General features: G+C 42.7%; 1 long non-coding RNA gene across 2 annotated transcripts; it reads right to left on the bottom strand.

The window, feature by feature from the left end:
• Window positions 1–24,952: 24,952 nt before the first annotated feature.
• LOC138739878 (uncharacterized) lies at window positions 24,953–55,292 on the bottom strand. 2 transcript variants are annotated; one of them, XR_011342515.1, is made up of 3 exons: window positions 55,149–55,292; window positions 35,934–36,006; window positions 24,953–25,287 (listed from the first exon to the last, which is right to left on the bottom strand). It is a non-coding gene; the product is annotated as an uncharacterized lncRNA (long non-coding RNA). The 2 variants fall into 2 exon arrangements; XR_011342514.1 differs by lacking the exon at window positions 55,149–55,292 and adding an exon at window positions 45,104–45,225.
• Between the last annotated feature and the right edge of the window lie 16,797 nt (window positions 55,293–72,089).

The following is a 72,089-nucleotide window of genomic DNA, read 5'->3' on the forward strand; positions in this document are numbered from 1 at the left end:
GGTGCCTGCCACATTGACCACCGCCAGTGGGCTGATCTTGCCTCGAACCGTGCATCTTGGCGCCTCACAGTTCGGCGGGCAGCAACCTCCTTTGAAAAAGACCGCAGAGCCCACCTCACTGACAAAAGACAAAGGAGGAAAAACCCAACACCCAACCCCAACCAACCAATTTTCCCTTGCAACCACTGCAACCGTGTCTGCCTGTCCCACATCGGACTTGTCAGCCACAAACGAGCCTGCAGCTGACGTGGACATTACCCCTCCATAAATCTTCATCTGCGAAGCCAAGCCAAAGAAGAAAAAGAAAGAAAGAGCAAAGAGAAGAGGGTATGGACTGGGTGGTCGGGGGGTGGGGGGAGGGGTCTTTGAGGATAGAAGCTGCTTTTTCTAAATCACCACCTCATGTGGATGTCCTCGGTGGAATGAAGTCTAGTGCCTGTGATGTCGCAGGCCAAGTTAACAACCCCCTGGAGTTTCTTCCTTTGGAAGTCAGGGGATGAATGAACAAATGAATAAAATGAATAAATGAGGAGCATTCTGGAAAACCTGATGGCCTAGAGGATTATATAATAGAAGGCTTATATTAAGATCATTCTCCAGCTGGTCAAACCCAGCATGATTAAAATGCTTGCAAAATTATGGCGCCTTCACAATTTCAGGACATCCAAGAACATCTAACAATCATTTAAGAAGATTTAAGAAGTATGATGTAATATTTTAGGTTGTGGGATCATCTGGACTAGGTACTGGATTTGAGGTGCAAGCTTAAATATAGTGTAAGTAATATTGCATTAGCAAATTGACTGCACCAAATTAACTTCCACATTTAATCCCATTCCCTCGAGTGAGGCCACATCAATTTAATGGCATCAACGTTTGGACAAGCTTTAAGTTGTAGACATTGTCCATGGGTTTCCAAGACTTCCTGCAGTTTACCCATTTGATCCGGAAAATGAAGCGGCATAAAAATATCTGTCACTAACAACGTACATATTGGAAGCGGGTGGGAGAGAGAGAAGGGCTGACAATCAGATGGAGCTATAGACCAAGTTTCATCCTGACCTCAAATGCTGTGTCAAGTTTATTCCTGTAACCCAGTGGTTCTCAACCTTCTTCTTTCCACTCACATTAAGTAATTCCTATGCTATCGATGCTCTGTGATTAGTAAGGAATTGCTTAAGGTGGGAGGTGGGTGGGAAGGGAAGGTTGAGAATCACTGCTCTAGACCCAATTGTCACTGAAATATTTTGCTTGAGAAAAAATATCATTGGCCCATTTCCATTTGGGTTATGAAACCACGCACATAACGAGTCAATGAAGTATGATTAAAGTAGTGGTTTTCAACCTTTTTCTTTCCACTCACATACCACATTAAGCAATCCCTTACTAATCACAGGACACCAATGGCATTGGGATTACCTAAAGTGGTATGTGAGTGGAAAAATAAAGGTTGAGAACCATTGGTGTAACCGCTCATCTGTAAATATGTAGATTTCCTCTGGATGCTCTAGCTTCCTCTGATGTCATAAAGATATTTGGGTTGGTGGTAACTTGCATATTGTAAGATGCTGGTATTGTGTAGATAAATGATAAGATGTGGGCTGGGGGAGAATTGAATGTGAATGAGGGAAGAATGAGCACAGGGATTAGTGTAGAAGTAGTGCAAATGTGTTCTTAGCATGGATTTGGTGGGCTATTGGGTCAGTTTCCATGCTGTTTGACTCCAATAATGGACGTCTCAATTACATCAGAGAAAAGCTTCCAGATTCCTTTATGGTCATGGACCTAAATATGAGGTTTGTCAACTTTTGCTTGCAGTAGAGACATGCAGAGAGGTGTCACTAGCCCATGATGAACACCTTTGCATACTCTCAAGTTCAAAGCTATTTTCAAAGACATACATGACATCACATGCAACCCTGAGATTCCTTTTTCTTGTGGGCCAGATGGAATTTCTACTTAACCGTACTGTAAACTATTCTCAAGAGAAAGATACATTTACAAAAGATAAAAATCTAATCAAAGGAAGAATTATATACAAACTGGGTGGCATGGTTAGCATTTTATTTAGCCCAACGCTGTGATAACATGAGCAATTGGATCCGGCGTTCAAATCCCGTGCTGTGTCGGAAGTTTGTATGTTCTCCCCATGTCTGCTTGGGGTTCATCTTGTTTCTCTGGTTTCTGCCCACCACACAAAATGTACAGGGGTTGTAGGTCAACTGGGTGTAATTGGAGCAGTACGAGCTTGTAGACCGAAAGGACCTGTTACCGTGCTATACGTCCAAGTTTAATTCATTTAAAAAAAAAGTTAACTGTCAAATAGAAAAAAAAATGAGTAATAAATAACATGTAAAGAGTTGTTAAATGAGTCTCTGATTTCGAAGTCTGATGTGGAGTGGTAGCAACTGTTCTTGAACCTGGTCGTCGGAGACTTGTGGCACCTATACTTCTTTCCTGATGGCAGCAGTGCCTTGATTGCTGCTGCTCTCTGACAGCAGTGTTGCCTATAGGTTTTCTCGATGGGAGGAAGACTTGTCTGTGATTTACCAGGCTACATCCACTAACTTTTGCAGGGCTATCAGTTCAGAGGTATTAGTGTCCCCAAACAAGGCCATGATGCACCCGGCAGCCCACTTTCGATTATAGATCTGTAGTTTTCCAGAGTTTCTGATGTCATATTAAACCTCGGCAAACTAGAGGAAGAAGCAACGGTGATGTGCTTTGTTGACATTAGTATGTTGGGTCCAGGAAATCTCCTCCAAGGTAGTGATGCCCAGGAATTTAAATATGTTTACCTCTCCACTTCTGATCTCCCAATGATTACAGGGTCGTACAACCTTTGGTTGTCCCTTCCTAATGCCAACAACCAGCTCCATATTTCTGATGTTGAATGAGAGGTGGTTGTTAGTACACCGTTCAGCCACAGTTTCAATGTCCTTCCTGTATGTTGACTCATCACCCACAATTGTAGCCCACAGTTGGGTTAGTGACAGCTAATTTGTAAATGCTGTTGTCAAACTGAGCCACCCTGACTGCAGGTTAATTTGGTGCCCTGATCTATCCAGTGAGGATGTGTAACTTTCGAATTCAGATGTTGAACAGTAGCAGGAGAGCCAAATTAACCTGCCAATCATGCTTTATTACAGGTTTACCTCTGCAATAAATGCATAAGACTGATGGGTAGTTGAAAGGAGGAGCCCAGTAAAGTTGAATATAGCTGAAACCTGCTGAGACGGATGTATTAATGGTAGGACTACATCCATATTTGTTATCTTTGTTTCAGCCCTGCTGTCAATGTTGGGCAGAAGCAAATATGATAGGATAAATGCCACACCCAGGGACAGGTCCTAGGAATCGGAATAATGGATAGTCAGATTTGGAGCAGGGGTAGAGTGCATGATCAAGAGGCAAAGTTTTGCCATTGGCAGGGTTGAAAGTGATGGGAGACAGGGATAGCTACTGAAGATGGTGATCCATCTGAGTGAAGCCAGTTGTATCGTTGATGCTCAGGGAGACATACAGTATGTCTGTTCAACACCTGTTGAAAAGAGGCTAACCTCATCATCAAAAGGACTAGTCTTCCTTCTTGCTTTGCCATATTAACAAGCTCATTAATATTTGGCAAGAATCCAAGAACAGATTCCTTTGAATAAACACTAGGAAACCTTTTGGTCAGTGAAGGGCATTTGGGAAATAAACCCACAGAAGTTGGCCAGTAAACTTGGAACCGCTGATGAATAAAGAAATATTGATACCTATTCATGTTTATGCTGAGAAATGCCATTCATTTTGTAACTATCAAAAAATCCAGGGCAGGGAAAATACCAATTCCATACAAATGAAAAATAAACATCAGAATGAAGGGGACAAAAGAATTGTGAATAAAGAGCTGGGTTGAAGGAATTCTAAAGGATTATATTGGTGGAATCATAGTCTTTAATACAATGAGATCTTATGGATGGTTCAGAAACAAAAGACAAGGAGAAATAAACACTTCACAGATGACAGGGCAGCAGGTCAGAAAAGACCAAAGGAGACTGTGTGATGAGGGAGGGAGGTTCCATGGAAAAATTGCCAGGGGAGCAGTATTTTGGAGATTCCTGGGCGGAGGGAGAAGTGAAACATGTGACATTCAACTGAGAAGACAATGGGGGGGGGGGTGGAAAAGAAGGGAGCAATCCTTCCCCATTCATGGAAACAAAGCAACTTGCATTCTGATGAATGGCACAGCACGCTGAAGGTCAACCTCCCATGACCCTGCAGGTCCAAGGAAAGCTACTGTACAACAGGACAGACAAATGCCATTTGTAGAGAAGCAAAAGGAATAGGGAGATCCTATCAACCGATGGCTCTGAGAACAGTTGTATAACATCAGCGAATATTTTCCAAATATTTTTTTCCCTGGAATTTCATGACCACTTCAGTATTTGGAGGATGTCATTAATTAATTCGACTTCAGCCTCATGGTTTATAATGTTATATCATTCATAATATAGTCAAAATTAGCACATCTCAGTTTAACTAATGCTCTTCATATTCTATAGCATTGCCATCAAGCATTTGCAGTGCTTATGTTCAGCTCTATCAATTCCATTATTTGGTTTATTAAAATGCTTGTAAGCTTTTGGCCTCATCACTGCAGTTAGCATTACCCAAATATACACTTTGCTTTCTTTTTCCATGTGCTCTCCTCACTTGTCATTCCCTTCCACAGCCATAAGCCCAGTGTACATTTTCCCAGGCTCTTTATCCCTTATCAATGGATGATGGTAAATCCTGCTGGGGTCCCTTGGGAGCAGCTTACCAGTGGTTTAGTGGTGGAGGAAAGTACATATGCCAATTTTCTAACTCGGAGTAATGCCATATTGGAATAAATGTATCATTGGAACTCTTCTCCTTTGAGGCATTTATTATTATTCACAATGGAAGTTGAAGAATCAGGGTTGTGATACGAAGTTGGCTGATATAGCCTTACACTCGATTAATCTCAGAATCAGGATTTATTTTCACAAACAAGTCACAAAATTTGTTGTTTGGCAGTAGCATCATAGTGTAAAGTGATTTTTTTTAAAATATAAAATAGTGCACAAAAAGTAAAAGTAAGGCAGTGTCTTTACTTCATTGGTCATTCAGGAATCTGATGACAGTGGCAAGAAGCTGTCCTTGCACTGCTGAGGGCTCGTCTTTAGGCTCCTGCACCTTTTCCCCAATGGTAGCAGAGTGAAGAGGGCCAGGCCTGGGTGGTGGGGGCATTTGAGGATAGAGGCTGTTTTTCTTAGGAGACCACCTCACGTAGATGTCCTTGATGGAATGGTCTGGTGTCCGTGATGTTGCTAGCCAAGTTAACAAGCCTCTGGAGAATTTTCTTGTCCTGTATGTTGGCACTCCATACCAGACAGTGATGCAACCAGCCGGAATTCACTTCATAGTACACCTGCAAAAGTTTGAGGATCTTTGGTAACATAACTGAATCTCCTCAAACACCTCACAAAGTATAGCCACTGGTGAGCCTTCTTTGTGATTGGATCAACATGGAGGCTCCAGAGATGTTAACATATAACAATTACAGCACAGAAACAGGCCACTTCAGCCCTTCTAGTCCATGCCAAACACCTTCTCCCACCTAGTCCCATTGACCTGCACCCAGTCCATAATCTTCCATACCCCTCTCATCCATATACCTATCCAATTCTTCCTTAAATATTAAAATCAAGCCCACATCTACCACTTTGGCTGGAAGCTCATTCCACCCTCCACCCTCCACCCTCTGAGTGAAGACATTTCCTCTCTTGTTTCCCCTTCAATCTCAATCCATCTCCCCCACTCTCAGTGGAAAAAGCCTGTCCACATTGACTATCTGTCCCCCTCAATTTTAAATACCTCTATCAAATCATTGCTCAATCTACTACACTCCAAGGAATAAAGTCCTCGTCTGTTTAACCTTTTCCTGTAGCTCAAATCCTGAGACGCAGGTAGCATTCTTGTAAATCTTCTCTGCACTCTCTATTTTGTTTATATCCTTACTATAATTCAGGGACCAAAACTGCACACAATATTCCAAATTTTTGGCCTCACTAATGCCTTATACAACCTCAACGAGACATCCCAACTCCTGAATTCAATACTCTGATTTATGAAGGCCAACATACCAAAAGCTTTCTTCTCCACCCTATCTACATGTAATTTTCATTCCATTTTCAGGGAATTTTCAGGGAATTATGTACAAAAATTCCTAATCCCTTTGTTCTATTGGACTCCTCAATTGTCTACCATTTAACGTGTATGATTTTTGCTGATTAATCCTACCAAAATGTAGCACCTCACACTTATCAGTATTAAACTCTATCTGCCATCTTTCTGCCCACTCTTCTAACTGGCCTATATCCCAGTGCACTCTCTGGCATCTCCCATGCAACCACTGCTGAATCCATTTCACTTCTTCAACATTAATACCCAATGATTGAACCTTCCGACTCCCAGAAATTTGAAGTTCTTGACCCTCTCCACTGCTGAGTCCTTGAAGAGGACTTGGATAGTGTTCTCCTTACTTCCTCCTGAAGCCAACAATCTTCCCCTTAGTTTTGCTAATGTTGAGTGCAAAGTATTGGTGTGACACCACTCTGTCTCCCTCCTGTACCCTTCCTCATTGCTCTTTGGGATTCTGCCAACCACTGTGGTGTCAATGGCAAATTTGTAGATAGCATTGGAATTGTGCCACACAGCCATGGCTCTATAGTGAGTAGGGCAGTGGGCTAAGCTCGCATCCTTAGGGTGTGCCTGTGTAGAAAATCAGCAAGGAAGAGACATTGTTTCCAATTCGTATTGACTGTGGTCTTCCGATGAGTAAGTCAAGGATCCAGTTGCGGAGGTCCAGAATTTGGAGCTTGTTCCCCAACACTGAGGAAATTATTGAAGGCGAAGCAGTAATCGATGAAGAGCAGCTGTATGTACGAGTTCCTGTTTTCAAGATGATCCTGATCTGTGTGGAGAGCCAGCTATACTGTGTCTGCTGTGGAGTGAATTGGGATGACAGGCAAACTGCAACGGGTCCAGTCCTTTGCATAGGCTCATGTTAATTTTGGCCATGACCAGCTGCCAAAGCATTTCACCACATCAGATGTGAGTGCTACTGGGTGGTAGCCATTGAGGCACCCTTGGCCACCAGGGTGGTTGATGCCCTTTTAAAGCAGCAAGTTGATGGAAAATGTCAATGAACACTTGAGCTCGATCATTCTTTTGGTGATTCCAATTCTATGCCATCAATATTGATCAGCTTTATTTTAAATGGGTTTACCACTACTTAAAATATTAAATTCAACCTTGATTGCTGTGGGTATGTTTTTTTTTTAAATTCTTACTTTCCTCTTACAATTTTGTATATATTATCATTTATTGGATTTAGGATTAAGTTGTATTACCACTGTACCATATGTTATTATTTGTAAATCTGTAAAAGGTTTCCTTGGAATTGATTTACTGCTTTTTTGTTTGTTTTTCTGATAATAAAAATAAAATTAAAAGAAATGGGTTTCAATGTAATTTTACATAGATTTTGAAGTACTCACCATTCCCTGTGTGAAAAAGGGCCTCTCAGGTCCCCTTTTTTTAAAAAAGAGATATTTTTATTGACATTTGCAATAATACTAAAATTAAACAATCCAATTATATATTGAAATGCAAATTACAAGGAAAAATAAACATCCCGGCTAATTCAAAAGTCCGAGCACTATACAACGTTCTCAAACCAGTGTGCTCCAGTTTTAAACTCCCATACTGTGGGGAAAAGATTGTGACAATTCTTAAGAACCATAGAACATTACAGTACAGAATCAAGCCCTACAACTCTTCTAATCTGTGCTGAACTAACTTTTCTGCCCATTCCAATGATCTGCATTCACTCCATGGCCCTCCATGCCTCTTCCATCAATGTACCTGTCCAAATTCTTAAATATTAACATTGAGAAAGTATTCACCATTCAACTGGAAGCTCATTCCACACTCTCACTACTCTGAGGAAGTTCCCCCTAAACTTTTCCCCTTTCACTCTTAACCCACAGCCTCTGGTTTGTATCTCACCTTCCTCAGTGAGAAAGCCCATCTACATTTATTCTGTCTAGCCCCTTCATAATTTTAAATGCCTCCATCAAACCTCCCTTCATTCTTCTACACTCCAGAGAAGAAAGTCCAAACCTGTTTATGCTTTCCCTGTAACTTTGTTCCTGAAGTCCAGGCAGTAAATCTTTTTAGCATTCTTTCAATATTATTGTTATTCTTCCTGTAGTTAGGTGACCAATACTTCAAATTTGGTTTCATCAGTGTCTTATACAACTTCACCATAACATCCCAACTTCTATACTCAATACTTTGATTTATGAAGCCCAATATGCCAAAACTTCTCTTTTCAACCATATCCATCTGTGATGCCACTTTCAGGGAATTATGTATCAGAATCCCCAGATCCCTGTGGTCTTCCACACTCCTCAGTGCCCTCCCATTTACTGTGTATGCCATTTTTGGTTTGTCCTTCCAAAATGCAACACCCCTCACTTGTTTGCATTAAACTCCATCTGCTATTTTTCAACCCATTTTTCCACCTGATCTCAATCCCTTTGCAAGCTTTAAAAACCTTCCTCTCTGTCCACATCACCTCCAAGCTTAGGGTCATCTGCAATCTTGCTGGTCCAATCCAGATTATTGATATGGATGACAAACAACAATGGTCCCACCATCAATCCCTGCAGCACACAAGTCACAGGCTCCAGTCTGAGAACCAATCATCCACCACTACTCTCTAGCTTCTCCCATCCATTCACTGTCGAATCCAATTCATTACTCCACTATGAATAAAGAGCATCTGAATTAACTAAATTAACTGAATTAACTTCCTAACTCTCCTCCCAAATAGAATCTTTTCAAAGACTTTACTAAAGTCCATGTAGACAACATCCATAGCATTTCTTTCATCAACACCTGGAGATGTCTGGCATAGACCTCATTATCCTTCCTGCGATACTGGGCCTTGAGGGTCTCCATAGCTGCTTACTACGAGCTCCCATCACTGATCTACAGGAACACATGGGACTTGACATGCGAGAGGAGTAGTCTCAGTCGGTCCATGGCAACGGCATCCGCGGCTGATCTCAATAAATTTTCGAAGCAGCATAGCCAAAGTTGAAATGTGTTATGGGCGCCAGGTGACAGGGGGTCGATGTCGAACTTCTCATGTTCCAGGTAGTTGCTTTTTTTTAAAAAAAAATTAGTTAATAAAATTGATGTATCATCAATAATCACAAAAGGCTGATATTGTGAAACGATCAGTCTTTTATTAACTAAAGACAGGAACAACCATCAGCCTAATTGATTGATCAAAGCAAAGAGAAAGGGGGACATGCAAGGGAGGCATGTCCAGCCAGCAGCAACCAATCATGGCACAACAGAGGTTTACCACAAATTGTAATGCAGTTGTGGAGTCATGGATCTTTGTAATTAAAAAATAGTGGGGCTGCCAGAGCAGGCAGTGCTGTCACTGGTGTGGTCCTGGAAGCGCTGCCCCAAATGGTTGCACCACCCGATCCGAACACTGAAAGCTCTTCTTTCTTTCTCTTCTTTGGCTTGGCTTCGCGGACGAAGATTTATGGAGGGGGTAAAAGTCCACGTCAGCTGCAGGCTCGTTTGTGGCTGACAAGTCCGATGCGGGACAGGCAGACACGGTTGCAGCGGCTGCAGGGGAAAATTGTTTGGTTGGGGTTGGGTGTTGGGTTTTTCCTCCTTTGCCTTTTGTCAGTGAGGTGGGCTCTGCGGTCTTCTTCAAAGGAGGTTGCTGCCCGCCAAACTGTGAGGCGCCAAGATGCACGGTTTGAGGCGCTATCAGCCCACTGGCGGTGGTCAATGTTGCAGGCACCAAGAGATTTCTTTAGGCAGTCCTTGTACCTTTTCTTTGGTGCACCTCTGTCACGGTGCCTCTATGCAGGCATTAAATGGCCTTTTAAAGAAGGCAACTGCATTTTGAAACTGAAATCCTTCAACTATCATCGGCAGTGTTACAGACTCTGGGGAGCAGTGGCCCGGCACAGGGAATCAGAAACGGGGAGAATATCCTCCGCTGAGAAACAGAAGTAGAGGAGACAACCTTGCAGTGAAGGGTTTGCCGCCAACTTCCACCCGACCTCAAATACCCTCGGTCCCTCTCTAGAAACATTCTCGCTTTTCTCAATCTCTCGAAAAACATCTTCTTTTCTTTCTTTTTAAAATATCTTTATTGAGTTTAATTAAAAAATACACACATTTCCATACATATAGATACATATGCTGTAAAATAAGAAAAGACAAAAAATATTGAATATTTCAAATAAACTCTTAATTAGACAGTATAAATTGTGTGTACCTTCTACAAACTCACCAACTCCCACAGCTACTCGACTACACCTCTTTCCACCCTGTCCCCTGTAAGGATTCCATTGTTATTTTCTCAATTCCTCCATCTCCATTGCATGAGCGCCCAGGATGAGGACTTCCATGCCAGATCATCAGAGATGTCCTCTTCCTTCAAACAACATGGCTTTCCCTCTACCACCATCAACTCAGCCCTCACCTGCATATCCTCCATTACCAGCAAAATTGCCCTGGTCCCCTCGCCACCCATGAGCAACAAGGACAGGATTCCGCTCCACCAGTCTCCGCATCCAACATATCCTCCTCTTTCATTTCTGCCACCTACTATGTGATCCCACCACTAGACATATATTCCCCTTTCTGCCTTCCACAGGGAATAATCCCTGCCTGACTCCCTTGTCCACTCCTCCCTCCCCACCATTTGACCCCTGTGAGCGCAGAAGGTGCTCCACTTGCACCCACACCTCCTCCCTCACCATCATTTGGAGCCCCAAACAGTCTTTCCAAGTGAAGCAACATTTCGCTTGTGAATTCGGTGCTCCTGCTGTGATCTGTTCTATATCAGAAAGACTAGACATAGACTGGGAGATCAATTGTTGAGCGCCTTGGACCTGCCACCACAATAGTGTGGAACTCCCAGTGGCCAACCTTTGCAATTCTCTATTCGATTCCCTTGCCAACATGTCTGACAGTGGTCTCATGTACTGTCAGACAGATGCCATCTGTAAATTGGTGGAACTACACCTCATCTTCCATCTGGGGACCTTCCAACTAGATGACATTAATATCAACTTCTCTGGCTTTCATTAAATCTCTCCCCACCCCCTTCTTCCCCCATCATCTCTCCATTCCCTGTCTCATTTGGTGCAGACATGATAAATTCCACCTGGTCTCTTACCACATCCAATTAACACCTTTTGTTGGTCTGGATTCCTCCCCCATTGTTTGAATTCTGAGACTCTGTTCTATCCGGCTTCTGCCTTTTCTGATTTTTCCTTCAAGAAGGGCTCAGGCCTGAAACGTCAGCAATGTAACATTAGGCCCTTTCATGAAGTCAAAACGCACAAGTGTAAAGGCAGGAATTCTCCGCCCTTACGTCGGGAGACTTAAGGGGCCGGCTCCAAGGCACTGAGTGCAATCGCTCTCAGGGCAAAGCCCATGGCTGCACTCTGCCGCCTAGCATGAATGTATCGCCGCTGGAAGGGCGGGCTGTTGACGTCGTGATGACATCGTCAGCCTGAGGTGCCAGAGCAGGATTTTTAATGGCATTAATAGCCTTAATGATGGTGTGCAGAATTTCCGCCTAGGTTCTAAGATTGGCGGCAAACATCTGTCTTTTCTGTTCTGGGGTCTTTCCGCGTCAGCGTGTAAGAATGATGCCAACTCAGCGGGCAGTGCTACGGCACCTCCATTGGGTCCAGAGGGTGCTACAAGGTGCCGTTTGACATGAATGCAACACAAGAGCAGCCTTTTAGGGCAGCTCCATGAAAGGTAAGTTTATGTTTTTCACTCCGTGCTTATAGCCGGCCTCCAGGCAGAGGCTTGGCATGAAAGGGCCTATTGTCTCATGTAGATGCTGAAAAGACCAGCTGAGTTCCTCCAGCATTTTGGTGTTTTTACTACAATCACAGCGTCTGCAGCCTATCGTGTTTTACCCAAAACAACTAAGTTTCCCGTGCCTCATGACTTACTGAATGAGTCTCTCATGGAGAATCTTGTATTAAAATCCATATATCCAATATCTACTACCCTAACATTATCAATATCTTTTGTTACATCCTCGAAAATCTCAGTTAGGCTCATGAGACACAGCCTTCTCCTCATATTAGTACCTGTGAAGGAGGTCTGCCAAATCAAATGGATTACCGCCTTGAAGTGAGTTCAATAGTGATATCTTTGAGATAAACCACCTCTCCAAAAAAGATCGTAGCACACCTGTGAATCAGAATTTCTGACCTTAAATATTGCCCCATCCATCTGCAAGCAGGAACTCTGAAGTTAAGATATGTGGGTAAAGTATTGGGGAGAAGGAATTGGGTAAGTCTTCTGCTGAGGTGAAACATGAAAGTCTGCAGAAAAATGCTGGAGGAACTCAATTGGTCTCAGATCGTCCGCAGGAAGTAAAGACATGTAATTAATTATTTTGAACCAAAAATAAATTTTATTCAGAATGAATTATTTACAAAAGTAAAGAATATTCAAAGTCTCTTCCCAACCTTAGATGCTATCCCGATATTTGCATCACTGAACATTCATTTTGATTTCCGCCATTGCCGCTACTGTGGCATCTTGTCTTTATTTCCCCCTCTGTTGTTTGGCAGGTTTCCCCTTGGCCTCAGCCCCTCAATGCTTGGTTACAGAAGGACTCTACACTGGGGTCCTTTCCCACAGCGCCCTCGTGTTGATTGCGCCAAGCCCAATGCATCTCTCAGTACGTAATCCTGCCACTTGGAAGGTGGCAATCTGCAGCATTCCTGCACTTATTTCTCCGTGCGCAGAAAGACCAACAGGTTTCAGGCAGTCCAAAGTGCACTGATTTGATGGCCTTTCAGCAGTTTGGGATGCTTGACTCTGTGTGCATCCTCAGGAACAGTCTGCTGTCTGGTGATGAAGCGTGACAAGGACCCTTCCATCCTACTTGGTCCCTTTAATAGTCGAGCCTAGTTCTTCACAGAGAGCTGATCAACAGTTGCAGGTGCAGGTACATAAATGTTGAAGAAATGAATTTTTTTTTCTGCGATATGTGTTTTGATGTACAATTCATACAAATGTTAGATTACAGATTCCTTCAGTTCATTATCGACCAAGCACTATAATTACCGGTAGTGTAATTCATGTGATTATCACAAAGTATTTCCCGCCACCATTTCTTCGACAAGCAAAACCATATGAATTTACTTCACTCACAAAAGCCGCCAGCTGATCTAGATGATAAGATATCACTGTTTCACCACTTTGTAATCAGAAATCAGCAGAAGGAAGGCTACAAGTTGTCATGCGTTGGGAACATGGTTGAACCACCTACTGCTCTTTGACATGCCAGAAAATTAAATTGTCATCTGCTCTTGTTCTGCTTATACAGTATTTTGGATTCTAGTGTGAATTTCAGCCTTTCAAAAGTTGTATTGACGTCAGGGTTGAGCCCATAAGTTTAACACTAAAAATGGTCCAGAAAATTACACTTTTACACAAGTATATATGTTACCTCAAACTTGCAGGAACCTTTACAATCCAACAACCTTACTCACTGCCCATAACCATACAAAATTGTAAATCATAGTATTATTAAAACTCAATGCAGTAGCTTTTTTTGTGTGTTGCTTGGGGCAAATGTTACTGAAAATTGCAGACCTTTGTTTATTTTTTCAGTCAGAAGTTCTCAAGCTTTTCTTTAATGCATATCCACTGCAATATTCACCACCATATTTACTCATGTGCTTCACAATTTTAGCTGTTAAATGCCAATAATCAAAATCAAATGTCCAATCCGAACCATGATCAACTTAATGTTTCCATAGCCATCTAGTAAAAGGACAGAAGTACTAGAGAAACTCAACACGTCTCGCACTGTCCATAGGTGGTAAAGATATTTAACCAACGTTTCGGGTCTGAGCCCTTCTTCAAAATATCTGCAGAGTTCCTCCAGCATTTCTGTGATTTTACTACAATCACAGTGTCTGCAGACTTTCATGCTTCACTTGTACAGTCGCCTATCTGGTCATTTGCTCAGTAATCATCTCTGATTCTCCATCCAATCTCCCAGCTCGTGTCTTTTCCTTTTCCGTCTGATCTCCACTCCAAAATAATACTTGCAGACTTGAAATCAAACAACGTCCTCTGCTTACTCTCAGCTCAAGTCAAGTCAAGTCAGCTTTATTTATCAATCGTTCCATGCTCGCACAGTAAAGACAAGATTGGGTTTCTACAGGACCATGGAGCATATTTACATTAACATAAGTTGGAATCGAAGTTAAACGCATTGAAATATTAAAATGTTAAGATGTATTTAGTAAAAGTCCATGGTACACTATCCACGTATGTTCTGGGAATTCAGGAGCCTGCTGGCTTGGGGAAAATAATTGTTGCCCAATTTGTGCTAGGGTACCTCCTACCAGATGGCAGAAGGGAGAACAGTTTACATGAAGGGTGTGTGGAATCCTTCTCTATGTTTATTACCTTTCGCCTGCATCAAGAGTTGTAGATGTCCCTCATGGTAGGAAGAGAGGCCCCCCAATGATCTGACTTCACTATTCTCTGCAGGGTCTTGCAGTTCGAGGAGGTACAGCTTCCAAACCAGGCAGTGATGCAGTTGCACAGGATGCTCTTAATACATCCTCTATAGAATGTAGTGAGGATGGAGGGTGGGAGATGACCTTTCCTCAGCCTTTGCAGGAAGTAGAGGCGCTGCTGGGCTTTTTTGGCTATGGGGCTGGTGTTAAGGGACCAGGAGAGATTCTCAACCAAGTGCACTCCAAGGAACATGATACTCTTGATGACCTCAATAATAGAACCGTCAACGGTTAGTGGAGCCGACAACCATCTTTATTTGCTTTATTAACATTCAGCTACAGGTGGTTGGCTCTGCACGTGTCCGTTAGCAACTGCACCTCATTCTTATTAATCAGGCCCACTGTGGTCATTTCGTCAGCAAACTTGATGACGTGGTTCGAGCTGTGTTAGGCCGCACAGTCGTGGGTCAGCAGAGTGAACAGCAATGGACTAACCACACAGCCCTGGTGAGGGGGGGTGGGAGGTAGTGTGCTCATTGCTCCATCCCAACCCCGAGATACCTTGGAGCATGAGTAGATGGACAGGGAAAGAACTCCTGAGTTAGCTGAATACATATTCATGACAATTCTGCCTGATTGCACAAAATTAAGTTATTCTCATGTGTATAACATTTGTACAAAGCTGTGCAATTTGATTACCTAATATGAATAAAGATCTTCACCCAGACCAAGCTGAATGACTTTGGGTCTGCATTTGCCCCTAATGCTCCCATTGACCTGCTGGCCCCAGGATTTGTAGTGAGTTGGCAGTAAGGACTGGCAACTTACTGAAAACAACTGTAAAAGCTTGCAAGTTATTTTCTGGTGCATTCTCTACCTTGCATGACACACAAATCTATCATTTTTCTTTTGACTGTATAATGCTAATAGCTTAGTGGGAAGGACTTCAAAAAACAGGCCACAGGTGTGGATGGAGAGAGGAGGGTGTTTCATCTTGTATTCGTATGTGTGACTTCTTAAGACAACACATGGATGAAGGAGAAGGTTCTTTACTTTAAAGTTTTTGTAAACAGCACCATGAGGCAGGACATGAAGCTGCAAACCTCCATGACAGCTCCAGCATGCTGTGTATCTCCGGCTCTGCGTCAGTCCCAGTGGCAACCAAGTATAATCAAACAGTAAGGCATTGCTGGTTGCCTTGCAACCAAAATCATTATCATTACATCTCCCTATCTTAAAACAAAAGTAGCTTACTTTTAACTAACATGTTTTCTTTGTATAACTCTGCAATTTTAACTTTAACATCAGGAACTTACATTTTCATTATTATCAACAGTGTTAACATTTTTAAAACTTGTTTTGTGTGTTCACATTTACATACACTAAAACTTGAAGAGCGAATAAGATAGCACTACTTCATTCTATAACAGGGGTCTTTAAATTTGCTCAATGAGTCTTTTAGGAGGATTCATGTGTCTTGATGATCTCTTAATTGATTGTTCTTGAATCTCAGTTGTTGTCTCAGATGATGTCTTCTCAGCTGTGTATTCAGGTTGTTCAACAATATCCATCTTTCCATCCACTGGGGCTGGTACCATTTGAAGATCTCGCCGATTTCTTCACAGAAAAGCACCTTCATCTGTCTGAATGGTGTATGATCTCAGCTGGACTTCACTAAGGACAGTTCCCTTCTGAGTCCATAAGTTTGTTTTGTCTTTTACCCTTAAAACCCTTGGTTACCATTGTAGAGTTCCAGTAGGTTTTTTGTTCCTCTGTCAAAGTAAAACTTTTGCTTTTCTTTCTACTGTTCTTTGAACTTCCTCACTTCCTCCCCCTCTTTTGTTTTTAGGAGGTTCTCCTGGATGGGTAGGTTTGATCTCAGCCTACATCCTATAAGGAGTTGTGCTGGTAACATACCCGATTCAAGCGGTGTTGTGCGGTATACTAGCATGCTCCGGTAGAAGTCTGTTCAACTGTCTTTTGCCTTGTTCATCAGCCTTTTCACTGTCTGTACTGATTTTTCCACTACACCATTGGACTGTGGAAAAGGAGGACTTGACGTGGTGTGTACAAAGTCCCACTCTTTGTCAGACTATTGGAACTTTAAATTGCAAAACTGTCTGTGAAGACCTTGCTTACCATGCATGCCTGGAGAATATGGTTTTCATACCTGTTATTACACAATCTGCAGTGGTGGTGTTCAGTTTACACACCTCTGGAAACAGGAAGTAATAGTTTGTGACTACAGGTACATGATCCTTTATCCGGAACTCTTAGGGGACAGTGTGTTCCGAATTTTGGATTTTTCCGGATTTCGGTAAGCCCACCCGAATTATGCTGCCTCTCCACCCGCACCCCCTTCCAGTCGCCCGGCAGTCTCCCCAAACGCTGTCTCCCCCAACCACCGGTCCCTCGGCCGTCTCCCCAGACCACGGCTGTCCGGCTGCCTCCCTCGACCATGGTCCCTCGGCTTCCTGACCGCCTTCCCCAGCCGCCAGTCCTTCGGCCGCCTCCCCCGACTGCCCATCCCTTGGCCGTCCGGCCGCCTCCCCTGTCCGTGGTCCTTCAGCAGCCTAGCCATCTCCCCTGTCCGCCAGTTCCTCAGCTGTCTCCCCCAACTGCCAGTCCTTCGGCTGCTGGACGTCTCCCCTGACCGCCGGTCTCTCCCGACTGCTGGTCCCTCAGCCACCTCCCCTAACCACTGGTTCCCACTTGCCGGATTTTGGAGCTTTCCAGATTTTAGGTGTCCAGATAAAGGATCGTGTATCTGTACAACATAGTCCTTCCCTTGACTTTCGAATAGGTCAGTGCCTACCTTCTGGTAAGGTCTGTGTGATGCTGGGTGTGGCTTTAGTGTTTCTGCAGGATTGCTTGCTTGATACAGTTTGACACTTCATTTGTTATATCATTGTTGATTCTTGGCCAGTACATAACCTCTCATGCTCTTTATTACACTTTTAGATTCCGAGATGTCCTCCATGGATCCTTTTTAGCATCTCTTTTCTCAGACTCTTTGGAATAAGGATTTTACTTCCTTTGTAGATGATGTCTTCAACCACTGATAGTTCCGCCCTGTCCCACTACTCTGCAACGTCAGGTGAGCAGTTCTGCTTCATGTTGGGCCATCCATCCAAAATGTTTTTTCTCAGTTGTCTCAGTGTTTCATCTTTGTTTGTCTCTGACTTTATGAGCTACATTTTTGCATCTGATATGGGCAGTGCTCTTGTGATCATGTCCACGAAGGCGTTCACGTCTTCAACCATTATAGTGTTTGCGGGCTCTCTTGTGTAAACAGCTCTAGGCAATGTGTTTGTTGTGTACATTACTTTACCCGGAGTGCATTCAGTGAATAGTGTATAGTATTGCAGCCTAATCATCATTCTTTGTATTCTAAGTGGACATTCATTTAATGGCTTTTGGAACAATGCAATCAAGGGCTTATGGTCAGTCTCTACACTAATTGGTTGTCCTGACACAAAATGATGAAATCTTTCACAGGTATAAGTGATGCTGAGCAGATCCTTTTCAATTTGAATGTATCAAGTCTCCGTGTCTGTCATTGAACATGATGCATGTTATTGAAGGGGTTGCCAGCCATCATAATTTTGCAGAAGAACTGCACCGATTGGTCTCGTTGGGACGTGAAACCTCAGAACTGGTTCCTCTGTGAGCAGTTTCTTTAGTTCGCTCCATGACTTTTCATGCACATAATTCCACTCCCATTCAATGTTCTTTTCTGTTAGTCTTCTCAATGGAGCCATCTTTTCTGAGAGGTTGGATATGCATTTACCCAAAGAGTTGACCATTCCATTAAACCTCTGTACATCCTTTTTGCATTGTGGCACATGTTCCCAATAGTGGACACCTTTCTGGGATCTGGTCTGATGCCCTTACTGCCAATAATATCTCCTACAAATGTTAGTTCTGTCACCCCGAGCTGGCATTTCTCTCTATTCAGCTTCAGGTTTGCTTTCCTTGTTGCTTCCAGCACTTTCCTTAGTCTCTCATCATGCTCCATTCTCGTGGTACCCCAGACTATGATGTCACCCATTTCAGCCCAAAGGCCCATCTGTCCAATTACACCCAATTTTGAGCAGTGGGAGGAAACCAGAGCCCCTGGAGGGACCCCACGCAGACATGGGGAGAATGTACAAACCCCAGTCCCGATCACTGGCGCGGTAACAGTGTTGCACCAACAGTGCCGCCCCCATTCTGGGAAACCATTCAGGAATGAAAATCTTTCTCTGCCACAGAGAGACAAATTTATAGCAAAGGGGTGAAGCCCGATCATGCTGGTGCAGCAACAGCATTGCGCTAACCGCTATGCCAACCATGCCGCCGTGTTGCAATTGCTCAGAGTGTCTAATCTGACAAAGATTAGCTGCCAAATTCTCATGAGTGTCCTTGGTGTTGGATGTTTCCTGTGGTATGAGAGAAAAATAAATGGAAGGTCCAAGCCAGCTTCCACCCTGTCTATCCCACTGATCTGAACTTGAGGAAGCACTTTTCCCTGACAAGGGATACTCAGGAAATGGCTGAATGACCTCAAGGAGGCTCCTTCTTCCTTTCTCTGCTTGGTAACTAGGCACTCATCAAATATGAAGAGGAATATTACGTGATTATATGTGGGCAGCTATATTTATCATTATCATGAATTGGATTCGATGCAGGGTTACCACTACAATTAAATACAGAGTCAACATGGTTTTAACCTTGTTTATATTTGACTTCTATTTCTATTTCAGACAGTTCCTACAATCCAGTTTCATTAAAGAATGAGCATTTCATGGAGAAAAAAGGATCTTGCCCAATGCTTATGCTTGGGGAGATGAACCATAGGGACTTTGACAATGTGCACAGTCGAAGTACAAATTAATTTTCAAGAAGCAATAGAAATGTCCACATATGCTCTTATGGCCAAAACCCCTCTACTCTCTTACATTATGATTTAATGAAAATTAGCAACTTATCATTGATTTTCTTCATGTGGCCTTTGTTGAAGGCAAATTGAGATAGGGAAGGCACTGCCAGAATTCATTAATGGTTTCCATTCCTGGACTGGAAAATAACTTCATTTTCCCACTTGGATGCAATTCTGGCATGAAAATGCAACCCTGAGATTCTTCTTCCTGTGGACGACAGAATTGTTGGTAGTGCAAAAGAACACATGTAAACAAATAAAGAAATGTAAACAAACTGTAAATGCTAATCACAGCCACCTTTTCCTCTCCACAGCTCATGAATTGGACCCATATTCCCTGCAGTGCCATATTTGAATCTTTCCTTTGCTATAAATTTTTCGCTCTGTGAAAGAGAAAAGGTTTTGTTTCTGAATCGTTTCCTAGAATGGGACCATCTGCAAATTGGAGGAACAAGACCTTGTATTTTACCTGGGCACCCTCCAACTGGATACCTTTAAGATCGACTTCTCCTGTTTCCTTTTCCTCCCCCTCATCCACATCTTTCCTCCTATCTCTTTCCTCTAGCTGTCTCCTTCTCTCTTCCCTTTTCTCTCTGTCTCATTTCACAGAGCCGAAACCTCTGCCCCCGTCCCCAATCGATTCCCACTTTCCTGTTTCCTGTCTTCTCATCCATATTGTCATGAGCCCAGAGGATCCCAAAACCCAGCTGCAATAGAAATTCACCGACAAATGGTTACTTAAACAAAAGTTGCTTTTAATTATCTTTAAACATGAAAACAGGATCAAAATCTAACTTAACCTAACTTAACCCCTTCTAATTCTAAGTGCCATGTATTTAATGTGTGTGTAAATTCAGAAAAGTTCTTTGAAAAGAACTTTGAAAAGTCGAATCTCACTTCTCACTCCTCCAACTTCATTGGTTGCAGGCAATTCTTATACTGTGTACAGAATTTAACATTGATGAAGTTCACCAGGCTTTGTGCTTGAAAGGTAAATGGTTACTGCTCAGGAAGATTCTTGTCGGTTTTCAGAGAGAGATTTGTTGCTCACTGGACACCCACAAATGATTCCTTCTGATCAGTCAATTCAGTGTCTTGCCGAATAAACTCGTCCCCTCAGCATTTCCAGATGATAGCCTCTTTCTTTCAGGTCACCACAGAGTTCCTTTTCTGTTTCTATTTTTTCAAGTGAAACATTATACAGCCAGCCATCTTCTCTTGTATGGACCACGAGGACTTTGACCAGGCTGAACTAAGAACTCACAACCCGTCCCCAAAATGGGGTTTTTCCACAAGCTTGCCAGCTTGTCCTATTCCAGTCCCAGCTGCTGCTGCTAAACTGAACACACACACACACACACACACACACACACACACACACACACACACACACACACACACACACACACACACACACACACACACACACACAGAAAACCACATGACCCTCTTAGAACAGTAAAATGCACTCAGACTGTGGCACCAGACCCAATCTTCTGTTGCTCTCCAAAACAATAATCCATTACTCCACAGCATGTCTAATTAACACCTACTTGTGAAGTATCTATAGGCATCCTTTAAAGTTTTTACAAAGGCACCCAGAGCCTGAACTGTCTGGCTTGACCACAGCTCTGGAATTTTAAATGAGATCTGTTTTGAAGTGTTTGTATGTGACCTACACTAAAAAAAACTGCAACAATTCATCTCCTTTAAAACCTATCTATATACAATATAAAATATAACATAATCTGTCACAATATACAATTAACACCTTTTGTTTGTATTCTTTCCCCTTCCATTCTTCCCTTTTCATCAGTCTGTTTTTTTAATATCAGTCCCTGCCTACTTTTAATGCTAGAAGACCGGCTGAGTTCCTCCAGCATTTCTGTGATTTTACTTGTAATTATTACAGTGGATGACGTGGGAATTTATCATCTTGTCCTGGTCTGGGCAAAATGTGACTCCAGACCCACCAGTGTGAGGGCCCCTCTATTGGCTTAACAAGCCAATCTCTGGCCAAAAGGCAATTTGTATACAGGAAATAAATGCTGGCCCTGCCAAACAATAGATAGATTTCTGCACAGTGAACAATAAAATGCAAAATTCCTTGCTGAATTGGACTTCCACTCTCAACCTTTGACACAGAAAGTCATAGCATCGCTTCAATTATCATTGATTTAGTCCACGTACCGATGCAATGAAACAGACAGTGCCTCCATTTCCTCTCTACATCCCTCTCCCTGCCAACTTATCTGGATAGAAGCTGATCAAACTTTGATTTTCCAGCCCCAATTTGCCGCCAGCCCAAAGATTGTTTGTTGCACCCCAGGGGACATGTTCAACTTCAGCTTAACATCAGTGAATCTCCCATCCAGATGGGTTTCCACATGACCATAAGACATAGGAGTTAAAGTAGGCTATTCAGCCCATCGAAATTTCCCTGAATCTCCGGATGAAACTATTTCAGTGCTCTGTCAGCCATTCTCCCTCCTTACATTCAGTTGGTCCAAATCTCTGCTGCCTTACTTATGAAGTGGGGAAAATCCTCCTCCTTTCTGTGCTTGCTGCCCTACCATTGCCACATTTAAATGATGTTCAAGTTGCAGAATAGACCTGGGCCTCTCGATCACTGAAAATTCCAGTCCTCTGAGAAATTTAAATTCATCCTGTTCTGCTCCTTCATGTTGTAAAAACATGACGCTGGAGAAACGCAGTTGGTCAAACAGTGATAAAAGATAAAGATACAGAAGCAATATTCAGGCTTTGAGCCCTTCATCAAGGTATGCCTTGATACTTTGATGAACCCACCATACCTTGATGAAGGGCTCAAGCCTGAAACATCAGTTATGTATTTTTATCTTTGTTATATAAAGGATACTGTTTGACCTGCTGATTTTCTCCAGCGTCGTGTTTTTACTTCAATCACAGTGTCTGCAGACTTCCTTGTTTTACTTTTGCTCCTTTTTGGATCTTTCTATGCCCTTTGTCCAGTCATTAGCCCTTTACCTGAGTGGAGCCCAGGTTCTCTATTAACATTTTGGACTCTGGCTACATTTAACCTTTCCTAATATATACACCGTGTCCATGGGTGAACTACAGTATGAAAGGTTTAAAATCAGTATTAACCACCTAGTGGCTGAGTATAAAACCAGCCCTGAAAAATGGGAACACAGAGTATATGCGCTTGTTGGTAGTCCCTGAAAATCAGGACATGGAGTCCAAAGGGTTAACCTACCCAAATCTTTCCACCTATCTCTCCTTTAAAGTTTCACCGAAAGCTTGCTTTCTTTGATCACCGTTCTGTTCCTCAGTGTAACTCTCTTTTGTCTATTTATGAAAATAGAACAGAACAGCATAGGAACAGACCTTCCAGCCTAAGCATGATGTGCCAAAGTAAAAGTCTGCTCCTTGCACCAGATAGATATCCCTCCATCCCCTTCATCAGCATGCATCCACCCAGAAGCCTCATAAATGCTACCTTTGCATCTGTTTCCACCACTCGCCCTGGCAACCTGTCCTGGGCACCTACCATTCTCTGAGTAAAATATTTGCTCTGCATTTTCCCTTCAACTTCTTCCTCTTCACTTTAAATGCATATCCTCTTGTGTGTGCGAGACTTTTACCCCGGGAGAAAGATTCTGACTCTTAATTTTATAAATCTCTATCAGACTTCTATGCTCAAGAGAAAACAAACCGAATTTGTCCAAACTATTCCCAGAGCTGAGACCCTGAACACCAGATAACATCCCGATAAACCTCTTCTGTACTCTCTCCAAAGCCTCCACATCCTTCCTGCAATGGGGTGACAAGAATTGCACACCACATTCCATGCGTCATAACCCAAGTTTTATGCAGCCTCAACATGACTTCCTTTCTCAATGCCCTTCCCAATGAAGGCAAGCTTGCCTACATGCCTTCTTTACCTCCCTATCTACTTGGGTGGCCTCTTTGAAAGGATTGTTTACCCGAACATAAGAGATGGAACCAACTTGTTGCTGTCGCATTTTGTAAGCATTTCACCAAGTCAGTATTTTCAGTGCAGACTTCACACAGAATGAAACAAATCAAATAGTTAATGCATTCAGTGGTAATTTGTGGAGAGACGAAAGTTAAGTTTGGTGCAAGAGAACTGTTTTGTCCCAATCTCAGTTGGAGTATTTAGATTGATATTATCTCCTCTAACTCAGATTTCAATGAGATATTGTCGACAGTAAAGGCTGAATTGAGATAATAGTATATGGTTGATGCTATATGAATAAGCGCTACTGTGGAAATCTGGAGCACAGCTCCCTTTGACTTTCTTCAGACAGGCAGAACCTCAAATCGTACAATGAATGCTGTGTGTTGACCATCTGTTGCACGGTAGCTCCAGGTGTCTTCTGGAAGATGGCATGGCTCCATGGCCACCATTTGAAAGGTAGGGCCAATTTGAGATAAATGTGCCAAAACTTGCAAAAATTGTTGACTGAGCCTTGGTAGACACAGCCAATTTGGCATGCATTCGTTTCCAGAGTGCCACTTAACCATAATACATTGAGATTAGGGTGGTCCTTTACATAAATGGGGGTAGAAATTTTGTTGTTCTGTGAACTGTGTTGCAAAGAAATGGAATTGAATCCTTATGTTGGTGTGCTAAACACTCATTGTGTTTAATTGAATTGCATTGGGAGTTCTCCACAAAACAAAATTGAAATCCATCAAGAGATCTTTGTAAAAAAAAAACGCTTGAGTGGTTTACCATCAGAAAAATGTGGTAAATGAGATCTGAGGCCTTCACGTCGGATTGTGGCCAGCTCATTAAAGCTTTTGACATTTTACTGTGCACTGGTCAGGGAAAGGGTCGCTTTCCACACCTACAACAACACAGACTTTAAAGTTAAATTTTACATTTTCAATTAAATTTTAAAAATAAATTTAAATTTTAGCCATATAGCCTGGTGACAGGCCATTTTGGCCCACAAGCCCATGCCGCCCAATTAACCAACAGCCCCCGGTACGTTTCGAATGGTGGGAGGAAACCTGAGCCCCCACCCGGGGAAAACACATGTAGACATGGGGAGATCGTACAAACTCCTTACAGACAGCACGGGATTCAAACCCTGCTCCCAATCGCTGGCGCAGTAACAGCGTTGCACTAACCGCTACGCCAACCGTGCCACCCTAGAAATGGGAATGAAAACAGAGTAAGATTCACTGAGGGACATGGGGCTCCTGGGATTCATGCTGCTGGGCACAGTAAATGAGAAGGATACCTGCCAGGACCACCACAAGTTGGAGAATCTGGCAGGAGGTTGCCCCAGCTGTGAGCATCCCCTTCATTTGTATAGTGCAGAAGTACATTTTGTATCCATACAATATACAGAAACCTCCATAATGCTTGGGACAAAAGACATTCTTTTCTTCCTTTATTTGGCCCCATGCTCCACAATTTAAAATTTGTAATCAAACAATTCACATATGATTAAAGTGCACACTCCAGATTTAGTCATGGTTATTTGTACACATTTTGGTTTGATCTTGTAGAAATTACAATATGTTTTATACATTGTCCCCTCGTTTCAGGGCACTATAATGTTTGGGAGATTTGGCTTCCCAGGTGTTTGTGAGTACTCAGGTATGTTTATTTGCTTCATCAGTTCAGGTGAAAGAGAGCTAGGCTTGCTTCTAAGCTTTTGATCACCTTTGGAGTCTGTAGTTGCCACGTTTCAACATGAGGACCAGAGGAAAGAAGCCATTATGAGGCTGAAAAACAAGAATAAAACAGTAAGAGACATCGCCCGAACTTAGGATTACCAAAATGAACAGTTTGGAACATCATTCAGATGGGAGAACGTACAAGTGAGTTCACTAATTTCAAAGGAAGACCACCACTGTTGGTGACAGGAGATTTCTCATCATAATGAAGAACAATCTCCAAGAGCTTATCCAACAGATCAGAAACACTCCTCAGGAGGCAGGTGTTGATGTGTCAATGACTACCGTCTGCAGAAGACTTCATGAACAGAAATACAGAGGCTACAGTGCAAGTTGCAAGCCACTAGTTAGCCACAGAAGGATGGCCAGATACCAGTTTGCCAAGAAGGATTAAAAAATATCTTGAAGATTTCTAGAAAAAAATGTCTTGTGGACAGATAAGACCAAAATCAACCTGCATCAGAGTGATGAGAAGAGCAACGTGTGGAGCATAAAGGAACTGCCCAAGATCCAAGGCACACCACCTCATCTATGAAACATGATAGTGGGGGGTGTTAAGTCCTGGGCATGTCTGGCTGCCACAGATACTTGTGCACTTATCTTCATTGATGATGTAACTGCTGATGGCAGTAGCAAAATTAATTCTGAGGTGAACATCTTATTTGCTCGTTTGAGGAAATAACTCCAAACTCATTGGACAGTGCTTCATCCTACAGAAGATAATGATCTCAAACTTGCTGCTAAAACAAGAAAGGAGACCTTCAGAGCTAAAAACGGGAAAATTCTTGAATGGCCCAGTCAGTCACCCGGTCAAAATCCAATGGAGCACACCTTTCATATGCTGAAGCGAAAACAGATCTGAAAATGACTGAAATGGAGGCTTGGCAGAGCATCACCAGAGAAGAAACTCTGCATATGGTGATATCCATGAATTACAGGCGCCAAACACATGCAAGGGATATGTTACAAAGTACTACTTTAATCCTATTGCTATATCACAAATATTTTGGTGCCCTGAAATGAGGGAACCATGTATCAAAAGTGCTGTAATTTCTACATGGCCAAACAAACAAATGTACAAATAACCATGCATAAAATCTGGTATGCGTACTTTAATCATATGTGAATTGTTTGATCAGAAATGTAAAACTGTGGAGCGCAGGGGCAAATAAAGGAAGACGGGTGCCTTTGTTCCAAACATTATGGAGGGCACTGTAAATCAGATGAGGTGCATAGGTGAAAGCTAGAATAGTGATCTATTCCAGTATATGACTCTGAGACCCTGCTCTATTTTTATGCTTAGTGCAGCTGGACATCCCAAGCAAGAACTGAGGAATTATTATGTTATGCAGACTCCTTTGCCTTTTCAGATCATTTAGTTAGTTGAAGTGTCGGGGGGGTTCACAGGCTTTACATTGGAGGCGATGATTTGGCAGGCTCACTTTCAGAGAGATTCTATTACTCTTGCCTTCCTCCTTTATTGTAACCAAGAGATGAGAGCATCAGTGCTGAGCTTTCCTTGTGGCCTTGCTCCTGCTGTGCCCCTCAGATTCCCAATTCCCTTGGTTGTCTTCTGCTGTACAAGCCTCTGCAGCATTCAGTGCACAATAATGAAACCTCCATGCTTGCTTCGAAAAAAAAAGTCTCATATCTAGCTAGATTTGTGCTCTGCTGGTGTCTTTGGCAAACCCATGATCTTGAACAGCTGTGGAAACAGATGGTGGCCCTTATTCACCAGAATCCAGTTCTCAGAGCAGAGGCAGACATTGAAAATATCTACCCAAATGGTTGACTCACTCATAGTGAAGGAGCCATCTGCACTTCTGCTGCTGATCCACCATGAGAGAGAGGAAACTTTTTTTCTGTTTTCATAGTATTAATGGGACCCCTTTCTGGTAAATGAATGTCATCCACATGCATCTGACATCTCAGGCAACCAGAAATTTTGTCAAATCTAAATGGCCAAGATGGCACTTTCCACTCATTGATATCAAAAGCAATTAAATAGCTGCCTTGTGATTGTTTTAGTGAACTCTGCAATGCAGGGAACAATAAAATGAGAGATGTGGTAATGGTTTGTATGCTGCTTGGAATGAAAAAAAACAGTTCACCTACAACCACAAGAGGTCAAAAGTAGATGTCATCTGGTTGGCCCTCTGCACCTGACCACTTGGACCACATGGAGATTCATTGTCTACAGCAGGGGTTCCCAACCTGTGGTACATGTACTCATAGTGGTACATTTGCATTTTTCAGGGGGTACATTGGGTCTGAGAGAAAAAAAACACTACTGTACAATACATGTTGTTGTAATCTGCAGTCAGATTGCATAATGCCATGTTTTTTTTATCCTTAATTTTTAGGGGTACACAACAACCTATAAAAATGGCTAAGGGGTACAGAGGAACAAAAAGGTTTGGAACCCCTGGTCTACAGCAAGGGTGGGCAAACTTTTTTTTAAACTCACGTTCCACCTTAAAATTCCCTATGCCATAGGTGCTCTGTGATTAGTAAGGGATTGCTTAAGGCAATGTGTGGGTGGAAAGAAAAAGTTTGAAAAGCGCTGTTTTAATCATACCTAGTTGACTCATTATGTGCAGGATTTCAGAACTCCAAAGGAAATGGGCCAATGACAATTTTTCTCAAGCAAAAGATTTCAGTCACCATTGGGCCTAGAGTAGTGATTCTCGACCTTCCCTTCCCACCTACATCCCTTGCTAATCACAGAGCACCTATGGCATAGGGAATTTTAAGGTGGAACGTGAGTTTAAAAAAAAAAGTTTGCCCACCCTTGCTGTAGACCAGGGGTCTAAAAGGATTACTTAAGGTGGAACGTGTGTTTTAAAAAAAAAGGTTGCCCATCCCTGGTCTACAGCTTGGAGTTTATTACCATCATTCTAACAAAACTGATAATCAAACACTGGGATCTGGGACTCAATTTCTCTTTTTGCAACTGGATTCTCAAATTCTTCATCAGCAGACTCCAATCAGTGGGGATTAGTAACATCACCTCCTCCACGCTGATCAAAGGCACCTCAAGGCTGTGTGATTAGTTCCCTCCATACATGTTACTCCCTCGCCAAATTGTGCTCAAGTGTAATGCACAAATTTGCTGAGAGCACCACTGTTCTTCACTGATTAAGGGTAATGGTGAGTCAGAATATAAATGTAGATTGAGAATCTGGTTGTGGGTGCCAGAACAACACATTGCCCTCAAGGTCAACAAGACCAAGAAGCTGATTCTGAACTTCAGGAAAGGAAAACGAAGGAACCCTGCACCTTTATCAGCAAGAGGGCAATGGGCAAGTTTAGGATTCCCAGATCCTTCTATTCTACCGCACTTCTCAGTTATCTAATGCAAAAATTATTGAACAACTGTGGTGTGTTCCGGGTTTATCTGAGACTGTTCCATCATAAACATAGATTACACTTTTGTGCTTAAGTTTGCATCAGGAAGGATAGAAAGAGGCATTATCCCAATGATGGTTACATTAATTCTGCCATTAAGCATCAAAAAATAAACTTCAAGAGCACCAGCAAAGCTTATGCCAAATATGCATGGTCCAATTTTCCACTGGACTTAATTTCCAGGGAAATAAAATTTTAAATTCATATGTAGACATACAGTACAGTAAAGGCCCCTTCGGTTCATGAGCCCGTCCCACCCAATTACATCCAATTGACCTACAATCCCCAGTACATTTCGAACGATGGGAGGAAACCAGAGCCCATGGGGAAAACCCATGCAGATCCAGGGAGAACATGCAAACTCCTTACAGACAGCACGGGATTCAAACCCCCCCTCCCCAATCGTCGGTGCTGTAAAGGTGTGGCGCTAACTGCTATGCCAACCTTGCTGCCCAACTCAAAGTAAATCGGTTTTTGCATGAAGACCATCTTAATTGTGGGTGCCAATTAATTCAATGGAGAATGAACGAGAAATGTAAAGGGAATGCAACTCATTTTCCAGATAAGTGATAAGAGCAGAGTACTGGTGTCTACTCAGGTCAGTCAAGCAGCAGATGTCAAAACTATTGAAATTTAGTGCTGAGGGTCGAAAGTGGCCACTATTATTCTCACTCGTCCTTTAGGGGGCCTCTTCAATGGCAACAAGCACTGAAATCCGATTGCTTGCAGCATTCCTGTCAATGCTCATATGCCATGCAGTTGCCTGAGTTCCTATGTGGAGCAGAAGGTGGTCACAGAAGTCGTGGTTAGAACAGGGTGCTGTGTCTCACTACTCAATTCACTCTCACTTTATGTTGCTACCCTGCCAAGTTTTCAGTGAGAGTGTTCATGTTATCTCCACAATCAACACGAGGGATATTAAATCTCACAATGGGCACTGATATGGTGGGTTTGAGCGGTTCGTACTTCCCTAGCCTTGGAAAATTGTTGAGAATGAGCTTGGGTGCCGATGAGGCTGGTTTTCATTTAATTGCTTTCACACTAAGGAATTTCATACCACACAGCATGCTTCGACAGATTAGGGTAGAAGCACAAGTTCTCTGTCTTCTTTTGCAAATTCTTCCTTTTCTCTTCAGAAAACATTAACTCCTTACTGATGCACTCCAGCCCCCCTCACATGTTATCCCACAAACCCATTCTTCATACGTGGAGCTGGATGGAACATTTCAGTCCATTCTGACATGGATGGCACAACCAAATCTTAAACTCATCTGAAAGTCCATTGTATGATTAAATTAAACCCTCCCCCCCAACCTACCTCATCCATCCCACTAACACCCTCCCTCTTCCCCGACCCACCTACAAAGAAAGAAGGAAGGAGATCATCACTAAAACCAATCATTATCCACTTTTGAGCTGTGGAAACTGAGAGCAAACTTTAAAACCAAGAGTTTTTAAATATGAACTCCATACTTTTACAAAAAAATGATATTGATCCCTCAAATTATACGTTATCTTTTCTAAAGGAATACAAGATTTTATTTCAGTATGCCACCTTTGCATTCCTAAAACCAAATCAGATTTCCATGTAATAGCCAAACATTTTTTTTAGAAACACCCAAAGCCAAATGTAAAAATTCAATTTGGCACATAATCTCAATCCCAAAGCAATTGACTTAATATTCCCTAATAAAAATAACATTGACTCAATTGGTAATGTCCATGCTCATTGTCTTAAACACAGCACAATTGTGAGTGCTAATTCCCCAAGGCCAATTGGCCCCAGCCAGGCAGACATCAACCAATTTGGTACAGGCTAGCATGCAGACTTGATCATTGTGGATACCAACAGGGAAATAATAAGGTTACAGTGCTCTGATATCTGAACTGGTCTGACTTTATAACAATATTAATATCTTCCTTCACCTGGTAATAATATGAAGAGTTTATCCATATAGGAAAGGAGAATCCCAATTCTAAAGCTCAATCTGGGCAGAGTTATTTTATTTCAACTAATGTTTAGTTTAGTTTAGTTTATTTATTTTTATAGCACATTCAAAACAACTCACTCTGACCAAAGTGGTATAGAGATCAAAAAGACATCACTACTAGGCAACTAAAGTACAGAATAAAACAAATCTGAGAAGTTAGAACACAAGGTAACAATCAGGTGCACAAGGAGGACTAGTCAATAAAAGTACATCGTCATTCTAGATAGAAAATAGTTGATAGAAGGGGCCGATTTGCTAGAAAGAGGAATGTTGTTCCACAGATTGGGGGCTGCAATAGCAAAGGTGGGATCTCCCCTGAGTTTATGATTTGAGCACGGGACAGCCAAGCACCCCAAGTTAGACGACCTGAGGGATCTTGAAGTGGAATAAGGAGTTAGAAGATCCATGATGTAAGAGGAGGCTAGCCCATTAAGAGCTTTTGTAGGCAGACAGGAGAACTTTAAAATCAATTCCGAGCCATACTGGCAGCCAATAGAGGCAGAATAGGAGTGATTGGGTCCCTGTTCTTAGCACCTGACAGGAGCCTGACTGCAGCATTCTGAGCCAGATAACGTGTTGGAAGGCATTACTAATTGGTTACCTCAGCTAAAAATGAAGAAAAAGATAAGAATCTTCTGCACTAAATCTGCAACAGAGTCAATTTGTATGAATGCAAGGCTTGGAATTCTCCTGTCCCACTGTCAAATAGCCTGCTAACATCGGCTGCCAAAGCATGCATGTGAATAATAGGTGCATGATGGCTCCAAAATAGCCCCTCGAACATGCGTTCTGGTGCCAACCCTGCCCATTGACAGCCAGCTCCTGAGGAACTGTCCTTTTAACAGTGGCTTCAGGAGGAAAAAAAGGCAAAATTGAACAGCAATCTGAATGTGGCAGCTCAAACTGGTTTCATTGCCTTGTGCCCTTCATCGTGGTTTTGTTTGTAAATGTTCTGGTTTTAATTGTGCTCTGTAAAAAAAACCTTGAAGATATGCCTGGAAATTTTGATGTGGTGTAATTCGACTGGTATGTGCAATTATTTATGATTTATTAAATTAATAATCATAAACCTGTGCTTGTGCAGTGGGAGGAAAAGGAAGAATGAAGCCTGATCATCTGAAAATTAGTGAAGGCCTGTATGGGGGTTTTTGACCCTTCATCCACATGCCTGAGAGGAAAAAAATAATTGTTTTGCACTGAAACAAAAGTCTTCAAAGGGTAAATACACCAAAGAGTTTGCACAGGTAAAGTCTTCCGCTGTTCATCTGTTCCCGGAGGTTGGAGGAGTGGGATGTTTCGGGTAAAGTGGTTTTGAAGCGAGGAACATTCTTGTTTCTCCAGGGGCTCGTGTTATTGGCACACACGGAGTTCGTGAAATTATAGTTTCCCTCAAGGGAAAACTGCATGCAACAGAACCACACGGCAGGAAGCAGTGCAACCACACCCTAACAGACTGCAGCTGTGCACAAGGGAAATCAAAAGTGAGGCTCTATTTTTAACTTCTGGGCCTACTTCTCATTGCTTGAGGATTGAAACCCATGGTAATATCATTTACAGCTTTCATTATTGTAGTGCCTGGTCCCACCGGCTCTTTAAGGAAATGAGCTGCCTTCTCTCACCCCAAATTGTGTGAAATGGGTAGATGGATATGTGGTTTCTATATTGGCCTCATTAACCTCATCAGAACCCCTAAATCTGGAATGAAAGCAAGTCCTGCTCAATCTCAACCTGAAGAAGAACTGAGGAGAGCAGATGAAAGCCAGAATCTCTTCTGCCATTAGTTTCAGAGATTATAAGTGATACTATTTTTCATCCTGACCAGACGTTGTGGAGTGGGTGGGATTAAAATTGCTCCCAGGTAGCAACAGGTCATCCATGTCTTAGCCATGAAATTTTCTTCTTGCAAACAAATTAATATTGAAAAGAGGGAAATGATATAATCTGTCAGAAAATTTGAGAGATAGATTGAATGAGAGCTTTGAAGTGGAGAGATGGAGATCCTTATATTAAGAAGTAAAACACCTCAAGAGAATGGTTAGTGAAAGACATAGGATCCTTGGATTTGTAAATGGAATTATGCAGAAAAGTCGTATGGAAATTATGTTTTACACATATAAAACTTTGGTTAAGACTTAATTAAAGAATAGTTTCCTTTTATCATTATCTAACTTGTAATGGCAGCACTGTCACTGGTGCAGATCCGGGAGAGAGGAGACACAGCGCTGCTCCAAAGGATTCATCCACTTGACTCTAACACAGGCTGCTCTGTATAGGCTCTAAATGACCTGTTAAAGGACTCAATGACATTTGTAAGTAAAATCATGTAATCCTGGGTCTGTGTTCAAAATGTACCGCGAGGGGTTGCATACTGCAGAGAGCAGCAGAATGTTGTAAGGCACCAGAACAGGGAAACCACCTCCCCACTCCTGCTGTTGATAAGGAGAAGCAGAGGAGATGACCCTACAGGAAGTTGACAAAGGCAGCCAATCAGCAAGGGGCTCAATGGCTGAAGAACCCAAACAGGCTGCCAGCTACTTGCAGTCAGGGGCCCTGAAAGGGCTGTGGACTGCTGGGTACCACATGGAAACCTGCTAGGATTCAAGAGGGAGCTGAGGGCATGAAGGGCTGCTGAAGGGCCTCAGGTGCTGAACACATCGGAGGTTTAGATCTGAAGCTCGGGTTGCCAATGGATCAAGCGGGAGTGTACAGCTGCAGAGGCTGCAGGGGGCGCTGGAGGTGAATCTGCAGACAGTAAGTGACTCTGAATGGACTCTCTTTTGCTTCTCTTTCTCCTGTTGTTAGGGGCATCAGGCTTATGGCAACTCTGCCTTATATCAGTCAAAAGATCAGCCATGATCCGATAAATGGCGGTGCTGGCTCAACGGGCCAATTGGCCTACTCCAGTGCCCATTGTCTATTGTCTATAAAAGTAAATCGTGTATGTTGCATTTTTAATGTTTTATTACATGACAATTAAAGGAATCTTGGACCTTGAACCTTGAACTTTAAGAAGGATATAAAAGTCTTCGGTAGAACCGAAGGAATCTGCAAAATGATATGTGAAGATTAATTGAATGGGAAGAAGATGGTAGATGGAAAATAATGTGGTACATAAGAAGTTATTCATAATTTAGGAGAAGCAGAAAAAGATGGTTGGCGTAGCGGTTCGCACAATGCCTTTACAGCGCCAGCAATCAGGACCTGACCAGGGTTCGAATCCCACACTGTCTGTAAGGAGCTTGTACATTCTCCCCATGTCTGTGTGGGTTTTCTCCGGGATGGGGCTCCAGTTTCCTCCCACCATTCAAAATGCGCTGGGGTATAAAATGGGCGGCACGGACTTGTGGGCCAAAATGGCCTGTGTGTCTAAATATAAAATTAAAATTTCAAATTCATCAACTTTACTTCACTGTTGATGTGCATAAATGTTGCTACTGTACTTATTTTTGACCAAACAGATCGTGCCACCTGGGATTGAAATAAAGTGAAAGGATTCAAAGAATTTGGAAGAGGTCTCATTCTTTTACTCAGTTTTTTAAAGATTTTTTTTAACCACATTCAACCTTTGGGCTAATATCTGTGCAACACCTGCTTGAAAAAAACTGATAAAATGGAGGAAGTCTGAGACTCAGAAAGTACACATGGTTTAGACAAACAGCACTTAAGCAATAAATTGAGAGCATCACAACATAACAAGGACATAACAAGTATCACATGTCTGTGATACCTGCAATTCAGGCACTGCCATCCGGCCATTAATCAATTGATGAATGACGGCCAGAAACAACTGATTCCATTTGTGTATTGCACTTCAAAAAAAAAGTGGATTGAATTATGTGCCAGTAGGGAAATCAACATTATCCATAATTTTGCAATGAGGATGTTTCTCCATTTTCGTTTAGGTCGATCGTTTCCTTTTGTCATGGACCGTAAATCATTCTAGTTCCACTCACATACTTCTGACCACGTCAGCTTCAGGAATGCAATCACGGTTATTTTGCTATCTCCATGTGGCTACACCTTCAAGATGCGAAAATGATGTTGTATCCAGATTAACAGGGGAAGTTTCTGATATGGGTAATCAAAGCACCATCTTTACTGTAGTGCTATCAGAGGATTAAGGCAAGATGGAAAGGCACTCTTCCGAAAGGAGCCTGGATGAATTTCCAGAAGTGGATTTCCAACCATTTTGTAGGAGAAGATGTGGTCAGTACACTGATTAAGAATATTTGAAATGATGATATATTCTAGAGATGCCCAATGTTCTGGATATTATGCATAGAGCATTCTAACATCATATTAACCTGGCATTGACGTGAAAATTAAATTATCTGACCCCAAATTCAAGGACAGTTTTTTTTTTCCCCACTATTATCAGACTCCTGAGTGAACCTTAACATTGATCCCTTGTGACCAGGGGTGCAGTACTGATACTTTAGGTGCCGGAGCTCACCAAAAACCGTGACAATGAGGTGCTGGAGCCATCCCATGAGGTGCCCGGAGGGGCATCATGAGGTGCCAGGGCTACTCCATGAGGTGCTAGAGCTGCCCCGAGGTGCCAGGGCTGCCCTATGAGGTGCCAGAGGAGTGCTCAGGTGAGCTCTCGCAACACTGCGCCACTGCTTGTAACTGATCTCTCACATGGCTGCATTTTTTGGACTGCGGCTTACTTACTATTCTATGTGTGGAATGTCTACTAGGGTCTGCCCACAGAACAACCTCTATCATTGCACCTTGGCACATGTGACAATAATTTTTTTTAAAGTTTAGACATTTTTTAAAAAGTTTAGGTTCAACAAAACTTGAGTCTATTTCAGCCCATAAGTCTGTGCTGCCCATTACACCCAATTGACCTACATTTCAAACAGTGGAAGGAAACCAGAATCCCCGGGGAAACCCCACACAGGCACAGGGAGAATGTACAAACTCTTTACAGGCAATGCGAGAATCAAACCCTGGTCCAGTCCCGATCACTGGTGCTCTCATAGCATTGCGCTAACTGCCAAGCTAACCGTGCCATCGTTGAACTTGAACATTATAAATCAAAGAGAAAGTACACATAGAAGATATTGGGATTGCAAGTATGGAGGCTACTGCAAGAAATTCTTTATAGTACCCAGATAATGAAAAAAAATCACAAGATTGATTCTCATTATGCACACCTGCTCAGAGTGCAGGATCAGACATGAAGGTAGCTGAAGTGACCTTTTCAGACAGATCACATTGAATTTTCAGAGAAGCGCACACTCTAAATTTATTATCATGTAAGATTATAAAAAGGACCTAAGATTATACCTTGCCAACCTGTAGAATTGGTGTCAGTGCATATAATTCTTCACGAGGAGAATTGGTCTTTTCCATGTAGCTTCTAAGAGTCAAATTAAAAGATGTTTTAATAAATTAAAACAGAATTTCTTTCCATAATTTAAGTCTGATCTGCATTTAAATTCTATGATTTTGTTTTCAGATTTTCAGCATCCGCAGTTTTTGACGCTCACTCTACAGTCCTGTGGATATCCACAGATCTTCCTATAGACAGAGTGGATGGTACCCATTGGGGAGTTTTGTGTGATGCATTATATCAATGACTCCAAAGACAGTGAGTGAGAACGATAGACTTTAATACACTCCAGATTTTAGCTGGCCCGATTCCATGTGCTCGAATGAATGGATAGGGGGAGCGGTGTCAACTTTTATAGCCAGGTCACAAGGGGAGGAGTTACTAGGGAGAAGGTCATCAGTAGGCGGGCCAGCTACAGTTATATATACAAATCACCACACTGTTTATCTTTCCCTCTTTGTAAATGGCATTCACATGCTCCATTATAGAGACCCAGGAGATCTGGCACAAGGAAGGAGTTGAGGCCTGGGATAGATCAGATATGATCATATAGAATGGTTGAGCTTACACATGCCCCTATTTTACTGGGTTCCTGTGTTTTTTCTTGAATACTCTGTCTCTATTTTGAGCAAAGAATTTCCATGTTAGTGGAAATGTTATATTTTTTCAAGGAAACTTTGACAATGTCCTAATTCATTTTGATAACAGGACAGTTCAGACAAGCCTACATTGAGTTGGGTACCGTAATTACTTAACTGGCACCTGACAACGCCAGCACTTACTGAAGAACAAAGCCTTTACTGTAGTTGCCCTGGAATTTGTGCAGTGCAGATGCAATGTAGATTCTAAATTATTGCCTGCATTGAAAGAATTGTCATTGGAGAAGACTTGGCCTTTACTCACCGAAATGTGAGAGATGAGTGTTGGTGTCAGTGAGAAAGGAAATATTCTGAGTGCAATTAATCTACTAATTGTTAAGAGGCTGGTTAGCTATGATGCCATTGAATGTCAGCTCCATAGAGATCAAGAGATTAACACCCAAAAGCATGCAATTCTTGATCAGTGTTGGTACTGGCACAGAAAAGAACAACGGGAGATTAAGATAAATTCAAATTATAAAAAGGACGATATGAGGTGCAGAATATAAAATTGTCCTCCAGTTATCTACAGTCATTTTGTTTTATTGAATATATTTTCACACTACAGCTTTGGTTCTCCACCTTTTTCTTTCCACTCACATACCACTTTATGCCATCGGTGCTCTGTGATTAGTAAGGGATTGCTTAAGGTGGGATGTGGGTGGGAAGGGAAGGTTGAGAATCATTGCTCTAGATCCAATTGTTACTGAAATATTTTGCTTGAGAAAAATGGTCATTGGCCCATTTTCTTAGGAGTTATGAAACTGCGCACATAATAAGTCAATTAGGTCTGATCAAAACAGTGGTTTTCAAACTTTTTCTCTCCACCCACTTAGCATGATCTCTGCACCATGAGCCTCTGATGCCTGAATATTTGTTGGATGCAAGCATAGACATTCTAGAAATGTTCGAGGCTGGCAACTTGAAGCCTTCTGCAATAATCCAGACTGTTGTATTACAAAGAATACAGTGCCATATTTCTTTACAAGGAAGTATGTTCAAATGATAACAAATAAATAGCCACAAATTCATTTGTTGGAAAAATAAATGGTTGAAGTAAAAGTCATGGATGGGGACAAATCACATCGCAAAGATGATGGAATATAACCATGTAATCATATAATAATTACAGCACGGAAACAGGCCATTTTGGCCCTTCTAGTCTGCACTGAACTAAGTACTCTTCTCTAGTCTCACCAACCTGCACTCTGCCCTTAAACCTCCCATCCATATACCTACCCAATTTTTCCTTAAATGACAAAACGGACCCTGCCGCTACTATTCCTCGCAGAAGGTCATTCCACACAGCCATCACTCTCTGAGAGAAGTTCCCCCTCATGTTACTTCTAAACTTTTGCCCCTTAACTCTTAACTCATGACCTCTTGTTTCAATCTCTCCTACTCTCAAGGGAAAAAGCCTATCCACATCAACTCTATCTATCCCCTCATAATCTTAAATACCTCTATCAAATCCCCCCTCAACCTTCTACTCTCCAAGGAATAAAACCTAATTTGCTCAATCTTTTCTTGTAATCTATATTCTGAAACCTAGGAATGTATTAAATGGATTGGATGGGGAAAAAACCAACTGTTTATCAGCAAATAATGTTTGATGAGAGAAAATGCACTCAATAAAAGGAACATTTCTGACTGCCTTTGACCCTGACTTTGCCAAAACATTCAGGAAGCAGAAATCAGAACCGTACTGTTTTCCTCAAGGCATATTTAAAAACCAGCAAGGAAAGTGCCTCGAATTTCTTTGACAGGAATATCTTGTTCCTCTGAGAAAGTCTAAAATCATTTCCCTCCGGTTTCAAAAGAAAACGGAAGAAATGTTTTCCTTTCCAATTGTATGTTTAACTACCACTTACAGAGATTTCAGGCATACACAGGAAAATTAATTCTGAAGAAAGCCAGATATGATGAACTTTTCATCCAAATAGCAGAATACCGCTTTCCTGGCAGTTATTTTGGCATTTAGAAATATTGGCTGAACAATTTGCACAATTACTTTTCATGCAATAATAAATGGCTAGATTTCTCCAAATGTCTGTGTCAGTCTTTTTTTAATGAAAAATGAAGCAGTATAAATGTGGTTGCCAAAGGATTTGTGCAGAATGAAAATATTCAAAATTCAAGTGATTTTCATAGTAATAAAACCGTGTCCTATTACATGAAATTTCTTTTTTCCTGCTTCAAGGCAGACAGATTTGCCACCGACAGGTATTGCCTAAGCGCCTCTTACAATCAGAAAGAGAGAAGCAAACAAGAGTCCCCCCAGATTCATCAAGTGTCCATAGATTCGCCTCCAAAGTTTCTGCAGGCCCCACAGCTACAGAGTCCAATCCAAATCTAAGCTCTGGAACCGAACCTTCGACACAGTCAGGAGCTCTTCAGCGCCCTCAGCACCTCCTCGCATCCTGGTTCCGATGCCTGGTAATCCCCTCTAGGCAGTTCGAGCCGGTCTCCACCAGGTCTCAGCCCAGGTGCGAGTCTCCTAATAGCAGTCTCCCTCGGCCCACAGCTTCCACGGGCTCCTCGCCGCGAGGCGCCTGCTGCCCTCCGCATGCATGGGACGCTTAGCCACCGAGCCCCTGCACTGGCCCACTGCTGTGGTGACCATCCCCGCGGGTTGTCTATTCCGATTCCTCTTCTCAGATGGGGGGGAGTGATCTTCCCATCCTCTGGTGCTCTGTCCAGTGCTCCACTTCCCTGCCTTCTGCAGCCCCTCATGACCTGCTGCTGATTAATAGGTGCCACCATCTTGAGTGCAGGCCCACAGTCACAGGATTTCAACTAAGACCACTGTCGGCTCCCTCAAGAGGCCACTCAAAGCCTGTGCGGAGTCGACTGGGCATTGGATCCCACAGGAGTGCTACATCTCCTCTCCCCGCGGCTCTGCACCTGTGGCAGCGTTGCCGCTGCAGCAACTCCAGCAGCGCTGCCATCTCTGGACATTATGCACGTTGCTAAATAAGTAAAATAATTTCTAAAGTCTTGAGAAAATTTGAAGGTCTTTAAAAATATAATTTGTTTGGCTAAAATCATAGATGAATGGACAACGTTCTAAAATGTGTGTGTTTTTCTACCTCTGCCTTGAGTGAAATAGCTATTAATTTGCTCAGATCCCCCACCCAAGGATCTTCTTTGCAGTTCTCTGATGAATTCATGTTTATGAGGACAGACGAAGAGTTCTTAATTAAATTGGAGGATGAATCTTACTTATAATGAGGACAAATGTGTTTTCCATACAGCATGTCCAGCCATCCTTGGCTGCATGATCAAGAATGGCATTATTGGCCCCGGTCATGACCATATGCGTCCATTGCTGGAGCTATCTCTCCCACACTCTCAAAGCACTGAAGAGATGCCTTGGGTTCTTCTTACACTCAATGGTCCCCAACTATGCAGACAAGATTCTCCCATTGGTCAAAGCCACCACATTCCCCTGCCCAAGTTGCATTTCAACGTATCAGAGACCACATCGCCAAGGCAACCATGTATACCATTGATGAGTCCACACCATTCCAAGTAGAGAGCAATGAGTCCAACTTTGCCCTGGCTGCCTGTCACCTTTTTCTCACACACCCACTAGAGCCCTAAAATTCACCACTCCTCCATCGAGAAGGAGGCCCAGGCCATGGTGGAGTCAGTACACCACTGGGGGTACTACCACGTGGGAAAATGATTCACCCTCCTCACGGATCAGTGAGCCATTGCATTCATGTTTGATACTAAATAGAGGGGCAAAATCAAGAACAATAAGATCCTCAGGTGGAGAATCGAGTTGTTCACTTACAACTACGACATCCTCTACTGGCCTGGCAAACCTAACAAGCTGCTGGACGCTCTATCCCCTGGGACCTGTGCCAGTGTCCAAATGGACAGACTGTAGCCCCTCCACAATAACCTTTGTCACACCGGACGGAGACCCCGGGACAGACTTAATCTGTAAAATATATATATATTTGCCTCATATTTTTTTCTCGCCCGGCAGGACTCTTCTTAAAATGGAGGGGTGAATGTGATAAACCACCATTATACTATGGTTGGCTGTTGCCGTCTGGACATGCCTCCCAAGACCAATCCTACCCATAGCCCTTTGCCTGCTCCCTATCCCACTCAGCCTTGATCAGTCAATGAGGTTGAGGGCTGTTCCAATCTATAGTTAATAAAAGCCTATCAGTTTCAAAACTCTAGTCTTTTGTGGTTATTGATGGTGCATCACACACTGAATTGCTAGAGGAACTCAGCTGGTCTTTTCAGCATCTATAGGAAACAAAGATATATTGCTGATGCTTAGGGCCTTCAAGGAAAAATCAGAAAAAGCAGAAGCAGGATATATCAGAAAGTCTCATAATTCAAATAATGGGGGAGGAATCCAGACCAACTAATGGTGTTAATTGGTTAAGGAACTAGGTAGAATTTATAATTTCTGTGCAAAAGGAGGCAGAGAATGGAGAGACGACAGGGGAAGCAGGGCGTGTTGGGAGTGGGTGGTTTAACGAAAGCCAGAGAAGTCTATATTAATGTCATCCAGTTGGACATAAAATGAAGTGTTGTTCCTCCAATTTATGCGTGGTCTCAGTCTGGACAGACACATCAGCAAGGGAATGGGATGGAGAATTGAAATGAGTAGCCACTGGGAGATCCAGAGCCGAGGTGCTGAACAAAGTGATCTCCCAGTCTGCGTCCAGTCTCTCCGATATAGGGGAGACCACAGTGGGAGCAGTGGATGCAGTAGACGATCCTCTCCAGATTCACAAGTGAAAAGTTGCTTCACTCGAAAGGACTGTTTGGGGCCCCAAATGGTAGTGAGGGAGGAGGTGCAAATGGACCATCTTCTGCACTCACAGGGATAGGTCCTAAGAGGATGATTAGTGGGGAGGTAGAAATGGATGAGGGAGACACGGAGAGAGCAATCCCTGCAGAAGATGAAGAAGGGAAGATGTGTTAAGTGGTGGGATCATGTCGTAGGTGGTGGAAATAGACGAGAAGGATTTGTTGGAAGTGGACGCTAGTGGGTTGGTAGGCGAGGACAAGAGGAATCCTGTCCTTGATATGTGTGGGGGTGGAGGGGGCCAGGGCAGATGTGAGGGTAATGGGTGAGGGTCGAGTTGATGATGGTAGAGGGAAACCCATATTGTTTGAAGAAGGAGGACATCTCTGATAATCTCCCATGGAAGTCCTCATCCTGAGTGCACATGCAATGGAGATGGAGCAATTGAGAGAATGAAATGGAATCCTTACAGGTGACAGGGTGGAAAGATGAGTAGTCAAGGCAGCTGTGGAAGTTGGTGGGTTTGTAGAAGATGTCTGTCGTGAGTTTGTCCCCTGAGATGGAGACAGAGAGAGATCGAGGAAAGGAAGACTGTTGCTAGAGATGGACCAAGTGAATTTGAGATCAGGGTGGAAGTTGGTACCAAAGTGGAAGAAGTCAACGAGCTCAACATGGGTTCATGATGCAGCACCAAAGTCATCATCGATGTAGTGGAGGGAGAGTTGAGGGAGAGCCTGTTTAGGCTTGTAGCATGGATTGCTCCACGTAGCCAACAAAATGGCAGGTAAAGCTGGGTCCATGGCCATCCCTTTAACCTGGAGAAAGTGGGATGAGTCAAATTATTGAAGGCAAAGACAAGTTCTGCCAGCCAGAGGAGGGTGGTGGTGGATGGGGATTGGTTCATTCTATTCCAGAAAGAAATGAAGGGCTGTGAGGCCTTTATTATGAGGAATGGAGATGTTTTAAGGCTTTCAGTATGGGAAACACCAGTGGAAGATAACAGTTAAGCTAGGTTTATGGCCCGCTGCTTCTCGGTGGTGCAAGAAAGGCAGGAGCTTATGCTGGACCCCTGGTAGAGAACATAGCAGCACTCAATCTGAGTAGGTGGGTTTTTATAGTAGAGGAGGTGGCCCAATTGGTGTTGCAGTTAGCGCAATGCTGTTGTAGCGCCAGCGATCGGGACCGGGGTTTGAACCCTGCGCTGTCTGTGAGGAGCTTGCATGTTCTCCCCGTATCTGCGTGGATTTATCCCGAGGGCTCCAGTTCCCTGCCACCCATTAAAAACATACCAGGGGCGTAGGTTAATTGTTTGCAAATGGGCGGCGCGTGCTCATGGGTTGAAAGAACTTGTTACTGAGCTATGTGTCTAAATTTAAAAAAATAAATGTACCCCGAAGACTTCATATGAGAGGATCATCGGCTATAACAAATCAGTGTTTTCTGCTCTTGGAACACCAGTATATTTAAAAATCTCTACATTTTGAGGTAATCCAGAACCCTGGCTCTGAATTCTCGTCTCACCAAGACAACTGTGAAATTATAATTCAGCAGGTGATTTAAAATTTTAAAAAAATCAAGCTTAGTCATTAATGTTGATGATGACAAGCCAACCAGAGCATCATATAAACCAAGTATTGTTGAGAAACCTACAGGGGAGGAAATCACCTGTCCTTACACAGCATGTCCTGAGTTATAACTCTGGTCTCACCAATATGGGTAATTCCCAAATAATGGCTGATGTCGCCTCACTAGCCTTTTAGCTGGATTACTATAGAAACACTGAAACAGAGAAAGATAAAAATCGGCCAAATCGACCGGCACCGCACCAAATTCAACATGGCGAAGTCAACCTTGCAAAGTTCTCCCTACGAGATGGGAGGTTCTGTCAAAATACGTGAAGTAACAGCCTTTGACAGTTGGCCTCAGAGAATTATACCAAACCTTTACATCGCTCTTGTACTCAAGCCCAATGACCATTGGATTTAAAATTTGCCTATTATGTAAAAAAATTTCAAAAAGGAAAGTGATGGCAAAAAATATGACCTAGTGCAATGTTGGTTGATAAGAAATACATTATAAGTGCAATGACGAATGGTGTCAACCTTGGTTTAAGAAGCCATTGGAGTTTAATCAGAGAGTGGAAATCCCTTACAAACCTGAAGTCTGAAGTCTGAAAGACTGTAGTCTTTCAGGATTTATGATTTTGAAGATCAAATATATCAATCTCACAGATTAAAATTGGTAGATTTATTTATGTTTCCTGTTCCTCCCTCCTTCTCTCTTTATCAGATCTCCTACACACACACATAACCACACACATACACAAACACACACACACATACACACAAACACACACACACATATAACCACACACACACATCTTTCTTTTCTTCTTTGGCTTGGCTTCGCGGACGAAGATTTATGGAGGGGGTAAAAAGTCCACGTCAGCTGCAGGCTCGTTTGTGGCTGACCAGTCCGATGCGGGACAGGCAGACACGATTGCAGCGGTTGCAAGGGAAAATTGGTTGGTTGGGGTTGGGTGTTGGGTTTTTCCTCCTTTGCCTTTTGTCAGTGAGGTGGGCTCTGCGGTCTTCTTCAAAGGAGGCTGCTGCCCGCCAAACTGTGAGGCGCCAAGATGCACGGTTTGAGGCGTTATCAGCCCACTGGCGGTGGTCAATGTGGCAGGCACCAAGAGATTTCTTTAGGCAGTCCTTGTACCTTTTCTTTGGTGCACCTCTGTCACGGTGGCCAGTGGAGAGCTCGCCATATAATACGATCTTGGGAAGGCGATGGTCCTCCATTCTGGAGACGTGACCCATCCATCGCAGCTGGATCTTCAGCAGCGTGGACTCGATGCTGTCGACCTCTGCCATCTCGAGTACCTCGACGTTAGGGGTGTGAGCGCTCCAATGGATGTTGAGGATGGAGCGGAGACAACGCTGGTGGAAGCGTTCTAGGAGCCGTAGGTGGTGCCGGTAGAGGACCCATGATTCGGAGTCGAACAGGAGTGTGGGTATGACAACGGCTCTGTATACGCTTATCTTTGTGAGGTTTTTCAGTTGGTTGTTTTTCCAGACTCTTTTGTGTAGTCTTCCAAAGGCGCTATTTGCCTTGGCGAGTCTGTTGTCTATCTCATTGTCGATCCTTGCATCTGATGAAATGGTGCAGCCGAGATAGGTAAACTGGTTGACCGTTTTGAGTTTTGTGTGCCCGATGGAGATGTGGGGGGGCTGGTAGTCATGGTGGGGAGCTGGCTGATGGAGGACCTCAGTTTTCTTCAGGCTGACTTCCAGGCCAAACATTTTGGCAGTTTCCGCAAAGCAGGACGTCAAGCGCTGAAGAGCTGGCTCTGAATGGGCAACTAAAGCGGCATCATCTGCAAAGAGTAGTTCACGGACAAGTTTCTCTTGTGTCACATACACACACATATAACCACACAAACACACATACACATAACCACACACAACCACACCCACACACAGACACACAAAACCACAGACACACAACCACACCCACCAACACACACATGTACACACACCCATACACCAACATACCCCCACACACCGACATACACCCACATGCACACTTTCTCTCTCTCTCTCTCCTCCCCCCACCCCTCCCTTTACTCTCTGTTCCCCCACACCGACCATTCACTGAGCACCTTCGCTTTGTTCACATCAGTGACAGGGATCTCCCAGTGACCAACCTCTTCAATTATGCACTTGTTGTTAGTGTGCTGTCCAGTGAGTGAAAGAGAAACCATGCGAAAGCTGTGAGTGAGCTGAACCAACCGAATGACTTTACTGGAACTCTCCAAGAACTTATCAGCACAGCCCTCATGATCCTTTGCACCTCCCTCCTCCCAATGGGACCATTGTGAGGTCAGCCCAGTGCAAGCCTGCACCTCCAAGAACCGGTTCACTTGCAGATCAGTGCAGCTTGCTACACGCCCACTTCATACTCACATTCCATCCATGGCCTTGGGTACTGTCCCACCAAGTACCACCTGTAAATTGGAGGAGTAATTTTCCTTCTGGGCACTCTCCAACTGGATGGCATTAACAGTTTCTGCTAGCCTCCTACCCATTCTCCCTCTCTTCCCTTTGACTTCCTTCCTCCAGATCTCCACCCCTTTCCCTCTCCATTCCCAGAGCCATCCCTCCTCCTCCTGCCTCCAGCTGTGCCCTCCCTCACTTACCCACCTATTATCTCCTGCCTGTGGGACTGTGCTCCACCCCCTTCTCCTTCCCTCCACCCCCACCATTTCATTCAAGTATCTGCCCACATGTTTTTCATCCTTTGATGAAGGGCTCAAGCCAAAAGAATTGGTTATGTATCTTTATCTTCGCTGTATAAAGTATGGTTTGACCTGCTAAGTTTCTCCAGCATTGTGTTTTTAACCTCCCCACCACCCCACCTTTTTCAGAGAATTTGAGTCATCTGGGCACCCAGAGCAGTGGCAAGAAGTTGCTTTGATTTGGAGAGGCTTAGATGAGGATGACTACATGAATTTAATAGCAGTCTGAGGGAAAAAGTTAGGTAAGGCCGTCATCACCACAGTCTAATATTTATATGTGCAAAAATTTGACATCAATAAAACATTGATGATCTGAAGATGTGCCTGAGCTCATCTGTGTGCTTGCCTAAATTAAGGATTTTTTTTGTCATAGATCAGTAATTGTTGTTCAGAAGGTAACAGCTCCTTCCTGTGCCAGAAACTGAAATGTATCTTGTAGTTGAGACATATACAAAACCTTGGAGATGAACTTGATGTTATTCACGTGTTCACAGACTGCAATGTCGTTGAAAAAAATTAACATAATTACTGCCCATGTGGCCATTCACACTGGGCACCTTTTTAGACTGCAAGTCCCTGAGTGCAACAGTCCCGGGGACTGTGGGTTGGACATGCAGCAGAGTGGATGACCATTGAACCAATGTTTCCAGTACGATTTACACTGCAGGCTTCCTCCGAAAAGTTGTCGGAGTCCTGCAGGATAAATCGCGGGGCAGGAATTTCTGCGCATTCCTTTCTAGACTGCCTGCGTGGCAGCAAAAATCCTTGATGGTGCCATTACACGCCTGCAGTCTAAAAAGCATAAGTGGAGCGAGAGGAGCTAGAACCTTTTACATGCAAGTTTGAGAACATTGAATTGGTGTTTTATAAATACTATCTCTTTGGCCTTTTAGCGTTGCAACAAGTGCTGGAAATCCATCCAACAGATGGGAATGTTGGATTTCTCTGTCATTCATTCACTTCTTACCATTACATTTAGTGACAAACAGCATAAAAAGTGATTGAATCATTTTGAAACTTGTACCGTACAGACCACCAATCAGGTGTCAAGTGACTTGATGCTGGAGTTGCATTTGGTTTGAAATTCCAGTGTAACTATCTTAATTATGTTCTTAACAGTCAAAATTGAAGGTTGACAACATCAATAAATCATGAATGCAGTACTTTTAGATGAAAGAGTGAATGTATTTGGCTAAAATAATATTGAGGCTCACATTCATTAATAATATCTTCATTGAAATTGCCTAAATTCGACAAAATAACATTTTACTTTCCTTTTCACATAAACTAGACACTTTTGGTTAATCAATTCAGTTTCTCTTTAATGCCTCACGCTGTTAGGTGTTGTTAACTAAAGCGGTTGTATAATTTGAACTGAAAAGCTATGCCTGAAGAAACATTGCTCAAGATTTTGGTTTTTACACCACTGAGGAAATAAGCAGATTCCTGGCCAGATGCCTGTTTACTTTTCTTTCAGCATGGAAAGTGAACGCATCATTTGTAGAAGAAATGAGACCATTGTAATTCACCCAATGCCTCCCTGCTGTTTGCTTCACACAATTCTAGATATTTAAATATGCTGAAGGTTCGTGGTCAAACTATGCTTTTTATCCTGGTCAGTCTGTTACCGTCGGAGATGGAGAATGGTCAAAACTGAACAAGAAAGAAACACCATATTTCATACCTGCAAAACGATCACTGTTTTTTGTTTCATTAAAAAAATAGCCGAGATCTGAAAGCAGTTAATATGTGGTAAATTCGCATGCACCCAATCCTGAAAGGAAAACAACAGCCATGGGAATAAAAAAATTCCTTTGTCGATGTTCTTGCCAAGTTTGTGGCATGCCCTTCGCCAAGTAGGAGTTGCAACGCTACAGTCTACGCAGATGAGAGAAAAGGATGAATTGAGCCTCGTCCTCGTTTGTGAACACTGGGAGAGAAAAGAAGATGGCAAACCTTTAATTGACTTAACTCCAAACTTAGTGTTTTAAACTGGGAAACTGCTCAGTCAGATGAAAGCCAAAAGTGATTTGGCTAAGTGTGACAGAGGCAGCAGAATTAATCGGGGTGGGGGGGGGGGGGGGGGGTGGAATATTCTGTTGCGTGACAGCAAGGCAGCAAAATCAATGGTGCAACACATGGTTGAAGTAGTGAGATGCATTCAAAAACCTGTGGTAGCTTTCTTCAGTACTCTGGGTCCATGTCTATAATACTTTGATTTTTATGGCCTTTAATAAAACTAAAGCCACCAAATTGCTCCACAGAGTTGTCACCAAACTTTGATTCTGTGAGAAGGCATTAAGGGTCACGTGAAAGTCTTTCATGGAAGATGAAAGAAAATGACAGGTCATGTAAGGAATACCAAACCTTGCAGGATCATTTATTGAAGAAGTGGGCCAATTAAAAGTCAACATTTTCAAAAGTCCTTTCCCTCAGTGATATATTTTTGTCCGCACATTTTATTATTGCTTCAGAAAATGTGTTGTATATGGAATACACACAGATTGGTTCGTACTGAAGTCAAAAATTGTATCGTGGGATCAACTGCTGTGCGCTAGTGTGAATTGTTCTGGATGCTGTTATGTCTCTGTAGAAGATAATTCTTGGGAGGATGTTGACAATACTGCAGCTGCTTATTCTTGTTAGTCTGAATTACCAATTGTTTTGTCAGCATCTTGGAGAAGGAAAGGGACATGTCGAAACAATGAGACTTCAGTAGAACTCAACTTCAGGTGGATTTGGCATAACAGAAGTGGCAGAGGGCCGCAGCAGGCAGTGCAGCTGACTGACAAGTCCAGCCACATGGGGTTCGACGGTGATCTCTGGTACTGCATGCATTGCATTTTCACTTGCACTCTGCGTATGGGTTTCCCTTGGTATTCCATTTCCCCAACCTTCCATTAGTTTGGTTAATTGGTTAAATGGCCAATGTGATAGTTGTCAAAGTATAATCCAGAGAAGAGCTAATAATATTGAAAATGATGATAATGAGTATACATTGTACAATATACACATGCACCAAAGTGCTTTGTAAAGTGTCATTAACCAGGCAATTGACTAGGTTGAAGACCCAGGTACAGGGCTATTTGAAAGGACTGACCTGGGCAAGCCCGGTCAAAATCTCCCCGGGTCCCAGACCTACCTCGGGGGTGGTCAAGGACCCAGTGAAACTTACCCAGGTGTCCTCCTCCGCCTATTTGTAAGGGGAAGTGGCTCACCCGGTTACTCTGGAACTTTAAACTGAAAGGGGACAGAAAGAGCACAGGGAACAGGGGGATTCCCTGTGGCTGCGTGATGCGTCACTCACCACGTCATCGCAGGGGCGGGATCCCCTTTAAACTGCCGGGTTAATGGTTTAACAAGTAGGCCAGGCTTCTATTTGAAAGGTGCAGGAGACCCAGTCATCTCACCCTAGTCCCAGGTGGGCTACCAGGGAGCTGCAATTTGAAAACGCTTTCTGCAGATGAACAGATAAATCACACCAAACAAAAACCCACATTAGTTATCAATAATAGATGTGAGAGAGAATAGGTAGCAAGGAATGGGATTGGTGGAATTGATCTGAAGCTAGCAGATGGGCAGAATGGCTTCCTCTATGCCATGAGGAAATATGGGAACATGCATATGTTGCTTTGACTCTCACTCGGAATGAAGCAGAGTTTCTACTAGGATTTGACCTGACTTTTTTTTTGCAAGATATATATCGTAGAAAAATGGTGGAGAGCAAATTTATCAATTTTTTTAAAATCTAGAAAATTAAACGCTGCCAATCTTTTCCCATGACAATTAAGTTAAATATGGGTTCCTTTTATTTAAGAATCTTTTACTCCACTATTGGTCTTCGATTCGCTCAAATGGAACCTGGTTCCACTTTTTGCTACCAAACGTCCATGTCATGAAGACAAATCACATTTCTTCTTAAGTGAACCAATTCACTGTCTGTGAAGTACTTGACTACAGAAATAAACAGAACTGAGCCTGAAAGGAAGAAAAGAGCATGCATTAGAACAGTCGTCTGTCATCACCTCAGTATGTCCTGGAATATTTCAGTCAGTAAAGTGGAGACTGCCAAACTATGCACAAGCTCCACAAAGGGTAATAAGAGATAACCCTCTAATCTGATGTGGTGATGTTGGCTGAGATTAAAGATAATTCTGATTGAATTAGTTCCATGAGATCAGAATTCCCCATTCCGCTGCTTGTTCTTGGAGATAATTCCTGAACATGTTGGGGTGCTTAGTGCAGTCCAAGGCTGAAGTGACCTCATTTGCATGTGTCTGCCTCGAGGCTATCTCAAACCCTACTTCATTATTGATGATGTGCCCAAGGAAGCAAAGTCTCTCAGTCACGATCATAACCAGTTTCTAGCAGGCTTGCTGTTGCACATGGTTCAGATTTTTAGTGGTCTTCTTGATGAAGGGGATGCATTGCGTCTCTCGCGAACCCCAATAGTGTGCTGAACATCATGCAGAGACATTATCCACGACCATGTTTCTAATCCACGCAGCCGTCTGGGGAGCAGGTGAATCATGTAGAATGGATGTCACTTCATTCAAAAGGCAGCACCTCAATCCACAAAGCGGTTCACCTCTCCCGAACCAGAGTTCCAGCTGGCTTTACAAATTCAACTTTCTAAAATTGACCTTCATTTGTGAAAACTTTGATCGTCTGCAACTGTCCATAGGATGATGGTACTCATACAACACCGTTCCTTCACTACAATCAATATTCTGATGCAATATAATGAAGATGAAATTTTAAATCTCTCTAAACTTGACCAGCTTTGACGGCAGCTGCCCTCGGTAAAGTAGATTGAAATGCAGCATTGAGAACCCAGTCATCCACTTACCATTCCTTCCAAGGGTGCAAAGAGGAGGTCAAACCAGGGTCTGCGAGGTCATACATCTTAGTGAGAGGGATGACCCAATAACTTAGTGTTCAAGACGATTTGAAACTTGCCAGATGCCAAGTGATTGACTCACAAAAACCCTGCTCCCCAAGGACAGCTGCCACTTCTCATTAGAAGAGAGGGATTACACTGGAACAGTCAAACCAATAACATTAGAAGCCCCATTGAGTCATGAAGATTTTTGCAACAGGCAATGTCCAAACCAAGTAATTGATGTTCTATGGCCATGAGTATTTGCACTGCTGTAAATGAGAACTAATGAATCTGCTGGAATAGAATCATTAAAAGTGTGAACTGACACTGAAGAGCAGAACACTTCAGACCACTTCTGTTCCAATGAAGATCATTGATCAATTGAAAACAGACAAATAAAGCAACAAAACGTTTTATTTCATGACCCCCCCCCCCTTTCTCCCTTAAATTGCACATTTGCCTTCGACTGGATAGCAGGGAGGTCCTTGGTTGCCTGGACAACTTGCTGACTGAAAACGAGTAAAGATGGCAAAATGTCAGTTTCGTACTTCTTTGTAGAAAGACAGACACTGCTCAGAACCCAATAATCAATAAAATTGTTTGTGAAGGGATTATGCCTGATCATTTGAATTGTTAATCTGCTGAGAAACTGCGCACTTCAGTACTGCCCGACATCAACACTGTCAGATGCAGTTAAGATGTTTTAATGAGTTGCTTTTAGCCAGTGTTATATTCAAGAAACTGACTGTAGTCAAGGGAAATGATGACACTTGCATATGACTTAAAGAGTGGTAAAGTGGTAAGTACTGGGCTCCATATACAGGTTGTGACTCTACGAAGTAATGTATTTGATTTTATTCTATACTTAGAACTATATATAACCATATAACCACTTACAGCACAGAACAGGCCAGTTCGGCCCTACTAGTCCATGCCGTAACAAATTCCCACCCTCCTAGTCCCACTGACCAGAACCCGGTCCATACCCCTCTAGTCCCCTCCTATCCATGTAACGATCCAGTCTTTCCTTAAATGTAACCAATGATCCCGCCTCGACCACGTCTGCCGGAAGCTCATTCCACATCCCTACCACCCTTTGCCTAAAGAAATTTCCCCTCATGTTCCCCTTATAATTTTTCCCCTTCAATCTTAAACCATGCCCTCTAGTTTGAATCTCCCCCACTCTTAATTGAAAAAGCCTATCCACATTTACTCTGTCTGTCCCTTTTAAAATCTTAAACACCTCTATCAAGTCCCCCCTCAATCTTCTACACTCCAGAAAAAAAAGCCCTAGTCTGCACAACCTTTCCCGGTAACACCAACCTTGAAATCATGTCAACATTCTTGTGAACCTTCTCTGCACTCTCTCTATTTTGTTTATATCTTTCTTATAATTTGGTGACCAAAACTGTACACAGTACTCCAAATTTGGCCTCACCAATGCCTTGTACAATTTCATCATAACCTCCCTACTCTTGAATTCAATACTCTGATTTATGAAGGCCAACATTCCAAATGCCTTCTTCACCACACTATCTACCTGAATATCAGCCTTGAGGGTACTATTTACCATAACTCCTAAATCCCTTTGTTGCTCTCCACATCTCAATAGCCTACCATTTAATGCATATGACCTATTTAGATTTGCCTTTCCAAAATGTAACACCTCACACTTATCTGTATTAAATTCCATCAGCCATTTCTCAGCCCACACCTCCAGCCCTCCTAAATCACCTTTTAATCTACGGTAATCTTCCTCACTGTCCACAACACCACCAATCTTTGTATCATCCGCAAACTTGCTTATCCAATTCTCCACCCCTACTTCCAGATCGTTAATATATATAACAAACAATAGTGGACTACTTTGTTCAGTTTGTTCTTCCATTAAATAAAACATCAATGAGCATATCTTATTTTTATGTGACGCATTGTCCAAATAAATTAATAACAATAATACCCATCAATTCACAGATTATTTATTCGGTGAGGTACTAATTGGAAAACCATGGGCAACCATGGTGGGCTGTCGACGGGGCAGTCAGCAGGCAGATGATGGAGCAGCCAGTGGGTGGCCGCAGGCAGTCAGCGGACTGTCGGCGGGGCAGTCATTGGGTGACCGGCGGGGTAGTCGCAGGAGCCGATGGAGCAATCAACTAGCAGTCATCAGATGATCAGCGGGGTAGTCAGCAGGTGGCCGACGAGGCAATCAATGGGCGGCCGGGGTGGGCTGCTGGAAGAGTTGTCAGGGGGTGGCCGGTAGAGCCATGAGGGGTTGACCAGCAGGGTAGGCAGGTCTGGAGGCGGCTGGAGGAGCTGTCAGTGAGCAGCTGGGACAGGCTCACCGGCCACCCACTGACAGCCCACCCTGCCGGCCGCCTGGCCTCCTGCTCCTCACCAGGCTGCTTTGGCTTTCGGGGCCGCTTGTTGGTGTCAGCGGCTCAATGAGGGATCAATAGGCAAAATGGTTATCTTCCCTACTCATAATCCCCCACGCAGCTGTGTTTCCCTGGCTGGCACTGACAGAGCGGTTCCAGCCATGTGGGGTTTATGGGTAAGGAAGATGGACATTCTTTCCTATTGATCCCGCATTGAGCTTCCCCCGGGTGCCGCTTACGTGCTGGAATGGCCCCAAAGCGAACCTGATGAGATCCCAGGTAGGTGCAGTGCTTTGGAGTGCTCAAGTGAGCCCTGGCAGCGCAGCACTGCACCCCTGGGATGGGCTAAGGACTCAGATATTGGGCTGGTAAGCGAGGACAGTGGCGTTTCCCCCCCCCCCTCCCACCCCCACATATGTGGTGCCCCTGATCTCTGCTCCATCTGCCACACCCTAGATATGGCCAGGTTTAGATGAGATGCAGCAAATTTGCTGCTAGGGAAGTGTACGTGCCCTATGCTCTAGTTCACAATGACATCCATTGGGCAGTGAATGCAGTCAAAAAATATTTTCTTTTTGGTTGGTAATTTAGTCTTTACTCTGAAACAAGGTGCTTGTCTTGGCTTGCAGAGAACCAGCAAACAATTTGTCCCACTGATCTTCATGAATTAAAACTGAACCGTCCAACGATACAGGCTGAATTAAGTGCACAGGTAACTGTAGAGACCACATCAATGCAGGAAAAAAAACACATAGTTGGAAGCAATTGCAGAATTTGAAAGATTATAAAAACATTGCTGGTAACTGCTCTGTCAGAGAGTTTAAAACAGCAGCTTATTCTATTAAATCTACTGCTGAACTCTATGTGCTCTTTTCAATTTATTTCTCAGTCAATTCTTTGAGTTCAAAGCTAACTTGCTTCCACTCAGGCCAATGTGGAACTAGGAGACTACACTGGCTGGGTCAGGAGATGCTTAATGGACTGATATGTGTGGCTCATTTATAAGCTTGTAAGCATCTCCTACTTTAATTGTGGGACATCTGATAAAATGCTTGTGATCGATCATCAGTGCCATCCTAATCCTTCTCCATGTTGAACAAACTAAGGCATGAGCTGTTGGGGTTTTAATATTTTCAAAGAGGTGTTGGGCACTACCAGTTGCCCCAATAATGACAAGGACCAAGACTGAGGGGAACGATAGGCTTTATTGTTCAGAAGACTTGAGCTGGCCCGGATCCAAGTTAGAGAAGTGCAAGGAAGGGAGAGGTGGCCCTACCTTTATGGGCTGGGGCTCAGGGGAGGAGTCCAGCTAAGAGTATCATCAAGGGGGTGGGCCAGCCCAAGCCAATTTACATACACAATCCATACCATTACAAGAAGATTTGAGGACATTCTTGTATCTTTTCCTTGATCCATTTGGTAATTGTTTGCCATTGGAATGAAATGCCTGCTAGGGAATCAAGTATTTGATTTGCCTGTCAGAGCTGAATGGGTATGAATGTTGCTCCAGGAAGTTCACCTCTCTTGCCAGATAGTTTGCAGGAATTTGTGGAATAAGTGCTGGTAACACCTCTCCAATGCTTTGAGGTGCCTGCAGCAGACAGTCCTTGTCTCTGAAGTCTTTAGTCGGGTAAGGACCAAAAATGCCCAAGAGACCATGCTTTCAACTGGGTGCATACATTTTGTCTTCCAAAATTTTCTGTCTCAGACATCTAAAGACACTCTAAAGGTAATATTACTCATTATCTCAGCTTCCTACATTCATTGAGGAAGATTCCTAAAATATTAAATTTAATTTCTTTAAATTTAATTTTTAAATGTAAATTTAGACATACAGAATAGTAACACACCCGATCAGTCCACAAGCCCATGCCGTCCATTAACCTACAATCCTCGGTACATTTTGAAATGTGGGAGGAAACCCCAGCCCCCGGGGAAAACCCGAGGAGAATGTACAAACTCCTTACCGAAAGCGCAGGATTCGAACCCACGGCCCCGATCCCTGGCTCTGTAACAGCATTGCACCAACCGCTGCGCCAACCTTGAATGTGATCTCTGCTTTTAAGTACAGTGTTGCAGATTTTTTAGTTTCTGAAATATTGCAGCCCCACAGGCAAGGTTGCAGGGGGACCTTTGTTCAGCAGACATGATCTATATTGCCCATTAAGTATCAGTAAGCTCATTTGACAATTACCTGGAAGTCTGTCTCCAACTTGATGCATATGCAAGTATTGTCTTCAAACTGCATTTAATCTGAGGTTGGAATGATTATTCTGGTGTGAGATTTCCATTTGCCAAATCAGCTAATTCCAATTCAGCAAGAAGCCTGTTGGAGGTGAGCTGCAGCACTGCAGTAAAAAAGACAGAGAAAAATTTTGTGGACAAAGCACGGTCTTGCTTGGCTGCACAATATTAAATTTAGGCATATAGCACGGTCTTGCTTGACTGCACAATATTAAATTTAGGCATATAGCACGGTAACAAACCCTTTCTGCCCAATTACACCCAGCTGATCTACAATCTTTTAATGGTGAGAGGAAACTAGAGCACCTGGAGCAAACCCACACAGACAGTGGGGGGGGGGGGGGGGGGGGGAGAATTTACAAACTCTTTACAGACAATGTGGGATTCGAACCATGGCGCCAGTCACCGGCACTGTAACAGCGCCGCGCTATCCGTGCCGTCCCATACTGAGAATGAGTCAGTTGTGGATTCATGGGACAGGATCACAGTTGCATGAGGTAGACATAGGATGGAGCAGGCAACCTATGGCCTATCTGTCCCTGTCTCACCCCTTCCTCTCTTCTCTTTATACTGGCTATCTTCCCTCTCTATTCTCAGTACTGATGCCAGGTCTCGACCTGAAACATCAACAATCCTTTTTTCCCCACTGATGCTGTTCAACCTATTGAGTTTCTCCAGGTTTTGTTAAATCTAAACCAGGCTCCTCCGCTGGAAATTAATATGAAGTACTCCCAAATGGAAACTAAACCATAAAATCCGAAACAACAAACAGAAGTTCACTGATATCAGAAACAGAGTATATCAGTCCACCCATGAAGATATTTCTGGACAGATCCATAATCAAGCCAGTCCATTTGTTCAATTTAACATGGTGCAGAATGGTGTTGTGGCAAAGCACACAAAAGAGTAACTTCTAGAGAAACTTGGACACTGACCATCTCTGCAGAATTCTGTGTGCTCTCGATGCATGGTTTCAAGACTGTCAATAGGGTGCTCCTTAACAATTTGGAGCAGTTATGTACCAGGGATTCCCAGAAATCAAAGAGGATATTGTATTTCTTCCAAGGAGCTTTGAGCTCATCCTTGAATCTTTTCTTCAGTTTGCCTGGAAATCTCCTTCCATGACAAGGCTCGGATGGAGCGTCTGCTTCATGAATCTGGCAGTACGCATGGGAATAGGGCGGCCTTCCAACAGAGCCAACAGACATAATTAGGATCTCCATGCTGGTGATGCTGGTGTGGTAGAGAATACTTGCACATAAAGCAAAGCATAGCATGCAGAGAAGAACCACAAAACTTAGGCTTGGAAACAAAATCCCACACTATCAATTATATCGCGGCTTTATAGGGGGTGCAGTTAGCATAGTAATTAGTGCAATATTGCCAGTGGTTGGGACAAGCATTCGAATCCCACTCTGTATGTAAGGAGTTGGAACATTCTCCCTGAGTCTGTATGGGTTTCCCCACGGGGCTCTGGTTTCCTCCCAGGTTATAAGGTGTAATTGGGTGACATGGGCTCATGGGCTGAAATGGCCTGTTACGGTGTCTAAATTAAAAAATTTAAAATTCTGCCTGCTGATTAAAGGAACAGGATTTCAGGGTTGATGCTCCTCAGATAATTCATATGTTTTTATATTTTCTCATCAACATTGAAAATATGTCATTATTGTAACCAATCACAAAAATCTGTAGACACTGTGGTTGTCTATGTGGCCTTCTCTACATGAAAGACACTGGTCGTAGATTGGCAGATCGCTTCACTAAGCACCTCTGCTCCCTCAACCACAACAGAGAACTCCCAGTAGCCAACCATTTCAATTCTGAGTCACACTCTCATGTCTGTCCATGGCCTTATGTCCTGTCCCACCCTGGCCATGCATAGATTGGAGGAACGTGGTAAACCACTGTGATTGGCTGATACCAACTGGACACGCCTCCCGTGACTGATCCTACCCATAACCCCTTGCAGCCTACCCCTTTCCATTTGCTCTGATCAGTCAAGGAGGTGGATGGTTGTTTGATAATGTTCCAGCCTTTAGCTATTAAAAGCCTGATTGTTCCACTACACAGCTTTTTGTGATGGTACATCAAAGAACAGCACCTTATATTCCATCTGTTCAGGCAGATGGAATTAACATCGACTTCTCTGCTTTCTGCTAACTAGCTTGACTTTTCTTTCCCATTCCCCTTTCAGGTTTTCTAGTTCTCCCCTCACTTCCCCGCCACCTACCTGTGCACACTCTCTATCCAACCATACTAAACTTTTATCTGTGTTAAACAAAATATGAAATACAACTTGGTTCAAGCTATTCTTTGTAAGCTACAGTGTATTCTGAGCCCCAAACTTCAAACCAAAATGAGTAAAATCTGTTATTTTTCTTCATTTCTATTGAAATCATCTCAACTCTTCAAATGGTTTGTGTTACATCATAAACCCCACCCTCAGTTTATCTGCTTCTGGTAACCTTCAGCTTTGGCTTCAGTTAACTCCAGATCTGACTTTTACTACCTATCGGTAGTCTTTTTCACTTGTTCTACACTTGATCAATTTAAAAGCATCAGAACATCTGATGCCCTTCCCTTAATCTGCTTTGAGTCTGGCTCAGTCATTTTCCCAGTGCTTGTTGACCAATATAATTTTATGACATGGCTAAACAAGATTTCAATCTTAAAATTCTCATCTCTGCCTTCAAATCTCACCATGGTTTTCCCCTCCCACCTTTCTCCGTGACCTCTAGTTGATAACACCTCCATGCCCCCTTACATTCCGCTAATTAATATCTTTTGCCTCTCCTTGCCTAGACACTCAATCATGGAGTTCCCATTTTGGTCTTCTGTTTTACATCCATTTGCAAAAGTTTATTCATTGAGAACCTTCTTATGAAGTGCTTTGAGATGTTTTTCCTATTAAAGGAATGATATAAATATATATTGTCATTAGTTCTTTGTAATTTAATATAAATTAAGTGACACCTGATGCAATTAGTTTATAATTGGGTGTTTCTAATGCTCCATGGTGTAATTAGTTTAGAACAATGGTTCACAACCTTTCTCTTCCCACTCACATAACACTTTAAGTAATCCCTATGCCCTTAGTGCTCTGTGATTAGTAAGGGATTGCTTAAGGTGGTCTGTGGGTGGGAAGGGAAGGTTGAGAATCCCTGCTCTAGACCCAATTGTCACTGAAATATTTGGCTTGAAAAAATTGTCATTGGCCCATTTCCTTTGGAGTTATAAACTCGTGCACATAACGAGTCAATGAGGGATGATTAAAACAGTGGTTTTCAAACCTTTTCTTTCTACCCCCATCCCACCTTAAGCAATCCCTTCCTAATCACAGAGCACTGATGGCATAGGGATTACTTAAGGTGGGATGGGGGTGGAAAGGAAAAGGTTAGGGTTAGGGTTAGGGTTAAACCATTGGTTTAGAATGACAAGCATTAGATAAGACTAACTGGTAAAATCATTTAATATTTTTTCTCCTTAAATTGATGTTGTTCTGGGTCCATATTTTACATTCAGCAGCATGCATTCATCCAGACCGGGGAAGAATCCTCAAAAGCCTCCTTTCTCTTGTTCAAGCTCAAACAGCTTTATGGTTAAATTCTCTAAGCATCTGCCTCTTTCAGCAAGGCATATATTACAATCATCTCATGATCTTCTACTGTTTAAAAGAAGTTGGACTCTTTGAGGCACAGTCCGATTCTCACAGGATTCAGCTGAAACACTTGTCACCAGGATGGACGCAGTTTAACACAAGATCTTCAACAGACCGGAAAACTGGCATGTAGTTGGATTCGTGTGATTAAAATTGATGCTCTGCTGTTTTGGTTAACCATGTTCCAGAGGCTGTTCATACTTCTTCTCAAATTATGTTCGAAGAAACAATAGAGTAATCTCTTAAATTTCTGTGGCATGTTGAGTGACCTCTGCTCAAATTGACAAATTTTGAGGTGGATAGAACACCAGTAAGCAATATGTTAAAAGTTAATTTTATTTATATTTGGCAAAGATATAGTTTCTATGAATTCATCCAAGCAATTTATCGACTGCACTGTATAGGAAAGAAGGGAACAGTTCTTGTCACTGAATGTTGCTCCCTATTGGTCGCCTTTATTTCAAGCATTCTGATTGGATTTTTTTTTACCCAATTGTCGTTCGAAACTACGAAGTGTTAGCATTTGAATGTGATATGGTTTTTGAGCTATTGTCAAGATAATAATATTTAATGTATAGATATCCTGAAAGTATTTGTTAATCCAGCAATAAATGAATATAAATAATTATCATTATAGACCAACTCTTTTCCTCACTGTATGATTGCACACTAACCATTTGAGACACTCATATGTAGACAACAATGTATTTTTTATTTGTACAGATATAACTCTTGCCCTGCATGTGTGTTATGTCTGGTTGTGTGTCTACATGCTTTGCACTGAGGACCAGACTGTTTTGTCAGATGATTTGACTTGCATGATATGATTAAATTCTATTTGAACATGTATTTAATTCAATAAGGCATGTTATAAACATCTCACCATTTTCTACAACACGTGCTACAGAACTTCACCAAGATTTATTCTGAAGTGCTTTAACTTGATAAAAACACATTTAAACTGTGAATGTTTTCCTTCAGGTAGTTCCAGCTGCTCAAAATTCCACTGATATCGTGCTGCCTCCTCGTCCTTTACATATGCGGAGGCTGCCTTAAAAGCCGAATGAAAAGGTATTTCTTACCTTTTCATGCAGCCCCACAAAAGCCTGCTCCGATGTCCCCTTTCAGCCTGGAGGTGGGTGGGGCGTTGATGTGGCTTTTGAAGGTGTGGCTAGTGGTGCCAGGACATTATACGCAATGGCTGACTTCATCACCCATAATCCCCCACACAGCTGGAACTGCTCTGCCTTTCCCAGAACGGATCCAGCTGTGCGGGGGATTATGGGTAGGCTAGGCAGTCATTGCTCTGCCACATCTTGAGCCACTGGTGCTGATGAGCAGTCCCGAAGGCCGAAGTGGCCCGCTGAGGTGCCCACTCTGGCTGACTCAGCCTGCTCCGGCTGCCCCCTAATGGCTCAGCCTCTGCTTCCCTGCAGCCCCCACCAGCCTCCCCTGCCCTGACTGGCCCTGCAGGGTGCCCTTGCCCTGAAAGGGGTCATGGACGGAGAGGGATAAGGGAGATGGGACCCGGGCTGATGACGCTCCACCACTGACCCTTCCCCTGAGAGGGATTGCACTCGGCGCCTTGGAGCCAGCCAGGGCACATTCATGGAGGTAAGTCCCCCAACACAATGACAGAGAGTCTCCATCTTTACACTTGGGTTTTTTAACTGTTTGAAAGTGCCTAGGGACTACAGAATCAACATGGATTACAAGGCATCAAATGGGAATCCCTTATCCTATCTTCTTGGTGGAAAAAAACAAGAAATCAGTTTCTCTTGAAGTATTAATTGACTGTCTGTATCAATCAGCAGCAAAGCTCTTTCCTGCATCTATTGGGTCTCCAGAGTAATTGAGCTGTGACCTCTTCCTGACCTTCCTGTCCAATATATTCAGTACCAATACTTTGAAATTAGGCTTTTACAGATAATGTTGCCACAATAGTGTGGATCTACCAGTGACCACCCATTCCAATTCCCCATTCCCTTACTGACATGGTCTCGTGAATTGCCAGACTGAGACCACCCAATGTCGCTTTTCCCCAGCTCTCTCTTTTTCTCTCTCTCTCTCTCTCTCTCTCTCTCTCTCTTTTCCCTTTTCCCTCTCTATCCTTTCATAAAGCCAAAATCAATTCTCTTATCATATCCATTTAACATGTTTTGTTGGTCTGGACTGCTCCCCCTGCCCATCTTCAGTCCTTATTCTAACAACTTCCTGTCCTTCTTTATTCCATGAAAGCCTGAAATGTCGGTAATATACCTTTACATCCTATGTACGATGCGAGATCGATTGAGCTCCTCCAGTTTTTCTGTGTTTCATTACAATCACAGCGTCTGCAGACTTTTGTATTTCACTCCATACCAGTGGTTCTCAACCACTTTCTTCCCACTCACGTCCCACTTTAAGTAACCCCTATGCCATCGGTGCTCTGTGATTCGTAAGGGATTACTTAAGGTGGGACGTGAGTGGGAAGAGAAGGTTGAGAATCACTGCTCTAGACCCAATTGTTACTGAAATATTTTGCTTGAGAAAAATGGTCATTGGCCCATTTCCTTTGGGGTTATGAAACCATGCACATAACGAGTCAATGAGGGACGATGAAAACAGTGGTTTTCAACTTTTTCTTTTCACCTACATCCCACCTTAAGGAATCCCTTACTAATCACAGAGCACCTATGGCATAGGGAACACTTAAAGTGGTATATGAGTAGAAAGAAAAAGGTTGAAAACCATTGCTCCATAGAATGCTGGAGGATCAGTTTCACTGAACCTAAATCTAAGTATTTCAATTCAAAATTAAATCATTACATGATGAAATACTGATTATTCATCAGTTTGGGGTGCTCCTTGTTATGCGTTTCTTTCATTATTGTTTGTGTTATCTCCCAAAAATACCTTTGATCTGCATGGTATGTTTATTTCTTAGAATGGTACCATTAAATCATGCAGAAAAATAACTTTCAATGCTTTGAGTCACCCTGAACAACTTTGTTAATCTTATTTCCTTCCCTTAATGCTGCAAGTTGATTTCCATCAATTGGCATTTTTATACAGCTGAATTATTCAAAAAAAAATAGCATACGATGTGTTCCGATGTGGTCGTTTACACAGGGGCACTTTTACCCAGCCTTCCTGTGTTGCGGAGTTTGTGGGTGGACCCTCTGACAAACGTGGGTGGGCGCTGACGCAGGCGTGCTACGTACACCCAATGCACATGGTCACCACGCGGACATCGTAAGTGACGTCAGAACCCTGCAACCAAAAAGTCCTCAGGAAAGAAGAGCAAAGGCCTCCCAATTTTCAGACCATTGCGAAGGAGATTGCTATTTTGCTTAGTTTTATGCGAGCGAACCATAATGCCCTGTGTCTCCTGCGCACCTTTGTGATGCGGAGATGTGGGTATGCAGCAGGTTTAAAAGTCCTGCGTTGCCATCGCGAGAAGTATGTGTCATCACGCGTCAGAGCGCGTCACTGGGAATGTCGCATTCATTAGGCCCATTTCTTATGGATTTAGGCTGCTGCAGCTCTGTAAAAATGTGTAGGAATATGAGTGGAAAATTACAGGATGGAATTTGCCACCGGAGCAGAAAATTTCCTAAAATATCAGTAGCTGTGTAAAAGTGCTAAATGATTCAATTCCCCTCTGAAGGCACAATTTGATTCTGTTTCCTGCATCCTTGCAAGAAATGCATTTCTAATTTTCATTCATCTTTGTGCAAAAAAGCTTTCTCTTCACATCCTTCCGATCTCTTTTGCCTGCCACGGTATCAATTTATACACCCCTTTAATACAACAAAATGTCACTGTCTGCTTCATTGGGATGATATCCAACACAGCCTTGACCACGACGAAGAGGCTTCCAAAAATTCATCGTAACTCACGTTCAAAGAGTTTGTTTTAAATAGGACTCAGGAGATGGAGAGGCAGAAATATTTTTGGGAGGAAATTCCTACATCTTCAACACCAGGCAGATGAAGGTACAAGTTTCTCTGTACTGGGGAAGCACGCAGCAGGAGATTTAATATTGGAGGTTCAAAAGTGTAAATCCACGCTCCTACAATTCATTCACAAATTTGCTTTGAAATGTAGATGAATCATTATAATTTTATACATCAGTTATATTTAACCTGAGAAGTTAAGGAATTCTAAGTTTATTTCTTCTAATTTATGTTTTTGGTTCTTTTTTGCATACGACTTGGTTTTTGGAACAGAATTAAGGAATTTTTTGAAGTTTTATTTCAACTTAAAAATTTACTTGATCCTATTGTATTTTTATTGAGTTATATTAAAAAATTGAGTTTGGAATTAAAATTAGATCTTTCATATTGCTTCTTTTGAGATTGGCATTAGCTGTGGCAAGAAAATATTTGGCAATTACTTGGAAAAATGAGACTGATTTGAGTATTCAACTGTGGCATTCAGAAATGAGGTCTTGTATTACATTGGAAAAGATCACATATAATCTACATAATAACTATCCTTTCTTTGTTAAAGTTTGGAGCCCGTACATGAGATATATGGGCTTGAATTTGTAATTAGTTTTCCCCACGGGTGTTGGGGTTGCACCAAACCATGGCAATAGTTGATGATTGTTATACAAGTTGATCCCCTCTTCTATCTTCTATTCTTTCCTCTTTTCTTTTGGGGTAGATTAGAGGGGGTTGGGGTGGGGGGATTATAGGGGATAAATATTATGGATTTGCTTGTATTTTGTCTTCGATTGTATGGCTTATTTAGATCAATAAATATTTTTTTTTAAAAGAAATGGAAACATTTGCCACAAATTCAGTAAAAGCCACCATTTTTTGTTTTCTTAAGTGTCCCATTTATTTTCTTTCTCTTCCTTTTGTCTGCAGAACACTTTGGAAATGTCTGAAAGACTTTAAGTTTAGGCCCAGGAGCTCATCATTTCCTCCTGCCCGAGATGATATTCTGTACTATAAACTCTTAAGCATTAAATTTCTTCAGAGACAGGCTCAATTTTAACTCAGCAATGACTGGTTAACAGCCAAAGACAGGGCTCCTCAGAATCGTGCAAGCTCAGCTACTTTAATAAAGATGTACAATCTAGATGCGAAGAACAACCATTTCTAATTGTTTAAATGAAAGACTGCTGGAATTACGGAAAATCCTGGGCCTGACGTTTCCCCTTCAAAAAAATCCGACTAACTACTATAATAATTATATACACAAATGACAAATAATTAATAATTGCCTATGAATTCCATATCTTTACACAGTAAGTTGATTCAGAGTTATATTCCTTATAAAATGGGACCAGATTTTATGTCAATGAAATACCTGCTTCATCAGTAGTGACATGAACTTTGAATGCAATGAGGTCAAAGTTGAAGGAGAGAGGAAAGATTTAAAAAAAATATGCACAAAATCACAGCAATAACCAAACATCTGACAAATCACTGCATTCAATGCACAAAATGCCATCGCCTTCAAGGGGACTGAATCTCAAAAGCAATCCATTGCCGATACTGGCACATTTATTATACATGATTGAGAAGAACTTTCTACTCTCTTGACCTCATCATATCCAAAACAAAACTCCAACAAAATGGAGATTTCTCTGCTTTTTATCTAAAATCTACCACTTGCTTTTATATTCTCATCAAGCAAATTGCATCCTAACCATGGTATGTTCACTAGTTTTTAGATCAAGTAAATATATATTGAGGAGGGAAGTGGCCTTTGGAGAGTTTATTTTGTCATGAGTGCAAATCAAACCAGAGATATTTTTCCATCATATTTCAGGTTTGTAAGTAAACAAAATGGGAAGGAGGTGAATTATATTCTATTCTTCTTCTTCAGAAGAGACAGATCTATTATTAAACCATGGGTGGCAGGGTTAGTGTAGCAGTTAGCCCAATGCTGTTTTTGCACCAGCAGGTTAGGAATCCCCGCGCTGTCTGTAAGGAGTTTGTATGTTCTCCCCGTGTCTCCATGGGTTTCCCCCAGCTCTGGTTTCCTCCAAAACATATCAGGGGTTCTAGTTTACTTGGGTGTAATTGAGCAGCATAGGGTTGTGGGCCAAAAGGGCCTGTTACTGTGCTGTAGGTCTACATTTAATTTTTTTTTAATATAATGGAAGTCAATTGGTTTTGTAAACTTTGCGTGGTATTATCTTTTCATTAATAAACAAATTGGCTGACACCAGAGCTGACTCCTTGGCAGAAACAGAGGAAAGGATAGGTTAACCTGAGTCTTAAACCTGCCCTTAACCAGAGGAGAAGCAATTTCCTACACCAGAGAACATGGCAGGTATAAGCATTTTACTGCGGAAAAAACGCAATGCTGTGGTGAAGCACTGTATTGCAGTCATTGTACTAGTTGGCTTTCCCCTGATACTGTCAGTCCTCCCCCTTCAGGATCCCTAATAAAGGCAGTATTGTCCAGTCCCCTTCCTCAGCACTGCCTTGGAATTTGGATCTGACTGTAAACTTATAGTGATTAAAGCCTATTAATCCCGATTTCTGGTTTGTTGGGTCAAATTGATAGTGCTACAAATGCCTCTTTGTTTTGTACTCTCTCTGTAACATAAATAACATTTTCATCCTGCAGGATGATGCTGGTACCTCGTTCTTTTTACATCTGGAGGAGGTGAGAGAAGTTGATGCAGCCTTATGAGGAGGGAAAGTACAATGAGAACACATGTTAAATTGGCAAAATCACACAGCTAAGGGATTGATGTTACCTTCACACTTGACATGTAGACATGTTAATGTCAGATTTAAATGATTTTTACCTGCCTCTTTTTAATACAATGTGTGGCGAAGTGTAATCTCTCATTAAATGGTTGATGTAAAATCTTAATGTTTACATTTTTAGATACTTCCCAAATACACTTTACTCCTGATGAATATCAAACGTGTAGTTTAATGCCCTTGAACATGCTTTGAGGATTTTAATTTACATTCACTGGACTTGTGAACAGGCGAAAACAAATGCATTCTGACCCACTCCAAACTCATGGGAACTTTAGCCTAGCCTACCACCTAAGTGCAGCACTGAGGGAGTGCTGTTCTGTTAAAAGTGTCATTCCAGTTCAGAAAAAGATTTCATGGCAGAACATTGTTGGAAAATAAGGGGTCCCGGCCAGTATATGACAATCAATCCCCATCACAACCAAAAAAGATAATTGGAACCTTAGACTGCCAAGTGTGGACACTAGCTTCCCATGTTTAATTCATTCTAAATTACTTTAGGGAATGGAAAGCTGTAAAGGACACCATGTAAATGCAAGCTGTTCTTCTCTTTTAAGGATTAGGTTCCATTCACTTGAGCTTCCCAATTAAGGTTTTTAGACTGCAGGTATTTAATGGCACAATCAACAAAATTTGCCATTACATGGGCAGTCTAAAAAAGGAAAGTGCAGGGATTTTTAGTCAATTCCTGCACCGCAATTTATCCTGCAGGACCCTATTCCTTTTTGGGGAAGCCTGCAGTCTAAATCGCACCACAAGGCTCACCTCATGAATTCGACGCCCAGCTAATGACTCAGGCCACGTTGCTCCATGGCAGCTCCGGGACTAACGTGCACAGGAACTTATCGCATGCAGTGTAAACGACCACGAGGTGAATAATCATGTTAAATTTTTCACAGATTTTTCCCATGTTGCTGTCTACAAAACACTACTGTTGGTCCTGCCAATTTCGCTCCCCTTGAATGAGTAGGACACTTTATTAATTTCCTTATTTAATAAAGAAAATTAAAATGGTGGGCAGCACGATTGGCATAGTGGTTAGCGCCATGCTGTTACAGCACCAACGATCAGGACTTTGGTTTGAATTCCAAGCTGTCTGTAAGGAGTTTGTATGGTCTCTCCATGTCTGCGTGGGTTTTCCCTGGGGGCTCCGGTTTCCTCCCACTGTTCGAAAAGTACTGCGTGGGGAGTGGGGGGTGTTTTAGGTCAATTGGGTGAAATTGGGCAACACTGGCTCATGGGCCAAAAGGGCTTGTCTAATATTTCTAAAACCTAGTATCGAAAGTGGTTAAAACTCAAACTCTTCCATTACAGTTTAGGTCAGGTTACAGCAACTCTTGGATTTAGGAACATTTCATCTCCAGATGCTGATACATTCTACTTGTTCAGGCAGGAAAAGTCTTGGCTTTGCCTTCTCATGGAATTTCAACATATGGTGATTCAGCTTTTGCTCTAATGTCTGACCCTGTTATCAATGGAAGGTTATGCCATTTTATGTCCATGATTACAGGATGGAAATCAAGAATCTGGGTGGGTGGTGTCAGAACAATAAATTGCTCTCAACATCCCCAAGATGAAGGAATTTCTTGTTGATTTTCGGAAGTGGAGGCTGAGGAAGCACCCACCTATCAACATTGCAGGGACGGAGGTGGAAAGGGTTAGTAACTTCAGGTTCTTGGGAACCGATTTCTCCTGGAGCCAGCACTCTGAGGAAACCATAAAGAAGGCACACTACCAACTTTACTCTATGAAAAGTTTGAAGAGATTTGGCATGATCAGTGGCGAACTGCTGTGCATTCATTTATCTAACTCCGCCCCACTCTGTGACTGTCCCCTTGGCTTCTTTCTCTTGACCCTGTATAAAGGCTCCCACACCATAACCCCTCCCTAGAAAGCCTGGGTCACAGAACAGGATGACCTTCAATAAAAAGCCTATTGTTCTGTAACTCCAGCCTTTCAAGATATTGATAGCACATCACTACCAAACTTCTACAGGTGTACTGTGGAAAATATACTGACTGGTTGCATCACAGTTTGGGTATTTCAAGTGTCCAGGAACACAGAAAGCTGCAGAAAGTAGCAAGCATTCCAGCTCATCCTTCCTTGTTTCAAGAAGGAAATCACCGTCAACTTAGTCATATTCTCTTCTCACTGCTAACTTCAGGCAGAGAGTACAGAAACCAATGGGTTCAAGAACAGCTTCTTTCCAGTGGCGATCAGGCTTTGGAGCCTCCCTGTGTTACACTAATCATGGATAACTCCGACACCACGAATGGACTGTCTGCATGACTGTAACCACTTTTTTTACTTGCTCTGTGGTAACTGTGAATAATTATTATCGATCTATCTTCTGTATTTATTATATTTTTATTTAATTTGATTTTAGCTGATTTTGCATTAACGAAGTACCTGATCGGCTTCAACAAGTAAGAATTTTGGTGCATATGTACATAGTACAATCTCAATGACAAAAATTCATATTATCTTATTTATCTTTGGATACAAAAAGATGAAAGTATAATTGTGTACAGCAGTGCAAAACAAACGTGTTTAACAAAACTTTACCCTCTTTCTTTACATTATCAATTATACTTGTAAATTAGAACTGAATTTTGCCATTTGCTGAATTCTGTTCATTAATGACTGTAAATGTTCACAAGTTATTTACTGCAGTAGATGTGATAATCCTTCTCCAGTTTAACAGAACAGGTTGGGCACTTATATGAACAATCAGGCTTTTCTTTTGCAAGATATTCAAGTCCTCAAAAGAATATTTTAATAGAACTTTATTTATTTCGTACACCTAACTCAAAACAAGAGATGACCTTTGGATCAGAGACGATGTTACTTGGCGTGAGGATGAACAAAAGCCTGGTAAGCATTCACTTGCCTCCTGGGTACCTGCTCGCTGTGTTCTGTTTCTGTGACAGCTTTATCCACACCAGACTGAATGCCGCCACCTGTCACTTCTCCAAAGCACGCAACTCATAATTAGGGCCGATTGAATGGCTGATGGGGGTCCAAGAGGTGAACAGCTAGGATTACTGCATGCACTGACTGTCAGGTTGTAATTGGATGGAACCTGAATCTCAGGGCTACACAGGTGTTTGATCAGCGTGCGTGCACACACACACACACACACACACACACACACACACACACACACACACACACACACACACACGCACGCACGCACGCGCGCACGCGCGCACGCGCACACACACACACACACACACACACACACACACACACACACACACACACACACACACACACACACACACACACACACACACACACACACACACACCACAAAAACAAACAAAATAAGGGGAAACTTTCTTTGCTGTTACTGTTTGAATTCTCACACTGACCTCGGACATTTCCAGCCTCCCTAATAAGGGTTTAAGCTTTTCATTTTTTTTCTCTTTTATTGCTGCCTGTCAAGATTTAATCTGGATTTGACTGTGAGAAACTCTTTAAGCAAATGCCTGTTGAATTACATCACGTCCAACCCTAACAGTTCATTTAGCCCTCTGAATTATGTCCTTTCTGCACAGAGCATCTCCAACCTTCCCCTCTTCTCCTCCACCATCCTCCATCCCCTTCCCCCACCCTGTCTCCACCCCATCCAGCAAGTCTAGAGAGATTATGTCATTACCAAAGAGGACTTGCTTCTTCGAGCACTCTGCGTCCATTTTGTGTCAAAATCGAAATGGTCATGAAAACAGGGTCTGAAATCTTCCAGTGCTGTGGCTCTGAGTTGTAGGAATCACTGAAATTAGTCAATTCTGACATTCAATGCATTTTGTTATTTCAAAACTTTTTCTTATTTTGAAAGCCTTTTATTTGACTTCCTTATGCTGTAGGTGGACAGGATAATGTTGCATAAATAGGTTCAAATAATTGGCTATCAAGGGAATATTTCATCAGCTCCGAGAAATTAGCTTCAGTACAAAAAGGCTGGTCCTGACAACATGTTATGTAACTAAAGGCTGACAGTTTTATTTTGTTCCACATCTCTTTTCATGAAGGCACCCAGTTACATGGTGTTGGCTGCTCTCCAGTGTCTTGTTGAAGGAGCCTTTCTTTGTGATGGACCATGGCATGACTTTCAACAGGCCACTGGAATGCGTCACAGTCAATCATCCTCACATGCGCTTTTCCAGCAGGGATCTCATGGCAGAAGGATGTTCAAGTGATTCATTCTTTTCCTCTTCTAATTTGAAGGATCCAAAGCCAGTTACAGCAAACTTCATTTTATACTGAATGCAAATAGCTACAACAGCCTATATTGGAAATTGAGCTGGCAACCTTACAAACTGTCCCAATGGAGTAGAAGTTAGTGAAACTCGTAAGTCTGTAGATGCTGTGATTGTAATAAAAACACTCCGAAATACTGGTGGAACTCAGCTGGCCATTCAGCGTCCACAGGAGACACAGATATATTGCCGACATTTCGGGCCTGAGCCCTTCTTCAAGGAATAAGCAAAAAGCAGGAAATCTCAGAAAAGAGACTAGTGCCAGCTGGGGGATGGAGTCCAGACTAACAAGGGTGTTAATTGGATATGATAAGGGGGAAAAGAGACAGGGAAAAGGGAGAGAGGCGGAGTTGAGGGAAGGTGACAGGGGAAGAAGTGAAGGGTAGGGGAGGGGGTTTAAAGAAAGCCAGAGAAGTCAGTTAATGCCATCCGGTTGGTGAATGCCCAGTCAGATGATTAGGTGTTGTTTCTCCTATTCGTGGGTAGTCTGTGACAGATTATATTATATTTGTTTTAAAGGAGATAAATTGTGGCAGGTTATTTTTAGTGGAGGTCACATCCATCACTTCAAAACAGATCACATTTAAAATGCAAGAGCTCTGCTCAAGCCAGATAGTCCAGGCTCTGAGTGCCCAATTGAAGAATGCCTATAAGGACTTCACAAATAGGTGTTAATTGGACATGCTGCGGAGTAACGGATTATTGTTTTGGAAAGCAACAGATGAATGGACTTGGAAGATCAGATCCGGTGCCGCAGTTTGAGTGCAGTTTGCTGTTCTAAGAGAGTCATGTGGTTTTCTCTGTGAGTGAGAGAGAGAATTCAATTCTACAGGTCAGCAGCAGCAGCTGGAACTGGAACAGGACAAGCTGGCAAGCTTGTGGAAAAAAACATTTTGAAGATGGGTGGTGAATTCTTAGTTCAGCCTGGTCAAAGCCCTTGTGGCCCATACAAGAGGATATGGCTGGCTGTATAATGTTTCACTTGAAATAAAGGATACAGAAGAGGAACTCTGTGGTGGCCTGAAAGAAAAAGGTTATCATCTGGAAAATCCTGAAGGGGCAAGTTTCTTTGCCAAGACACTGAAGTGGCTGATCAGAAGCAATCAGTTGTGGGTGTCCAATGAGCAATAAATCTCTCTCTGAAAACTGACAAGAATCTTCCTGAGCAGTAACCATTTACCTCTCAAGCACCAAAGCCTGGTGAACTTTATAAATGTTAAATTCTGTACACAGTATTGTGCAACCAGTGAACTTGGTGGAGACAGAAGTGAGATTGAACTGTGAATCAAAGTACTTTTCAGGACTTATTACAAACACGTGCGCTTAGATTTAGAAGGGGGTTAAGTTAGGTTAAGTTAATAGTAATAAGTCAAAGTTTGATCATATTTTAATTTTTAAAGGAAATTAAAAGTAACTTCTGTTTAAGTAACCATTTGTCTTGGTGAATTTCTATTGCTGCTGGGTTTTAGGGTCCTCTGGGGCCATAACAGTCTCAGTCTGGCAGTGCATGAGACCATGGACAGAAATCTCAGCAAGGGAATTGAAATGGGTGGCCACTGGGAGATTGTGGTAGACAGAGCCGAGGTGTTCCACAAAGCAATCTCCCAGTCTGCATCCTGTCTCTCTATTTAGAGGACAGTAAATTCACAAGTAAAATGTTGCTTGACTTGGAAGGACTTTTTGGGGCCACAAATGGTGGTGAGGGAAGAGGTGTGGGTGGAAGTGGAGCATCTCCTGCAGTCACAGCGGTAGGTCGCAAGAGGACAATTGGTGGGGAGGGTGGAATGAATGCAGGAGATATGGAGGTAGTGGTCCTTGAAGAAAGTAGAACGAGGAGGACAGGGAAATATATCTAGAGGAAGGATCATATAGTAGGTGGTGAAAATGATGGAGGAAGATGTGTTTGATCCAAAGACTGGTGGGGTGGGAGGTGAGGTCAACGGGAATCCTGTCCTTGTTATGTGTGGAGGCGGGGGGGCCAGGGCAGATGTGCGGGTAATGGAGGATATGTGGGTGAGGACTGAGTTGATGGTGGAAGAGGGAAAGCCATGTTGGAAGTCCTCATCCTGGTTACAGATGTGACAGATTCAGAAGAATTCAGAGAATGGAATTGAATCCTTACAGGGAACAGGTTGTGGGAGTTGTGGGTTTATAGAAGATATCCATCAAATGTTTGTCTCTCAAGATGGAGACAGAAAGATTGACGAAAGGGAGAGTGTTGCTAGAGATGGACCAAGTGAATTTGAGGTCAGGGT

This window comes from Narcine bancroftii, chromosome 7 (genome assembly GCF_036971445.1).
Source record: "Narcine bancroftii isolate sNarBan1 chromosome 7, sNarBan1.hap1, whole genome shotgun sequence".
Classification (NCBI taxonomy): domain Eukaryota; kingdom Metazoa; phylum Chordata; class Chondrichthyes; order Torpediniformes; family Narcinidae; genus Narcine; species Narcine bancroftii.